Here is a 72,089-nt window from a genome sequence, read left to right on the forward strand (position 1 = left end):
ACAGCCTTCTCAGAGAGAAAGACCACATCTATGGCCTGCCATACCACACTGAGGTAAGATGGTTAAGCCGAGGTGCTGTGCTGAGGCGTTTCTTTGATTTACGAGAAGAAATTCATGGAAGAAACAGTTCATGGAAGAAAAGGGCAAACCAGTGTTAGAATTTCATTCCGCAGAATGGATGCAGGACCTTGCATTTATGGTGGATGTTACAGAGCACCTGAATAACTTGAACAAACAGCTGCAAGGGCGCAACAAAGTTGTCACGCAGTATTATGACAGCATACGTTCTTTCAAGTTGAAGCTGTCATTGTGGGAGACGCAACTTGCCGGTGGTGATGCAGCTCACTTCCCCTGTCTGAAAAATGTGTGCGCGACCCAACATGTGGCAGACATGAAGCGGTTCAAAGATAAAATAACGGGACTGTTACGGGAGTTTGAGCAACGCTTTCAGATTTATGTTTATATGTTTTTATGTTGATGTGCTATTGTTTTTAATTGATTTGATTTGATTTGTATATTTAACCTATTCTTGACTCTGTGGTTCTTGCACTTGTTTGGGGAACAGTATTTCATTATTTTTATCTACATTTCTGCCTGAGAAATGACACCCTGATATAGTTCTGTGATCTGTGATATACTTCTGTGAATCACTGAGGCATTGTGTGTTTGTGTGTTCTTTGTCCTCAGAACTTTCAAATAACTTGAGGTGTTTTATGATTAATAGTGATGTTGTGCTTTTGGACACTGTCCTCAGGCTCCAGCTTTATGTTTATACGTTTTTATGTTGATGTGCTATTGTTTTTAATTGATTTAATTTTATTTGTATATTTAACCTATTCTTGACTCTGTGGTTCTTGCACTTGTTTGGGGAACAGGATTTCATTATTTTTATCTACATTTCTGCCTGAGAAATGACACCCTGATATAGTTCTGTGATCTGTGAAACAGTTCTGTTAATCACTGAGGCATTGTGTGTTTGTGTGTTCTTTTTCTTTAGAATTTTCAAATAAACTTGACGTGTTTTATGATTAATAGTGATGTTGTGCTTGTACTATTTTGGACACACTGTCCTCAGGCTCCAGCTTTATGTTGTATGTTGATCGTATTAAAACAAAGAAAACAATCTGAAGTTGTTGTTTTTAAGTTATATATACCATGATTTTTCCGGTCCGGCCCACTTGGGAATAGATTTTCCTCCATGTGGCCCCTGAGCTAAAATGAGTTTGACACCCCTGCTCTAGGGTGTCACTCCACCAAGCCTGGTAGGTCATATCCGTCATTCCTTAGGTCGGAATCCGGGATTGGGCCGTATCTCACCATCTGTTGGGAAACCGCCTTCTCCATCTCCTTTCTCACCAACCCTCGGACACAGGGAATAAGACAACATCCACAAAGAACAAGTATACCCATAGAAGCTATAACTTCACCCAGAATAGTTACAACAATAGTTTTCCATTTACCAAATATGTTATCAAACCAACCGTTTAGGGAACTATCAATACCAGAGTTCTCAGCCAGTTCGTTCGCCAGCGTGGTGAGTCCCTGAAGCGCTTTGGTCACGGACCCGTCCGGTGCTGTATTGTTGGAGATGAAAGTACAGCACATAGATCCAAACAGAACACAAACTCCGCCCCGCTCAGCCAAAAGCATATCTAAAGCTATTCTATTCTGCCATGCCATTAAGCTAGTTGCCGCTGTCTGCTCAGCTAATCCCTTTATTGCATCACGAGTGTGGTTTATAAATCTTTGCTGGTTATAGTAAATATAATTTATCCAATCTGCGTTTTTATTAATTGTTGACCACCAGAAAAGACTTGATTCAAACCCAGCTGCGATCTGATTCCTAGCTTTGAATTCTTCTGGAACCCCTCGAGGTACTCCTATCCCATCAATTTATATCCTTTCATCAAAGGATCCCGGGAGGAGGTCCCAATTTCTACGTGACAACTCACCAGTCTCTGACACGTTTGATTGTTTGCGTATGTAGGTGAGTTCACAATCTGTTATCACCACACAACCATCAGATGTCAGCACGGGCCTGGTTTTGGTTCCTTAAATCCTCTGGCTGCAACAAAGAGGAGAGATTAGTCATGGTCTCTTTAGTTGTGACATTCTCTGTGTGGGAGCAGGAGCTAAGATGCCCTACCCTGTATCCTATCTTATTAGTCCTAGAAAAACAATAATAAGAATCCCCTGAGACTTCAAACGGAGGCAACCTAGGTCGGGGTGACTTTGTTATCGGGGGATACAGATAGTGCAAGTTTTTAATTTTTTATTAATTATTTTTAATTTTTATTAGAATTTTTTTGTTTTTTGTTTTCCGGGGGGAATGGATCAGCTTAATATTGCAGATAGATTGTATCTTCTATCAATGTAATTGTCTGCATCACTTCCAATCCCCCATGTTTTTTTTATTGTTTTTTTTTATATATATACTCCCCTTTATTACTTTTCAACCCCACCATCCTTTCCCTACTTAAATTAGTGAACAACAATGCCCAGGCCTCTACTTCCGGTCTATAATTACTATCTACACCTTATGGACAGAGTAAATTTTACAATAATTATATTATATTATATATATATATAATTTATTTTTTTTGCTCCTGAACTTCTTCTACTCTCAACCTCTCTGATCATTTTCATGATGTCCATCCGGTTTGCTTCTATATGCCATATCTTTCTAACTGTGCTCTTTCCCAAAAGCTCCCAACATACAACCTATATACTTATTATGGACACAGTATGCTTATGTTATTAGATATCTTTGTTATTATTTGTTGTTATTTGTTATTAGTCCCATCCTTCAACTCTATTCAATACCTCCCATCTATCTCTTAACACCATCCATATAGGATTTCTATTTGCCATATATATTTCAACCGTACTGTGATGTTTTACAAAAGTTCTGAACCTTTCTATTCTCATTGCTTCTACAGATTGTGAATTAAAAATAAACATTTTTGCTAAAAGTATTATTATATTATTGATTGATTGACTATGACTTTTCAGATCACCCAGTAATTGTCACGCGTGCTGTAGGTGGGTGCAGTGGTGGAATCAAACGCAGAACACCGAAGGATAGTCCAACAGACTTTAGTCAATCTCCAAACAGGAAAATATGACACGACTTGCCCGAAGGCAAAAATTACGCACGAAGGCGAATAAACAAAAAGCGCACTAACAGGTGCGTAACACTCCAACGCAGTGGAGGAAAGCTCAACCGAGCGAAATAGCGAACATAAGCCCTACACACGACAGACCAAAATCAATAACACACAACACTAGACAAACACAACGAGAAACTTATAGGACACTAATTACGCTAAACGAGAACAGGTGTCACAACAAACAGACAAAAGCAAACGAACATGAAACATACAACGGTGGCAGCTAGTATTCCGGAGACAACGAACGCCGAAGCCTGCCCGAACAAGGGAGAGAGGCAGCCTCGGCCGAAACCGTGACAGTACCCCCCCCTTGACGCGCGGCTCCAGACGTGCGCCGACTCCGGCCTCGGGGACGACCCGGAGGACGCGGAGCAGGGTGCGTCGGGTGCCCACGATGGAATTCCGTCAGGAGAGACGGGTCCAAAATGTCTCTCCTCGGCACCCAGCACCGCTCCTCCGGACCGTACCCCTCCCACTCCACTAGATATTGGAGACCCCCCATCCGACGTCTCGAATCCAAGATGGACCTCACGGAGTACGCCGGTGCCCCCTCGATGTCCAATGGGGGCGGAGGAGTCTCCCTGATCTCACTTTCTTGGAGTGGGCCAGCTACCACCGGCCTGAGAAGGGACACATGGAACGAGGGGTTAATACTTTTATATTCAACAGGTAGTTGTAATTTGTAACACACCTCGTTCAACCTTCCCAGGACTTTAAATGGCCCTACAAACCGCCGACCCAGTTTCCGACAGGGCAGGCGGAGGGGCAGGTTTCTGGTAGAGAGCCAGACTCGATCACCAGGTGCGTACACCGGTCCCTCACTGCGGTGGAGATCGGCGCTCGCCTTATGACGTCGGAGGGCCCGCTGCAGGTGGACGTGTGCAGCGTTCCATGTCTCCTCCGAGCGCCGCGCCCACTCATCCACCGCAGGAGCCTCGATCTGGCTCTGCTGCCAAGGTGCCAGAACCGGCTGGTAACCTAACACACATTGGAAAGGGGTTAGGTTAGTGGAGGAATGGCGTAGGGAATTCTGGGCCATTTCGGCCCAGGGAACGTACCTTGCCCACTCCTCCGGCCGGTCCTGGCAGTATGTTCTAAGAAACCTACCCACATCCTGGTTCACACGTTCCACCTGCCCATTACTCTCCGGGTGGTAACCCGAGGTGAGGCTCACCGAGACCCCCAACCGCTCCATAAAAGCTCTCCAGACTCTGGAGGTAAATTGGGGACCTCGATCAGACACAATATCCTCGGGTACCCCGTAGTGCCGGAACACATGGGTGAATAGGGCTTCGGCAGTTTGCAGGGCGGTAGGAAGGCCCGGCATGGGGAGCAAACGACAGGCCTTAGAAAACCGGTCCACAACGACCAGTATAGTGGTATTCCCCTGTGAAGGAGGAAGGTCAGTAAGGAAATCCACCGAGAGGTGGGACCATGGTCGTTGTGGAACGGGCAGGGGTAGTAACTTACCCCTAGGCAGATGTCTAGGCGCCTTACACTGGGCGCACACCGAGCAGGAGGAAACATAAACCCTCACATCCCTTGCCAACGTGGGCCACCAGTACTTGGCACTAAGACAGTGCACTGTCCGGCCGATACCCGGGTGTCCAGAGGAGGGTGACGTGTGAGCCCAATAGATCAATCGATCCCGAACCTCGAGCGGAACGTACTTCCGACCCTCCGGGCATTGTGGTGGACTAGGGTCGGTGCGTAACGCCCGCTCGAGCTCAGCATCGACCTCCCACACTACCGGTGCCACCAGACACGACTCCGGCAGTATGGGAGTGGGCTCCACGGACCTCTCCTCCGTGTCATACCGCCGAGACAGCGCATCTGCCTTACCGTTCTGGGACCCAGGGATGTACGTGATCTTAAATGTAAACCGGGTCAAAAACATATTCCATCTAGCCTGCCGAGGGTTCAGCCTCCTCGCTGCCCGGATGTACTCCAGGTTACGGTGGTCCGTCAAAATGAGGAAAGGGTGTTGAGCCCCCTCAAGCCAGTGCCTCCACACCTTTAGGGCCTGTACCACGGCTAACAGCTCCCTGTCCCCTACGTCATAGTTTCGCTCCGCCGGACTGAGCTTCTTGGAATAAAAAGCACAGGGGCGGAGTTTAGGTGGCGCGCCTGACCGTTGTGAAAGCACGGCTCCTATACCGGCCTCAGACGCGTCCACCTCTACCTGAAATGGTAAAGAGGGATCCGGATGCGCCAGCACTGGAGCCGAGGTAAACAGGTCCTTCAGCCTCCCAAACGCCCTGTCCGCCTCGGCAGACCACTGCAGACGCACCGGACCCCCCTTCAAGAGAGACGTGATGGGAGCTGCCACCTGTCCAAAACCCCGGATAAACCTCCGGTAGTAATTCGCAAACCCCAAAAACTGCTGCACCTCCTTCACAGTGGTTGGTGTTTGCCAATTACGCACGGCTGACACCCGGTCTACCTCCATCTTCACCCCTGACGCAGACAACTGATACCCCAAAAAGGAGACCGACTCCTGGAAAAACAGACACTTCTCTGCCTTAACATACAGGTCGTGCTCCACCAGCCTCCGCAACACTCTGCGCACCAGGGCCACATGCTCGACACGGGTAGGCGAGTACACGAGAATGTCATCTATGTACACAACGACCCCCTGCCCCTGCATGTCCCTGAAGATCTCATCCACGAATGATTGGAAAACTGACGGAGCGTTCATCAACCCGTATGGCATGACAAGATACTCGTAATGGCCCGAGGTGGTACTAAAGGCTGTCTTCCATTCATCGCCCTCCCTGATGCGCACCAAGTTGTACCCGCTCCTGAGATCTAATTTAGTGAAGAAACGCGCCCCATGCAAGGACTCAGTCATGGTCGCAATCAGCGGGAGTGGATAACTGTACTTCACCGTGATCTGATTGAGACCACGGTAATCGATGCACGGGCGTAAACCCCCATCCTTCTTCTTCACAAAAAAGAAACTCGAGGACGCAGGGGAAGTGGAAGGCCGTATGTATCCTTGTCTCAGAGATTCGTCTATGTAAGTCTCCATAGCTTTCTTCTCCTCCTGAGACAGAGGATACACATGGCTCCGTGGGAGCGCAGCTCCTGCCTGGAGGTCTATCGCACAATCTCCCTGCCTATGGGGTGGCAACCGCGTCGCCCTCGACTTACTAAACGCGATGGCCAAATCCCCATACTCAGGGGGAACGTGCAATGCGGGCACCTGGTTTGGACTCTCCACCGAGGTAGCCCCTACGGAAACGCACAAACATCGACCCACACACTGGGCAGACCACTCCATCAGAGCCCTCTCCTGCCACGAAATAAATGGGTTATGGGTACTCAACCAGGGCATGCCCAGCACCACCGGATACGCAGGCGAGTCAATCAGAAATAGCTGAATCATCTCCTGATGACCCCCCTGCGCACACATCCTAAGTGGCGCAGTGACCTCCCTGATCAAGCCCGCACCCAACGGACGGCTATCTAGGGCATGAACGGGGAAAGGGACATCAACAGGAAGAAGGGGAATCCCTAAGGCTAAACAAAACTTCTTATCAACAAAATTCCCAGCCGCGCCTGAATCTACCAGCGCCTTATGCTGGGAATGAGGTGCTACCTGTGGAAAACTCACAGGTATACAGAAATGTGCAACAGAGAGCTCTGGGTGAGTGGGGCGCCTACTCACCTGGAAGGAATCCCCAGTGCGGGACCTGTCGTCCTCTCCCCTAGGAGGCCATCCCCAGCACCTAGCCGCGGTGTGTCCTCCCCGACCACAGTTGGTGCAGGAGATGGACCCCCTAGTAAGCCGACCCCTCCTCTCTCTAGCGCCAGCGCCCCCGAGCTCCATGGGGCACGGCTCGGAGGTGCTGGAGGGTGAAATGGACGGACCCCCCTCGGGACGTCCGCGGGTAGCTAGCAGGTTATCCAGCCTGATGGACATGTCGACCAACTGGTCGAACGAGAGGCTGGTGTCCCTACAGGCCAGCTCCCGACGGACGTCCTCTCGTAGACTACATCTGTAGTGATCGACGAGAGCCCGATCATTCCACCCTGCATCTGCCGCTAGAGTACGGAATTCGAGGGTGAACTCCTGGGCACTCCTCCTCCCCTGCCGGAGGAAGACCAGACGCTCCCGCGCCGCTTTCCCCTCCGGGGGATGGTCAAACACCGCCCTGAAGCGGCGGGAGAACTCGTCGTACGTGATGGTGTCCGCGTCGATCCTCCTCCACTTCGCGTTGGCCCATTCCAATGCCTTCCCGGAAAGGCAGGAGATCAGGGCGTACACGCTCTCATGTCCCGAGGGCGCCGGGTGCACGGTGGCCAGGTACAGCTCCACCTGGAGAAGGAATCCCTGACACCCGGCCGCGGTCCCATCGTAGGCCCTCGGGAGCGAGAGTCGGACTCCTCGGGGTTCCGGTGCGGGAATGGGCGGACTGGCCGATGGTGCTGGCAGGGAGGGTGGCGGTGGAGGCGTTCCCCAGCCTCGGATGGTGGTGATCACCTCCTGCAGTGCGGTCCCCATCTGCAGGATCTGGTCCCGTTGTTCCCGGACCTGGTCCTCCAGCGTCGTCTGGGCTGCTGCGGCTCCTGCTGATTCCATTAAAGGTGTGTTATTCTGTCACGCGTGCTGTAGGTGGGTGCAGTGGTGGAATCAAACGCAGAACACCGAAGGATAGTCCAACAGACTTTAGTCAATCTCCAAACAGGAAAATATGACACGACTTGCCCGAAGGCAAAAATTACGCACGAAGGCGAATAAACAAAAAGCGCACTAACAGGTGCGTAACACTCCAACGCAGTGGAGGAAAGCTCAACCGAGCGAAATAGCGAACATAAGCCCTACACACGACAGACCAAAATCAATAACACACAACACTAGACAAACACAACGAGAAACTTATAGGACACTAATTACGCTAAACGAGAACAGGTGTCACAACAAACAGACAAAAGCAAACGAACATGAAACATACAACGGTGGCAGCTAGTATTCCGGAGACAACGAACGCCGAAGCCTGCCCGAACAAGGGAGAGAGGCAGCCTCGGCCGAAACCGTGACAGTAATGCTATCTGCAAGGTTAGTTCCAGATAGTGCAAGTTACTACAAGACTCCTTCACCACATTCCCAGGTGGCTTGAACAATTTAATCATGGAGGATAAACCTGACAGAGAGTTAAAGCCTGTCAAGGGGAACGGAGTAGTTGTTAACCTTGGTTTGGCTGTCCCACAGGCATAACAGTCCTCTTTAGACATAGTTCTTGCCGTATACTGAATCCATTTCAACCACAGGTTAAGATCTCTATACCCCGTCTCCACCTGTACTACTTCCTTCAGGTCTATAGTTTGCACTATCTTCACCACAGCCCCGGTCTCACTACCTCCCTCAGAGAGGTTTACTCTATAGGGTGCCCCAGTTGAAGAGGATATCTCACTTGTCAGGTCTGTAACCTGTTTTAGCATAATTCAGACTTTCAGACAGTACCTACCCTTATATGGGTCGCACTGCCATTTCTAGTAATTCCCTACTTTCACAATACTACACCTGTCCTTAAACTGTGTGTGGAGATTGACATATTCCCCCCCGCTCGGTATGAGCAACTACATAGTCCCAGGATGTACATGGTGACATACATATGGTGATGTCCCTCCCTACAGTCCCTAGTACTTCCCCTTTCCCTACGTCTAGCTGTCTCCTATGCCTTCGTAGACTGTGCTCAGGTATTATTTTATCAACTTGTGTTAGGTTAACTACTACTTCTGGCGGATCAGGAGGGTTTGAGTGTGTTAGGAATATGGCCCCCACAATCAGACAGCTACCTACCGTCAGGAGACCTGTGAAACCTCACCCTCGCCCTGAGAACATGTCAGACGCCGGAGGCCAACCCATTGCTTTACCTTCTATCGAACTCACACAGGGATGATCAGACAGGGTAAGGGAATCTACGTTAAGGAGCCAACCCCCGAGCCCTAGTGGTGATCGATCTTTCTCCTAACTCTGTGTTTGTTCGTCAGGTGTAGCTGGGTTTACCTTTTTGCAGTGTGTGACATGCACCCAGGTGGATCTTTCGGCTATTCTGCTGGCAAAGGCAGTGACCAATATAACCTGATAGGGCCCTTCCCAACAGGCCTGCTTCCAGTTTTTCTTCTTTAGGGACTGGATGCTCACCAGTCTCCTGGTTAGATAGAGTGGGTCACCTTCTCCTTTAGTTCACCTGTGGGGCACAAAACCTCTGACATACGGGTGTGGTTAATAAACTATCTTCACACATACATGTTCAGCTCTCAATTTCTATTCTTGTTGGGGTTTTTTTAAGTATTTTGTCCTCTCCTTCGTATATATTTATTATTTAATCCTACCATCCCCCTTTTGACACATGATTTGCCCATGTGTCAATATTACCACCTACCTAAACAATCACTTAGGTAATATTGGTAATTCATTATCCAATTGCCATCCCTCCACTCTCTCTTTTGTTATTTTATGGTTCAAATCATATATATTATTACCAAATTATAATCTTCTTCACACTTTTCACAGTATTATAAATTACCCTCAACTTAGTAAAATAAACTATCTTAAAGTCCTCCTCTCATGCCTTTAGAATGTACTAGTGTGGATGATTAATTAACACCAGAAATATAAAACAGAGTTCAGAGGCAATTGAAATTATTCAACGAACTGTTCCATCCCATAATATACCAAACATTACCATTATTCTAAATATTTCATAAATGTTACTTATCCCAAGTGTTCATTAAGTCCTCATGACATTCATTCTCATAAGAAATCATATATACCCCAAACTCAGCCAAAACCGAAAAACTCCATAAAATTCACTGTGCGTGCTCCTCTAAGACCTATCACCCTTGACCTGCTGAAAACCCCCCAAAATTGAAACAACAAGGCTTTATAAACATCATGCTAGGTGTGTTGTTCTTTGTTTGAAATACCCAATTTGAAAAACAACAACCACAAATTGCCAGGCCTCACTTGATTTGGTAGCTCACTTTAATGACCTAAATACTGCCTAACTTCACTACTGCTCCCCCTAGCCCTGGGCAACATTCCAATGAGATGAGCTAATCTCTTTCTCCTGGTAATAATCTAAAGATGGTAGTACACACAAAACATGATACAGATATCCCCAGTCTTAACCCATCAATAATTGTTTGTATCAATCTAATTCCTCATAACTAATCCATAAAACCACTCAAAATTCCCCGAGTATACAATTATTATTTAATTGATTACCCTAACTCTGCTACATGTGATCTCATCTCAAATGATCCATTATCAATTATTTGATCAACCCCCTAGGAAAATCTGTCTCCCCTTCTATTGTTCCTGTCCCCCCTGTAAATGTCATATTTCAGTTTTTAGCCAATACAATCACGGTTACATCAAAAGTAACACCACTGGCGTCAAGCAACCCATCGGATAAAGTAATAACAATTAGATTGTATCAAAGCACTGCCTTCCAGTCAAGCATTCAGACCTCTACTTGAAATCCCACAGCTCAACCCAACTCGCTTGACTGTCTGTATTATTATTTTTTTCTCCCGCTAACCAGAGCCATAAATTACTCTCCTTTGTCCTAGACTCAATTTTCACAGCTCTATTGCCATTTCAGTTCGCTATTCAATTTCTTTAACTGTTCTCTCTGATTAGGCCCTAATTAATAAAACAAATACTTGCTATAATTTACCAGCACACATTTAATTCATATCCCTATCATTTTTTAACTACGGGGAAGGTGCGGGGACCTTGTAACATATTTTCATAGACCTTTCTAGAATACTTCTACTTAAGCTATCTAATTCAACATTTCACATTTCTCAATCTGTCACGCCCTGGCTCTAGGGACTCTTTTAAGTTGAGCCAGGGTGTGTAGAGTTTATGTTTTGTGCTCGTTGTGTCTAGTCTAGTTTTGTATATCTATGTTGGCCAGAGTGGTTCTCAATCAGAGGCAACGAGTATCAGCTGTTGCTGGTTGTCTCTGATTGGGAACAATATTTAGTCAGGTGGTTTTCCCACAGTGTTTGTGGGATCTTGTTCCGTGTTGGTTTGTGTTTTGCACCTGTGGACGTCACGTATCGATTTGTTGTTTTGTTAGTGTATCATTTAATAAATAAGTATGTTCACCTTCCACGCTGCGCCTTGGTCCTCTATATCCGACGATCGTGACAGAAGATCCCACCAATACAGGACCAAGCAGCGTGCCCAGGCAGGAGAGGAGAAGCGGCGCCAACCGGGCAGTCGTCGGACAGGCGAGGGGGACCCCCAATAAATTTTTAGGGGGGGGCACATGGCAGGGACGACGGGGCCACTGGAGGCAGATAAGGGGCGAGTTGGTGGACGAGGAGAGAAGGCCACCGGGTTACGGGAGCCATTGGTGTATAGAGGGAAGGAAAATGTAGAGGCACGGCGAGAGGTACTGAAGTGTGTTGCAGTCCGTTCCGGCCCGTTCCTGTTCCCCGTGTTAGGCCAGTGGTGTGTGTTCCCAGTACGGTCCGGCCTGTTCCTGTCCATCGCGCCAAGCCTATGGTGCGCGTCGCCAGCCCGGCCCGGCCTGTTCCTGCCCCTCGCACCAAGCCTATGGTGCGCGTCGCCAGCCCGGCCCGGCCTGTTCCTGCTCCCCGCACCAAGCCAATGGTGCGCGTTGCCAGCCCGGCCCGGCCCGTTCCTGCTCCCCGCACCAAACCTGTGGTGCGCATCACCAGCCCGGCCCGGCCTGTTCCTGCTCCCCGCACCAAGCTAGTGGTGCGCGTCGCCAGCCCGGCCCGGCCTGTTCCTGCTCCCCGCACCAAGCCAATGGTGCGCGTCGCCAGCCTGATCCGGCCTGTTCCTGCTCCCCGCACCAAACCTGTGGTGCGCATCGCCAGCCTGTGCCCGTTTCACCGGTGCCTGGTCAGGTACCGGTCAGCTGCTCCACACCGGAGCCTGAGCAATCCGCTCCACCGAAGTCCAGTCCAGCTCCAGCCAGTGGGGCTAGACCAGACCAGGGGCACTACGGGGGGGTTAGTAGAGGGTGGTGGTCAAGCCCGGAGCCGGAACCGCCTCCGAGGAGGAATGCCCACCCAGCCCTCCCCTGTTCGGTGATGTTTAGGCGCGGTCACAGTCCGCGCCTTTAGGGGGGGGGGGTACTGTCACGCCCTGGCTCTAGGGACTCTTTTAAGTTGAGCCAGGGTGTGTAGAGTTTATGTTTTGTGCTCGTTGTGTCTAGTCTAGTTTTGTATATCTATGTTGGCCAGAGTGGTTCTCAATCAGAGGCAACGAGTATCAGCTGTTGCTGGTTGTCTCTGATTGGGAACAATATTTAGTCAGGTGGTTTTCCCACAGTGTTTGTGGGATCTTGTTCCGTGTTGGTTTGTGTTTTGCACCTGTGGACGTCACGTATCGATTTGTTGTTTTGTTAGTGTATCATTTAATAAATAAGTATGTTCACCTTCCACGCTGCGCCTTGGTCCTCTATATCCGACGATCGTGACAGAAGATCCCACCAATACAGGACCAAGCAGCGTGCCCAGGCAGGAGAGGAGAAGCGGCGCCAACCGGGCAGTCGTCGGACAGGCGAGGGGGACCCCCAATAAATTTTTAGGGGGGGGCACATGGCAGGGACGACGGGGCCACTGGAGGCAGATAAGGGGCGAGTTGGTGGACGAGGAGAGAAGGCCACCGGGTTACGGGAGCCATTGGTGTATAGAGGGAAGGAAAATGTAGAGGCACGGCGAGAGGTACTGAAGTGTGTTGCAGTCCGTTCCGGCCCGTTCCTGTTCCCCGTGTTAGGCCAGTGGTGTGTGTTCCCAGTACGGTCCGGCCTGTTCCTGTCCATCGCGCCAAGCCTATGGTGCGCGTCGCCAGCCCGGCCCGGCCTGTTCCTGCCCCTCGCACCAAGCCTATGGTGCGCGTCGCCAGCCCGGCCCGGCCTGTTCCTGCTCCCCGCACCAAGCCAATGGTGCGCGTTGCCAGCCCGGCCCGGCCCGTTCCTGCTCCCCGCACCAAACCTGTGGTGCGCATCACCAGCCCGGCCCGGCCTGTTCCTGCTCCCCGCACCAAGCTAGTGGTGCGCGTCGCCAGCCCGGCCCGGCCTGTTCCTGCTCCCCGCACCAAGCCAATGGTGCGCGTCGCCAGCCTGATCCGGCCTGTTCCTGCTCCCCGCACCAAACCTGTGGTGCGCATCGCCAGCCTGTGCCCGTTTCACCGGTGCCTGGTCAGGTACCGGTCAGCTGCTCCACACCGGAGCCTGAGCAATCCGCTCCACCGAAGTCCAGTCCAGCTCCAGCCAGTGGGGCTAGACCAGACCAGGGGCACTACGGGGGGGTTAGTAGAGGGTGGTGGTCAAGCCCGGAGCCGGAACCGCCTCCGAGGAGGAATGCCCACCCAGCCCTCCCCTGTTCGGTGATGTTTAGGCGCGGTCACAGTCCGCGCCTTTAGGGGGGGGGGTACTGTCACGCCCTGGCTCTAGGGACTCTTTTAAGTTGAGCCAGGGTGTGTAGAGTTTATGTTTTGTGCTCGTTGTGTCTAGTCTAGTTTTGTATATCTATGTTGGCCAGAGTGGTTCTCAATCAGAGGCAACGAGTATCAGCTGTTGCTGGTTGTCTCTGATTGGAAACCATATTTAGTCAGGTGGTTTTCCCACAGTGTTTGTGGGATCTTGTTCCGTATCGATTTGTTGTTTTGTTCGTGTATCATTTAATAAATAAGTATGTTCACCTTCCACGCTGCGCCTTGGTCCTCTATATCCGACGATCGTGACACAGTTTAAGTGTACCTATGATAAAAATGACAGACCTCTACATGCTTTGTAAGTAGGAAAACCTGCAAAATCGGCAGTGTATCAAATACTTGTTCTCCCCACTGTATATACACAATTATGTGCAAGTTTCTGCACATGTAGGTAGGGGTAAAGTGACTGTGCATAGATAATAAACAGCGAGTAGCAGCAGTGTAAAAACAAAGGGGGGGTGTCAATGTAAATAGTCAGGGTGGCCATTTGATGAATTGTTCAGCAGTCTTATGGCTTGGGGGTAGAAGCTGTTAAGGAGTCTTTTGGACCTAGACTTGGCGCTCAGGTACCGCTTGCCATGTGGTAGCAGAGAGAACAGTCCATGACTTGGGTGACTGGAGTCTTTGACAATTTTTAGGGCTTTCCTCTGACACCGCCTAGTATATAGGTCCTGGATGGCAGGAAGCTTGGCACCAGTGATGTACTGGGCCATACGCATGACCCTCTGTAGCGCCTTACGGTCGGATGCCGAGCAGTTGCCATACCAGGCGGTGATGCAACCGGTCAGGATGCTCTCGATGGTGCAGCTGTAGACATTTTTGAGGATATGGGCACCCATGCCAAATCTTTTCAGTCTCCTGAGGGGGTAAAGGTGTTGTCGTGCCCTCTTCACGACTGTCTTGGTGTGTTTGGACCATGATAGTTTGTTGGTGACGTGGACACCAATTAACTTATCCAGAGTGACTTACAGCAGCATTTAGGGTTAAGTGCCTTTCTCAAGGGCACATCGACAGATTTTTCAGTGGGCTTTGGGATTCAAACCAGTGACATTTCGGTTACTGGCCCAACGCTCTTACCCGCTAGGCTACATGCTGCCCAGCTGTCTGTAAACTCTGTCTTGTGTCAATTTAAACCTTTTTCACAAAATATGTTGTCCATCAATGTTTTAACACTAGTTAATATAAATGGTGATATCAACTTGTATCTTTTGGGGGACATATTTAATAACAGTGACTTAAATATTACAGATGGATTACAATAGGTTGAACACAGAATAGCTTTGTTGGGCTCATATCTGGGGAGTTGTATGTACCCAAACGAAAAATGTTCTTCTTGAGTGTTAAGTCATGCTTTATTTTAGCTACACATGTCAGTAGTGCATGAGATGTCTGTTCAAGTGCTTCCACAGGTCCATGCCATGCTGAGATGTGGTGAAGTCCTCTATTTGGAACATATATGGAACAGAATACATGTTTTAAAGCAGTCTTTTTAATTGTATTTTTAAATCGTGACTGTGTGTCTAATAAATCACTGTGTGTGTGTTTATTTCATGAAAATAACTCCAAATATATTTTTTTGCATTAATTTCCCTGAGCCTCCTTTTACACTAAAAGGGCTTTATCTCAATTGTCACAATTTCAGAGTGTTATTTCAACCTCATAGTGTAGAAATATCATTACAAAAAACAGGAAATTCATGTTTTTCAGTGCACTTCCCCTTTAACATTACATTCATGAGCCCAACATATCCTTCTAAACATGTCCTGAAGGATGCTTAATAATAAGCATGCTTATTGTCAAGGGATTTGCTGTAGGCTCCATTGGATGAAAGCATAGGTGAATAGAGAAATACACTGATCAATATTCAGACTAGAAAAGAGATTCATAAAGGGTCAACTTTGAGACAAGCAGCTAACCTTCCACTGACAAGGCTGTTACTGACAGTCCACAAAAATGAACCTTTAGATATTTTACTTATTCCCACTTAAAGTTCCCCCATGATTTCTCCCCATTTCATCATGGTATGAGACGTACAGTGAAGGAAAAAAGTATTTGATCCCCTGCTGATTTTGTACGTTTGCCCAATGACAAAGAAATTATCAGTCTATAATTTTAATGGTAGGTTTATTTGAACAGTGAGAGACAGAATAACAACAAAAAAATCCAGAAAAACGCATGTCAAAAATGTTATAAATTGATTTGCATTTTAATGAGGGAAATAAGTATTTGACCCCCTCTCAATCAGAAAGGTTTCTGGCTCCCAGGTGTCTTTTATAAAGGTAACGAGCTGAGATTAGGAGCACACTCTTAAAGGGTGTGCTCCTAATCTCAGCTTGTTACCTGTATAAAAGACACCTGTCCACAGAAGCAATCAATCAATCAGATTCCAAACTCTCCACCATGGCCAAGACCAAAGAGATCTCCAATGATGTCAGGGACAAGATTGTAGACCTACACAAGGCTGGAATGGGCTACAAGACCATCGCCAAGCAGCTTGGTGAGAAGGTGACAACAGTTGGTGCAATTATTCGCAAATGGAAGACACACAAAAGAACTGTCAATCTCCCTCTGCCTGGGGCTCCATGCAAGATCTCACCTCATGGAGTTGCAATGATCATGAGAACGGTGAGGAATCAGCCCAGAACTACACGGGAAGATCTTGTCAATGATCTCAAGGCAGACTGAAATCCTGCAGCGCCCGCAAGGTCCCCCTGCTCAAGAAAGCACATATACATGCCCGTCTTAAGTTTGCCAATGAACATCTGACTGATTCAGAGGAGAACTGGGTGAAAGTGTTGTGGTCAGATGAGACCAAAATGGAGCTCTTTGGCATCAACTCAACTCGTCGTGTTTGGAGGAGGAGGAATGCTGCCTATGACCCCAAGATCACCGTCAAACATGGAGGTGGAAACATTATTCTTTGGGGGTGTTTTTCTGCTAAGGGGACAGGACAACTTCACTGCATCAAAGGGACGATGAACGGGGCCATGTACCGTCAAATCTTGGGTGAGAACCTCCTTCCCTCAGCCAGGGCATTGAAAATGGGTTGTGGATGGGTATTCCAGCATGACAATGACCCAAAACACACGGCCAAGGCAACAAAGGAGTGGCTCAAGAAGAAGCACATTAAGGTCCTGGAGTGGCCTAGCCAGTCTCCAGACCTTAATCCCATAGAAAATCTGTGGAGGGAGATGAAGGTTCGAGTTGCCAAACGTCAGCCTCAAAACCTTAATGACTTGGAGAAGATCTGCAAAGAGGAGTGGGACAAAATCCCTCCTGAGATGTGTGCAAACCTGGTGGCCAACTACAAGAAACGTCTGACCTCTGTGATTGCAAACAAGGGTTTTGCCACCAAGTCATGTTTTGCAGATGGGTCAAATACTTATTTACCTCATTAAAATGCAAATCAATTTATAACATTTTTGACATGTGTTTTTCTGGATTTTTTTGTTGTTATTCTGTCTCTCACTGTTCAAATAAACCTACTATTAAAATTATAGACTGATCATGTCTTTGTCAGTGGGCAAACGTACAAAATCAGCAGGGGATCAAATACTTTTTTCCCTCACTGTATTAAGTAATGTAGTGAATAATAGCCTACATTAAATTTAGTCTGGAATCTTTCAGAGTTGTCTTCTCAATAATGTCTTGAGTAGGCCTAATTTAAAATGCCAAACCAGTGTTTCTACTAAGGGTTGTTTGATTATTTTCCACTTTGATAAGTTTCCACGGTACATCATTTTGTGGATGTGGAAGGGACAAACCTGAGAAAGAACTTGCTTGGTCAATCCATCACCAGAGCCTTGTACACACAACGTAGACAAATGCTTTAACAAAAAAGCGAAATTTATTTAGACTTCTTAAAATGTTTACAAATATATATTTTAGCTGAACAATAAGAACACGGGAAGAAGCAGAGCCATGACCAGTATGAAAACGTTCTCGAACATTACAGATAGAAATACAACAAAAAGAGCTGATGCATCTTTGTTCTACATAGCAATTGTATTTGTCACATGCGTCAATACAACTGGTGTACACTTTACAGTGAAACGCTTGCTTATGAGCCCTTCCCAACGATGCAGAGTTAAAAAATAATAATACAAATAAAAAATGTAATAGTAACACGAGGAATAAAATAAAATACACAAGAATGGAGCTACAGTGCATTCGGAGAGAATTCAGACCCCTTCCCTTTTTCCACATGTTGTTACATTACAGCCTTATTCTAAAATGGATAATAATGACAAAGCGAAAACTGATTTTTTAAAATGTGTGCAAATTAAAAATATTTATATAAAATAAATACCTTATTTACATAAGTATTCAGACCCTTTGCAATGAGACTCTAAATGGATCTCAAGTGCATCCTGTTTCCATTGATCATCCTTGAGATGTTTCTACAACTTGATTGGAGTCCATCTGTGGTAAATTAAATTGGTTGGACATGATTTGGAAAGGCACACACCAGTCTATATAAGGTCCCACAGTTGACAGTGCATGCCTGAGCAAAAACCAAGCCATAAGGTCGAAGATATTGTCCGTAGCGCTCCGAGACAGGATTGTGTCGAGGCACAGATCTGGGGTAAGGTACCAAAACATTTCTGCAGCATTTAAGGTCCCCAAGAACACAGTGCCCTCCATCATTCTTAAATGGAAGAAGTTTGGAACCACCAAGAATCTCCCTAGAGCTGGCAGCCCAGCCAAACTGAGAAATCGGGGGAGAAGGACCTTGGTCAGGGAGGTGACCCGATGGTCACTCTGACAGAGCTCTAGAGTTCCTCTGTGGCGATGGGAGAATCTTCCAGAAGGACAACCATCTCTGCAGCACTCCACCAATCAGGCCTTTATGGTAGAGTGGCCAGACGGAAGCCACTCCTCAGTAAAAGGCACATGACTGCCCGCTTGGAGTTTCCAAAAGGCACTTAAAGGACTCAGACCATGAGACACAAGATTGTCTGGTCTGATGAAACCAAGATTGGACTCTTTGGCCTGAATGCCAAGCGTCACGTCTGGAGGAAACCTGGCACCATCCCTACGGTGAAGCATGGTAGTGGCAGCATCTCGCTGTGGGGATTTTTTTCAGTGTGTAGATTGATGAGGGAAAAAAACAATTTCATCAATTTTAGGATAAGGCTGTAACGTAACAAAGTGGATAAAGTAAAGGGGTCTGAATACTTTCCGAATGCACTGTATGTACAGGGAGTAACATACAGCCTAGGCTTGATTATCCAACCATTTGGAGCAGTTATGGGTCTATTCTCTACATTTTACAAGGTCAAGAAAGGTACGTTGATCACACCATCGTGTGCTCTCTCTCTCTCTCTCTCTCTCTCTCTCTCTCTCCTTTCAAACTCCCAAACAGTGGCGTATTCATTACGGAAACCGTTCACCGTTTATTATCAAAGCAAACAGAGCAAAACTACAGTTTCTATTGGACAAATTCAGGTAGGTCCCTCCCCATTTCATCCCGTTTGCTTCCTTTTAAGAAACCGTTTGCAACAGAATCGGAGTATACCTGTCACGACTTCCTCCGAAGCTGCCTCCTCTCCTTGTTCAGGCAGGCTTTGGCATTCATCGTCACCGGCCTTCTAGCCACTGTTGCTCCTCATCTCATCATTCCATTTGTTTTGTCTTGTTTTTACACATACCTGGTTCATATCCCCTCATCAGTACCTGTATTATTCCCTCTGCCCCCCATGTCTTTGTGTGTGATTGTTTTCATGTAGAGGTGATGATAGCTCGGTGGAGCTTTATTGTATTGTATCGCCTTGATATTCACCCGTGTGCTTTGTTTTCTCCAGTGTGCCGTTATACCGCACTGTAGTGTTTTACGCATTGCTGCGTACCGCTGTATTTGCTGAATTAACCGTTTATTCTGTGATTTACCCTTCTGCGCCTGACTCTGTCCAAATCACCCGCTACAATACCCCTTACATTCAATAACTGGTTGTGCCGCCTTTAGCTGCAATGACTCCAACCAAACGCTTCTTGTAGGTGTTGATCAGTCTCTCACGTCACTGTGGAGGAATTTTGGCCCACTCTTCCATGCAGAACTACTGTAACTCAGCACCATTTGAGGGTTTTCAATTATGAACTGCTCGTTTCAAGTCCTGCCACAACATCTCAATTGGGATTACGTCTGGACTTTGACTAGGCCATTCCAAAACTTCAAATTTGTTGCTTTAAAGGCATTTTCATGTAGACTTGATTGTGTGTTTTGGATCATTGTCTTGCTGTATGACTCAGCTGCGCTTCAGCTTCAACTCACAGACGGATGGCCTGACATTCTCCTGTAGAATTCTCTGATACAGAGCAGTATTCATGGTTCCTTCTATTAAGGCAAGTTGTCCAGGTCCTGAGGCAGCAAAGCATCCCCAAACCATCACACTACCACCCCCATGCTTGACCGTTGGTATGAGGTTCTTACTGTGGAATGCAGTGTTTGGTTTTCGGCAGGCATAATGGGACCCATGTCGTCCAAAAAAGTTATACTTTTGACTCATCTGTCCATAGAACATTCTTCGAAGAGTCTTGATGATCTTCCACGTGCTTTTTGGCAATATTGAGTCAACTTTTTGGATGACATGGGTCCCACATTTACAGAGTTGAGCATATATGTCTCAGATGAGGAGGGAATGGTTGTTCCTTGTCTCTCATGACAATGTGTTTGTCAGACTCCTGAGCCAGCCTGCAGTAGGCTCTACCTGTGAGGTTATTGAGAGGCTATACGCCAGCACCAAACAGACCCAACTGCTCCTATGCTCTGTGTGTGGGGTGTATGAGATGGGAGCCAGGACAACCAGCAGCCTGGCAGTGTGAAGCATCCAGCCTGCCATTGACCAACTGGAGACTCAGCGTGAGTACATTGATCCCCTGCTTTAGTGCTAACTGTCGTCAAATACTGCACTGCAAACATTTTTTGAAAATCACCTTGCCTCAAGGCATATAGAGAGTCTGTGTAATCAGTTTGTTCTTAACCATACAATCAGCTACTACAGTACCATACAGTCTATACTGCTACACATTGCAGTAACGTTAAGTGATTATATGATGTTCATCTTACTGCATTGCAGTAACTTGAACATACTGTACCTCAAAATGAATCATTCAATACATGTTGATGCTGTGAAGTCCAATAGATGAAAAGGAGTAAATTAACTCATATTCTCACTGAGAGGGTTTGCTGTTTGTTTGATTATCTTTAGCTGTACTGTTGAGTCTGGGAATTACGCCTGGGCTAGGGCCAGCCCTTCACAAAGCCAGTTCTAGTGGGCTGAGCCAGGTCTAGCAGACTTGGACAGTTTCTATTTTCTACTCTTTTATGGGCAGAAACAACAAAAGTAAAAACTTCACAACATATGACGTTTATATCAATACATTGCAGTAAAGTGGGAAAAGAAGAGCGTCAACCAATTGACGTTTATGTCAACCATCCTTCACCCCCTCCACCCTCTCCCCCACTCATTTTCTCCCTACTCTCTCTCTCTCGCCCTTCCTCGCTCCCTCCCTCTCTTGCTCTCTTCTGGAAAGGGCTACAAGACCATCGCCAAGCAGCTTGGTGAGAAGGTGACAACAGTTGGTGCGATTATTCGCAAATAGAAGAAACACAAAATAACTGTCAATCTCCCTCGGCCTGGGGCTCCATGCAAGATCTCACCTCGTGGAGTTGCAATGATCATGAGAACGGTGAGGAATCAGCCCAGATCTACACGGGAGGATCTTGTCAATGATCTCAAGGCAGCTGGGACCATAGTCACCAAGAAAACAATTGGTAACACACTACGTCGTGAAGGACTGAAATCGCAAGGTCCCCCTGCTCAAGAAAGCACATATTCAGGCCCGTCTGAAGTTTGCCAATGAACATCTGAATGATTCAGAGGAGAACTGGGTGAAGGTGTTGTGGTTAGATGAGACCAAAATCGAGCTCTTTGGCATCAACTCAACTCGCCGTGTTTGGAGGAGGAGGAATGCTGCCTATGACCCCAAGAACACCATCCCCACCTCTCTGCCTCCTTCTTTCCACTCCTCTCCTCTTTTGACCTCACCCTCTCACCGTCCCCCCCTACTCACAAGGCAGGCAATACGCTTGACCTCATCTTTACTAGATGCTGTTCTTCTACTAATCTCACTGCAACTCCCCTCCATGTCTCCGACCACTACTTTGTATCCTTTTCTCTCTCGCTCTCCTCCAACACTACTCACTCTGCCCCTACACAGATGGTCATGCGCCGTCGCAACCTTCGCTCTCTCTCTCCCGCTACACTCTCCTCTTCCATCCTATCATCTCTTCCCTCTGCTCAATCCTTCTCCCTCCAATCTCCTGATTCTGCCTCCTCAACCCTCCTCTCCTCCCTTTCTGCATCCTTTGACTCTCTATGTCCCCTATCCTCCCGGCCGGCTCGGTCCTCCCCTCCAGCTCCGTGGCTTGATGACTCATTGCGAGCTCACAGAACAGAGCTCCGGGCAGCTGAGCGGAAATGGAAGAAAACTAGACTCCCTGCGGACCTGGCATCTTTTCACTCCCTCCTCTCTACATTTTCTTCATCTGTTTCTGCTGCTAAGGCCACTTTCTACCACTCTAAATTCCAAGCATCTGCCTCTAACCCTAGGAAGCTCTTTGCCACATTCTCCTCCCTGCTGAATCCCCCCCCCCCCCCCCCCCCCTCCTCCCTCTCTGTGGATGACTTCGTCAACCACTTTGAAAAGAAGGTTGACGACATCCGATCCTCGTTTGTTAAGTCAAATGACACTGCTGGTCCTGCTCACACTGCCCTAACCTATGCTTTGACTTCTTTCTCCCCTCTCTCTCCAGATAAAATCTTGCGACTTGTGACTGCAGGCCGCCCAACAACCTGCCCGCTTGACCCTATCCCCTCCTCTCTTCTCCAGACCATCTCCGGTGACCTTCTCCCCTACCTCACCTCGCTGATCAACTCATCCTTGACCGCTGGCTATGTCCCTTCCGTCTTCAAGAGAGCGAGAGTTGCACCCCTTCTCAAAAAACCAACACTCGATCCCTCTGATGTCAACAACTACAGACCAGTATCCCTTCTTTCTTTTCTCTCCAAAACTATTGAGCGTGCCGTCTTTAGCCAACTCTCTTGCTATCTCTCTCAGAATTACCTTCTTGATCCAAACCAGTCAGGTTTCAAGACTGGTCATTCAACTGAGACTGCTCTTCTCTGTGTCACGGAGGCTCTCCGCACTGCTAAAGCTAACTCTCTCTCCTCTGCTCTTGTCCTTCTAGACCTGTCTGCTGCCTTTGATACTGTGAACCATCAGATCCTCCTCTCCACCCTCTCCGAGCTGGGCATCTCCGGCGCGGCTCACTCTTGGATTGCGTCCTACCTGACCGGTTGCTCCTACCAAGTGACGTGGCGAGAAGCTGTCTCCGCACCACGTGCTCTCACCACTGGTGTCCCCCAGGGCTCAGTTCTAGGCCCTCTCCTATTCTCGCTATACACCAAGTCACTTGGCTCTGTCATATCCTCACATGGCCTCTCCTATCATTGCTACGCTGACGACACACAACTAATCTTCTCCTTTCCCCCTTCTGATAACCAGGTGGCGAATCGCATCTCTGCATGTCTGGCAGACATATCAGTATGGATGACGGATCACCACCTCAAGCTGAACCTTGGCAAGACGGAGCTGCTCTTCCTCCCGGGGAAGGACTGCCTGTTCCATGATCTCGCCATCACTGTTGACAACTCCGTTGTGTCCTCCTCCCAGAGTGCGAAGAGCCTTGGCGTGACCCTGGACAACACCCTGTCGTTCTCCGCTAACATCAAGGCGGTGACCCGATCCTGTAGGTTCATGCTCTACAAAATTCGGAGAGTACGACCCTGTCTTACACAGGAAGCGGCACAGGTCCTAATGCAGGCACTTGTCATCTCCCGTCTGGATTACTGCAACTCGCTGTTGGCTGGGCTCCCTGCCTGTGCCATTAAACCCCTACAACTCATCCAGAATGCCGCAGCCCGTCTGGTGTTCAACCTTCCCAAGTTCTCTCACGTCACCCCCCTCCTCCGCACACTCCACTGGCTTCCAGTTGAAGCTCGCATCTGTTACAAGACCATGGTGCTTGCCTATGGAGCTGTGAGGGGAACGGCACCTCCGTACCTTCAGGCTCTGATCAGTCCCTACACCCAAACGAGGGCATTGCGTTCATCCACCTCTGGCCTGCTGGCTCCCCTTCCTCTGCGGAAGCATAGTTCTCGCTCAGCCCAGTCAAAACTGTTCGCTGCTCTGGCACCCCAATGGTGGAACAAGCTCCCTCACGACGCCAGGACAGCGGAGTCACTCACCACGTTCCGGAGACATTTGAAACCCCACCTCTTTAAGGAATACCTGGGATAGGATAAAGTAATCCTTCTACCCCTCCCAAAATCTGTGGAGGGAGCTGAAGGTTCAAGTTGCCAAACGTCAGGCTCGAAACCTTGATGACTTGGAGAAGATCTGCAAAGAGGAGTGGGACAAACCCCTCCTGAGATGTGTGCAAACCTGGTGGCCAACTACAAGAAACGTCTGACCTCTGTGATTGCCAACAAGGGTTTTGCCACCAAGTACTAAGTCATGTTTTGCTGAGGGGTCAAATACTTATTTCCCTCATTAAAATGCAAATCAATTCATAACATTTTTGACATGCGTTTTTCTGGATTATTTTTTTGTTATTCTGTCTCTCACTGTTCAAATAAACCTACCATTAAAATTATAGACTGATCATGTCTTTGTCAGTGGGCAAACGTACAAAATCAGCAGGGGATCAAATACTTTTTTCCCTCACTGTATGTATACTGTAGCTAAGAATGTAATACTAAGTGTATGTTGTGTAGTAAGATGTTAGTAGCCCATGTGCCTCACCCTAATAATTTGGTCTGTTTACCCCTCTTAATTTCGCCTACTGTTCTGACTTGTGGTGCACATGTAGCCTATAACCTGTTTTAGAGAAATGTAATCATCAAATATTGTAAGAGCTTTCATTGTCTGCTTATATGCCCCCTTTATTTATCCTATGTTTCTGACTTGGTGTACAGGGAGAACACTGTAAGAACGGCCCTGAATTCTGTCGCTGTACATTTCAAAAGTGCCCACTTTTTTTTTTTTGCCCCACCAAGATTTACATGCTAAATTCGCCACTGCTCTCTTCTATTAATTACTTTCCTCTCTCCCCTCTCTTTCCCTATCCCTGTCTCTCTCCCACTCCTTCACTCTCCCCCTTCCCACACTCTCCCTCCTCCCCATTCCCTCCCTCCCATCGCTCTCTCTCTCTCTCTCTCTCCCCCACCTCCACCTCTCTCTCCTCTCTCCCACCTCCACAGACTGGATATTGACGCATAGAAGTCAATGCATTGCATTCATTGTAAAAATATATGCATGAAGGATATTAACGTATAGGTTTGTGTCAATAGATTTGACTAATACGTCAATACAATGCATTCACACCAAAAAAGTTGGTGATAAAGCTGCAACATGTAAATTGGTGAAAGACCGGGACGGACGGACGGACGGACAGACAGACACTGACCTCTGTGACAGTTTTCTGCCATTGTTCCTACTCCTTTGAAAACAGCAGCTATGACTCCCATACTGAAGAAACAAGGCCTGGACTCTGAGCTCCTCACCAACTACAGGCCTATCTCAAACGTCCCTTTCCTCGCCAAAGTGCTTGAGTGGGTGGTAGCATCACAAATCCCAACAACACATGGCCTCTCATTAACTTTTCAAACCTCTCCAGTCGGGCTTCTGGGCTATGCATGGCACTGAAACTGCTTTGGTAAAGGTAGTGAATGACCTCTGTGCTGCTGATGCTGGGAACATCTCCATCCTCATCCTTCTGGACATGTCTGCAGCATTTGACACTGTCTATCATCAGATTTTAACTGTGAACACAGATGTTGCACACAAACACTCACAGATGTTGCACACACACACATACGTTGCACACATACTAATGTCATACACCAAGGCCTAACACAACACGGCCACGAAGGACAGTCCTCTAAAGGCCTACCAACCAATAAAAAGTCATGTCTAACAGCATTTAGTCCATTTCCACTCAATTGACCACCAGAGCAACAACACAAGTTATATCAGGGTTGCCCAACCCTGTTCCTGGAGAGCTACCCTCCTGTAGGTTTTCGCTCCAACCCCAGGTGTTACTAACCTGATTCATCTTATCAACCTGCTAATTATTAGAATCAGGTGTGCTATATTAGGGTTGGAGCAAAAACCTACAGGATGGTAGCTCTCCAGGAACAGGGTTGGGCAGTCCTGAGTAATATAATCTGTGTACACAAAATTCACTGGCCTTTCAGCACCATGGACAGAACCATGGACAACTATAGGCATCAAACAGAGCACAAATTATGCTAATAAATAAACGTCCTTACCTTTTAGAAAGATTTTCTTCTTGTTTTCTTGCTGAGAAGTCCTTGTTTACCTTGGTAAAATCCTACCACGAAGGATGTCGCTTTCAAGGGACATCAGGGTTAAGTGATTATCTTTCCTGATGCATTGTTGATCTCAGTTTATTTTTCACCAAATAAGCTTTGAAAAGCTTTGCGTTGGTCACATATCAACATTAGGAAATATTGACTATAATTTCCTTCGCCTTAAAAGTTGTAGTACTGCCTTAGCAGACGTGTTACCTTCCTCGTTACAGATACATTTTTGTTTTTTACAATGGCGTGGCTATAGCCCAGGTTAGCCCATGCATCAAAACGCCCCTGCTTCTTGGAGTCTCCGGAAACACCCCTTGCCTGGTTCCACTCATATCTATCTGATAGACAGCAGTTTGTCTCCCTTGGCAACTACAGGTCTGCCCCAGCCCCTGTATCACAAGGTGTATTTAGATGCTACCTCTTGGTCAGATCCTCCGTCACTTTGGACTCAGATTTCACTGTTACGCAGATCACACACAAATCTACATCCACACAAACCCTACTCCACCTTGCCACCCTCCTATTTTGTTGTTGACTGTCTCCGTGAAGTTAACTTTGATGAGCAATAACTTTTTTAAACTAAACAACGACAAAACAGAGATCATGCTCATGGGCCCCAACTCCCTCAGCTAGAAACTGGGTCAACATTCGACCCCACTCTGTCATTTGAACCCCATATCCGAAACATCACCAAGTCAGCCTTCTTCCACCTCAAAACATCTCACGATTCAGACCCTCTCTCACTGACCCCACTGCTGAGACTACAACTACAACATATTCAAAATTCAGCTGCACGAGTCCTCACACACACCAGACCTGGGGACCACATAACCCCACCCTCATCAATCTCCACTGGCTCCCAGTTCAATACAGGTTCATCTTCAAATTGCTCATGCTCACCAACAAAGCACTTAATGGACTGGTGCCCACATACCTTACTGACCTCCTGCATCCCTACACTATCACCTGTTCACTACGTTCATTTGACATTGGACTTCTCATCATCCCTCGCACCAGGCTGCGCTCCATGGGAGACCATGCTTTTATCAGTGCCAGCCCCCCAACTTTGGAACTCCCTCCCTCTCCATGTCAGAACCTCACAATCCATACAGATATTCAAGTCCAAACTAAAGACACACCTCTTCACAAAGGCTTACCCGGATTCTCTGTTGTCTTAGCTTTTATCCTGTCCTTATGTTTAGTGTACTTACTTAGTTTAATGTGTGATTTTATAGTTTTTTATCCTGCTGATTATCTTCGCTCTGGATAAGAGCGTCTGCTAAATGACTAAAATGTAAATGTGATGTTACTCTTGGTCCTCTGACCTGTTCTGAGGCTGTGTTTACACAGGCAGCCCAATTCTGATATTTTGTTCATAAATGCATAGTTTGACCAATCAGATCAGCTCTATTATAGTTTTTTATCCTGCTGATTATCTTGTGTATTTAAAGTTACTTTGGGTGTCTTTAAAAGGGCTTAAAATGAAATGTAGTAGTAGTAGTAGTAGTAGTGCAAGACCATTGTGTCCAATGGATGTCAAATTTTTAGGGGAGGCCAATTTACTTCAAATTTCATATGCTGGGTCATGACGGTCCCCCGGTCACAAAATAAGGTCTGTAGGTAATGGTTTTCTATGGAAGAAAAGGCTGTGTTCTCTTTGGAACCACGTTTCCACTGTGAATAGTTAATTTCACATGGTTAGGTGTAGGCTTGCGTTCATTGGGAGTGTCTGCTGAACGATCACATATGTGAATTGTGTTTCTAACCTCAACCGTTCTACCGATGTCACTCAAAAGCACCTTAACTCTAAGTCAGGCTTCAAGTGAGGCGCACCTTTCTGCCATGTAGTGGGGGAGGGTAAAATTAATTTATTGTAAATTGGGTTAGGTTTATGTCTAGGGTTGAGACCCTAACCCTAACCGATCTTATCTAAGCTCTCTCCAAACCCTGACCCTAACCTTCTTGACTAAACCCCAGTGGGGTTGCTGGATAGCCCGAGCTTGTCATGCTAAGGGTTTATAAGTGTGGGCCTGTCTCCTTGGCTCGCCAGTCGTGTAGTGGTGTGCATCCTCCTAGGGGTTTATGACTTGCCTCTTGCACTTCATCTACCACTTGGAGCTCTGTCCCTCATACCTAACCTTAACCTAACAGGCAAGTACGTAGGCAGGCAGACAGGCACAGACAGATTATAACCTCAACCTTAAACCCCCTAACCCTAACCCTAGCTTCGTCTCTACATCTTGGCTCAACCCTAAATATAGCCATAGGGTTAGGGTTAGGGTTAGGGTTGAGGTTTTAGTTAGAGTTGAGCCGGGATGTGGACAAGAAGTTAGGGTTAGTGTAATGGTTAGGGTTGAGCCAAAATGTGTAGATGAAGCAAGAGTTAGGGTTAGAGTTGAGGCTAGGGTTGACCCTATTGACATAAGCACTCATCTGTGACACTCATCTTTTACCATTAACTGCAATGTATTGGCATGAACATCAATTGGTTGACACTCTTCTTTGCCCATTTACTGCAATGTATTGACATACACTGAGTGTACAAAACATTAGGAACACCATCGTAATATTGAGTTGCACCTACTTTTGCCCTCAGATCAGCTTCAATTCGTTGGGGCATGGACTCTACACGGCCTCAAAAGCCTTCCCCAGGGATGCTGGCCCATGTTGACTCCAATGTTTCCCACAGTTGTGTCAAGTTGGCTGGATGTGCTTTGGGTGGTGGACCATTCTTGATACACACGGGAAACGGTTGAGCATGAAAAAACAGCAGCGTTGCAGTTCTTGACACACTCAAATCGGTGCACCTGGCACCTACTACCATATCCTGTTCAAAGGCACTTAAATATTTTGTCTTGCCCATTCTCCCACTGAATGGCACACATACACAATCCATGTCTGAAGGTTTAAAAATCATTCTTCAACATGTCTCCTCCCTTCATCTACACTGATTTGAAGTGGATTTAACAAGTAACATCAATAAAGGATCATAGCTTTCACCTGGTCAGTCTATGTCATTGAAAGAGCAGGTGTTCCTAATGTTTTGTACAACCAGTGTATGTTATTGTGTGCTGTTTATTTTGTGTAGTCTGAGGTTATTGGCAGTGTAAAACATAATGACCTTCTCTAAACTCATTGTATTCTCTAGTTGTTGCTGCCAACAGTCTGGCCTGTAAAGGGCTGGATCATCTTGAGGAGAAGATCCCAGCTCTGCAGTATCCCCCTGAGAAGGCAAGGACGCTCTTCTCTGAGTTAATTTAAAATGCTTGTTATACAACATGACTTCTGCCCCCAATACCTGCCTTTTTTCCATATGTTTCACACAGCTGGCATCTGGCATTGTGGAGGCAGTTACCTCTACAGTGCAGATGGCTAAGGAGGGCATTTCCAGCCCCATCGCTGGCACCTCAGACGGTGCTAAGCATGGCATTCAATGGGCTCCAGCTGACGGCTTTGGTGATGTCCTGAACAGCAAGCCTGTCTGCCTGGCAGGCAGGGGAGGGAGCAGACACTACACTGAACTTGGCTGAGAGTCTGGTCAACTATGTTCTGCCTGAATCCTCTGATGAGAACGGTATACTTTACATTTTTGAGTCATTTAGATCATCTGGTGGCTGGTATAGAGATGGCTATACCATAACAAATGTAATGTTTTTTTCTTACTGTGTTGAGATAAACACAGAATGGGAATATGACAGCTGAACATTTACAGTACAAGGCGATAGTATACTGAAGCTATTTCAACTTTCACCACAAGGTCGCATCCTACAATTGAGAAATAGAACAGTTGGGGCTTACAGCGGGCAAGCTGTAGATCAGTGTTTCCAAACTCACCTCGAGTTCCCCCAATAGCACACATTTTTGTAGTAGCCATGGACAAGCACATCTGATTCAACTTGTCAACTAATCATCATGCCCTCAATGAGCTGAATCAGGTGAGTTTGGATCCTAATGGATCCTATATGGGCTCCCGAGTGGCGCAGCGGTCTAAGGCACTGCATCTCAGTGCTTGAGGCGTCACTACAGACCCCCGGGTTTCGCCGGTGTAGGCCGTCATTGTAAATAAGAATTTGTTCTTAACTGACTTGCCTAGTTAAATAAATAAAAAATAGGATTCTCGCAATCCTATAAGATTTTGTGTCACTTCTATCAGAATCCTATAGGAATCCTATTGGACAAATATTTTCCTATTGGAAATAAAAAGTAATCCTATTGGATCCTATAGGTTTTTGATTGATGAATTAAGGTTACTAATTAGTAAGGAACTCCCCTCACCTGGTTGTCTAGGTCTTAATTGAAAGAAGAAGAAAAAAACTGCAGATACTCGGCCCTCTAAGGAATGAGTTTGACACCCCTGCTCTACGGACTCCCCACCAAAACACTGGACAGACTACAAAATATTAAAAATTCAGCTGCACGAGTCCTCACACACACCAGACCTGGGGACCACATCACCCCACCCTCATCAAACTCCACTGGCTCCCAGTTCAATACAGGTTCATTTTCAAATTGCTCATGCTCACCAACAAAGCACTTAATGGACTGGTGCCCACATACCTTACTGACCTCCTGCATCCCTACACTACCACCTGTTCATTACGTTCATTTGACATTGGACTTCTCATCATCCCTCGCACCAGGCTGCGCTCCATGGGAGACCATGCTTTTATCAGTGCCAGCCCCCCAACTTTGGAACTCCCTCCCCTCCCTCTCCATGTCAGAACCTCACAATCCATACAGATATTCAAGTCCAAACTAAAGACACACCTCTTCACAAAGGCTTACCCGAATTCTCTGTTGTCTTAGCTTTTATCCTGTCCTTATGTTTAGTGTACTTACTTAGTTTAATGTGTGATTTTATAGTTTTTTATCCTGCTGATTATCTTGTGTATTTAAAGTTACTTTGGGTGTCTTTAAAAGGGCTTAAAATGAAATGTAGTAGTAGTAGTAGTAGTAGTAGTAGTGCAAGACCATTGTGTCCAATGGATGTCAAATTTTGGGGGGGGGGGCAATTTACTTCAAATTTCATATGCTAGGTCATGACGGTCCCCCGGTCACAAAATAAGGTCTGTAGGTAATGGTTTTCTATGGAAGAAAAGGCCTTGTTCTCTGTGGAACCACGTTTCCACTGTGAATAGTTAATTTCACATGGTTGGGAGTGTCTGCTGAACGATCCCATACGTGAATTGTGTTTCTAGCCTCAACCGTTCTACCGATGTCACTTTTTCTTGTTTTTTCACATGACCTGTCATTAACAAAACAGGTAGTCTAGTGGTTAAGAGGGTTGGGCTGAATCCCCAAGCCGACTAGGTGAAAAATCTGTCTGTGCCCTTGAGCAAGGCACTTAACCCTAATTTCTACTGTAAGTTGCTCTTATTAAATGGCTAAAATGTAAATGTAACAACAACCACCCCAAAATTAAAAGGAACAGTGACAGAAAATGAGTATTGCATTTGTGTGCTACTTCAGAGGCTTCATCAGTGTAAATGTGCAAATCTGATATGGGTCACATGTAAAACTGAGTGTGGACAGTCAGAAAAAATGATTGGATATAGAAAGAAAATCAGATTTTGGTTTTTAGGGTGGCTGTATAAACACAACCTAAGTGTCTTGACCAGGGAAAACTCCAGGCCCTAGTTATAGGTAGTTTTTCCTGGTGTCACGGTTTCGGCCGAGGCTGCTCCTCTTCCTTGTTCGGGCGGACTTCGGCGGTCGTCGTCTCCGGAGTACTAGCTGCCACCGTTCGATGTTTCTTGTTCTTTTGGTTTTGTCTGTTCATAACACCTGTCCCTTATTTGTGTCTTGATTGTTCCCCTTATTTAGTTTGTGTGTTTGGGTCAGGTGTTATGCGTTATTGTTTTATGTCAGCCTGTGTCAGCTGTATCAGTCTCTCGTGGTTTTTCGAGAGTTTGCACTGCGTGCGCTTCTTTCTTGTTTTCCGCACAGTGTTTCAGTGCGTATTGGTGCGCCACCCGGTTGGGGAGGCTATTTTGTCCATTTTTGGATTTACTAAAGTGTTTAACGTCATCCTGGTTCCTGCGTTTGATTCCACACACTCACACCACTCTGACAGAATAACGCATCGAAATGGAATCAGCAGGAGCGACCGCGCCGACCGCCGATATGGACGAACGTCTTCGTGGTCAGGAGGACCGAATGAACCAGGTCTGTCACGCCCTGGAGAGGGTGATGACCACTCTACACCGATGGGAGACCAGCGGGGTGCCCACACCTCCAACCACCGACCCAGCTCCTGCGGTCAGCCCTCCGGTGTCATCTCCGGAACCCAGTGGGATTCGGCTCTCGCTCCCGAGGGCGTACGACGGCTCCACCGCCGGGTGTCAAGGGTTCCTGCTGCAGGTGGAGCTCTACCTCGCCACCGTACACCCGGCGCCCTCGGGACACGAGAGCGTCTCAGCCCTCATCTCCTGTCTCACCGGCAAGGCGTTGGAGTGGGCCAACGCCGAGTGGAGGAGAATGGACGCCGCAACCACGAACTATGCGGAGTTCTCCCGCCGCTTCCGTGCTGTATTCGACCATCCACCAGAAGGGAAGGCGGCGGGGGAACGTCTGTTCTACCTCCGACAGGGGATGAGGAGCGCACAGGACTTTGCCTTAGAGTTCCGGACCCTAGCGGCTGATGCAGGGTGGAATGAGCGGGCCCATATTGACCATTTCCGCTGCAGCCTCCGAGAGGACGTCCAGCGAGAGTTGGCGTGCAGGGACACGTCGTTAACTTTCGACCAACTGGTCGACATGGCCATCCGGCTGGATACCCTGCTCGCCACCCGTGGGCGTCCCGGAGGGGGGGGTTCGCCCATTCCACTTTCCAGCGCCTCCGAGCCGAGTCCTATGGAGCTCGGGGGTGCTGGCGCTAGGGAAAGGAGGTGGAGGAGCCCACGGGGACCCGGCCCGTGCACCAACTGTGGTCGTGGAGGGCACACTGCGGCTAGGTGCTGGGGCGGGTCCTCCAGGGGAGGAGATGGCAGGTCTAGCATTGGGGGGTCCCCCCAGGTGAGTAGGCGCCCTGCTTACCCAGAGCTTTCTGTCGTGCACCTAACCTTGCCTGTTTGTTTCCCACAGGTTGCACCTCGTTCCCAGCATAAGGCGCTGGTAGATTCAGGCGCAGCTGGGAATTTTATAGATCGCCAGTTCTGTTTAGAGTTAGGGATTCCCCTTCTTCCAGTGGATAAGCCTTTCCCCGTCCATGCCCTAGATAGCCGTCCGTTAGGGTCTGGGTTGATTAGGGAGGTCACAGCGCCACTTCAGATGATGGCGCAGGAGGGTCATGAGGAGAGAATTCAGCTTTATCTGATTGACTCTCCTGCGTATCCGGTGGTGCTGGGTCTTCCCTGGTTGATGACTCATGACCCTATTATTGGGTGGCGAGAGAAAGCTCTTAAAGGGTGGTCTGCTCAATGTGAGGGGCGGTGTCTGGGTGTTTCCATAGGGGCGACCTCGGTGGAGAGTCCGAATCTAATGCCAGCACTGCAGATTCCCCCCGAGTATGAGGATTTGGCATTGGCGTTCAGTAAGACTAGGGCTGCGCAGCTGCCGCCTCATAGACGGGGGGATTGTGCGATAGATCTCCAGTCAGGCGCAGCTCTCCCGCGGAGCCATGTGTATCCCTTGTCTCAGGAGGAGAAGAAATCTATGGAGACATACATCTCTGAGTCTCTTGGACAGGGATACATACGGCCCTCCGTTTCACCCGTTTCCTCAAGTTTCTTTTTTGTGAAGAAGAAGGATGGAGGTCTGCGGCCGTGTATTGATTACCGCGGTCTCAATCAGATCACAGTGAAGTACAGCTATCCACTTCCTCTGATTGCGACTATGACGGAGTCACTGCACGGTGCGCAGTTCTTTACAAAATTGGATCTTAGGAGCGCATATAACTTGGTGCGCATCCGAAAGGGCGATGAATGGAAGACAGCGTTTAGCACGACTTCCGGGCACTACGAGTATCTAGTCATGCCATATGGGTTGATGAATGCTCCCTCAGTCTTCCAATCCTTCGTTGATGAGATTTTCCGGGACATGCAGGGACAGGGAGTGGTTGTGTACATCGACGACATTCTGGTGTATAGTCCTACCCGTGCTGAGCATGTAGCCCTGGTGCGCCGAGTATTGCGGAGGCTGTTGGAGCATGACCTATATGTCAAGGCAGAGAAATGTCTGTTTTTTCAGAAGTCGGTCTCCTTTCTGGGTTACCAGTTATCTGCGTCAGGGGTGAAGATGGAGGTAGACCGGGTGTCAGCTGTGCGTAATTGGCAGACCCCAACCACTGTGAAGGAGGTGCAACGGTTCTTGGGTTTTGCGAATTACTACCGGAGGTTTATCCGGGGTTTTGGACAGGTGGCAGCTCCCATAACGTCTCTGTTAAAGGGGGGTCCGGTGCGCTTGCGGTGGTCAGCTGAGGCGGACAGGGCATTTGGGAGACTGAAGGACCTGTTTACCTCGGCGCCGGTGTTGGCGCATCCGGATCCCTCTTTACCGTTCCAAGTAGAGGTGGACGCGTCAGAGGCCGGGATAGGGGCCGTTCTTTCCCAGCGTTCTGGTACTCCACCTAAACTCCGTCCCTGTGCGTTCTACTCTAAGAAGCTCAGTCCGGCGGAGCGGAATTATGACGTAGGAGACAGGGAGCTGTTAGCCGTGGTACAGGCCCTAAAGGTGTGGCGGCATTGGCTCGAGGGGGCTCAACACCCTTTCCTCATTCAAACTGACCATCGTAACCTGGAGTACATCCGGGCAGCTAGGAGACTGAATCCTCGCCAGGCTCGTTGGACTATGTTCCTGGCCCGGTTTGTGTTTAAGATCACATACATCCCGGGGTCCCAGAACGGGAGGGCAGATGCTCTGTCCCGGCGGTATGACGCAGAGGAGAGGTCAGTTGAGTCCACGCCCATACTACCGGAGTCTTGTCTGGTTGCTCCGGTGGTGTGGGAGGTTGATGGTGAGATCGAGCGGGCGTTACGCACCGACCCGAGTCCTCCTCAGTGTCCTGTGGGTCGGACGTACGTTCCGCTCGAGATACGCGATCGCCTCATTTGTTGGGCTCATACGTCCCCCTCCTCTGGCCATCCGGGTATCGGCCGGACAGTGCACTGCCTTAGCACGAAGTACTGGTGGCCAACGTTAGCTAGGGATGTGAGGATTTATGTCTCCTCCTGTTCGGTGTGTGCCCAGTGTAAGGCGCCCAGACATTTGCCCAGGGGTAAGTTACAACCCCTGCCTATTCCACAACGACCCTGGTCCCACCTCTCGGTGGATTTTGTTACCGACCTTCCCCCCTCACAGGGGAATACTACCATCCTGGTCGTTGTGGATAGGTTCTCGAAGGCCTGTCGTCTCCTTCCCATGCCGGGTCTACCCACTGCCCTACAGACCGCTGAGGCTCTGTTCACCCATGTCTTCCGGCATTACGGGGTACCCGAGGATATAGTGTCTGACCGAGGCCCCCAGTTCACCTCTAGAGTGTGGAGGGCATTTATGGAACGGTTGGGGGTGTCGGTAAGCCTTACCTCGGGTTACCACCCGGAGAGTAATGGGCAGGTTGAACGTGTCAACCAGGATGTGGGTAGGTTTCTGAGGTCATACTGTCAGGGCCGGCCGGAGGAGTGGGCGAGATATGTGCCCTGGGCCGAGATGGCACAGAACTCTCTTCGCCACTCCTCCACCCAACTAACCCCGTTTCAGTGCGTGTTGGGGTACCAGCCGGTGCTGGCACCATGGCATGAGAGCCAGATCGAGGCCCCCGCTGTGGATGAGTGGGTAAGGCGCTCGGAGGAGACGTGGGACGCTGCACACGTCCATCTGCAGCGTGCCATACGTCGACAGAAGACGAGCGCCGACCTACACCGCAGTGAGGGGCCAGTGTACGCACCTGGAGATCGAGTCTGGCTCTCAACCAGAAACCTGCCCCTCCGCCTGCCCTGCCGGAAGCTGGGTCGGCGGTTTGTGGGGCCGTTTAAAGTCCTGAGGAGATTGAACGAGGTGAGTTATAGGTTAGAACTACCTGTTGACTACAAAAATATTAACCCCTCGTTCCATGTGTCTCTCCTCAGGCCGGTGGTAGCTGGTCCACTCCAGGACTTTGAGATTGAGGAGACTCCTCCGCCCCCGTTGGACATCGAGGGGGCTCCGGCGTACACCGTGAGGTCCATACTGGATTCTAGACGCCGGATGGGGGGTCTTCAATATCTCGTGGAGTGGGAGGGGTACGGTCCGGAGGAGCGGTGCTGGGTGCCAAGGAGGGACGTGTTAGACCAGTCCCTACTGACCGATTTCCATCGGGGTCATCCTGCGCGCCCTGCTCCGCGTCGTCCGGGTCGTCCTCGAGCTCCGGGTCGGCGCACGGCTGGAGCCGCGCGTCAAGGGGGGGGTACTGTCACGGTTTCGGCCGAGGCTGCTCCTCTTCCTTGTTCGGGCGGACTTCGGCGGTCGTCGTCTCCGGAGTACTAGCTGCCACCGTTCGATGTTTCTTGTTCTTTTGGTTTTGTCTGTTCATAACACCTGTCCCTTATTTGTGTCTTGATTGTTCCCCTTATTTAGTTTGTGTGTTTGGGTCAGGTGTTATGCGTTATTGTTTTATGTCAGCCTGTGTCAGCTGTATCAGTCTCTCGTGGTTTTTCGAGAGTTTGCACTGCGTGCGCTTCTTTCTTGTTTTCCGCACAGTGTTTCAGTGCGTATTGGTGCGCCACCCGGTTGGGGAGGCTATTTTGTCCATTTTTGGATTTACTAAAGTGTTTAACGTCATCCTGGTTCCTGCGTTTGATTCCACACACTCACACCACTCTGACACCTGGTCAGGGATGTAGCTCAGTTGGTAGAGCGTGCCGTTTGCAACGCCAGGATTGTGGGTTCGATTCCCACGGGGAGCCAGTATGAAAAATAAAAAACGATGTATGCACTCACTAACTGTAAGTCGCTCTGTATAAGAGCGTCTGCTAAAATGTAAATGTGATGTTACTCTTGGTCCTCTGACCTGTTCTGAGGCTGTGTTTACACAGGCAGCCCAATTCTGATATTTTGTTCATAAATGCATCTTCTGACCAATCAGATCAGCTCTTTTGCCAATCATTTGGCAAAATTGACCAGAATTGGGCTGCCCGTGTAAATGCAGCCTAAGATGTGTTGTTTCTGATGTGTGGTGTAATGTTGGCTGGGTTGATGATGTACCAAAGACTGCGTTTACACAGGCTGCCAAATGCTGATCTTTTTTCCAATTATTTGCAAAATATCTGATCTAATTGGTCAAAAGATCAGAATTGGTCTGGTTGTGTAAACGCAGACATTGAGTTGAGACGCGGCAGTAGATCAGGTGCAAAAATAGGTGGTATTTATTTTGCAGTGCAGTTGATGAAGAAGACTGGACTCATAGTTGTATTTACAAAAATGTACAGGTGGCAAAAATGACTTGATAACAATGGCAAAAGGCCTATAAATACAACTATTCACTGAGTGTACAAAACATTAAGGACACCAACCTCTTTCCATGACATAGACTGACCAGCTGAATCCAGGTGAAAAGTATGATCCCTTATTGATGTCACTTGTTAAATCCACTTCAATCAGTGTAGATGAAGGGGAGAAGAAAGGTTAAATAATGATTTTTAAGCCTTGAGACAGTTGAGACATGGATTGTGTATGTGTGCCATTCAGAGGGTGAATGGGCAAGACAAAAGATTTAAGTGCCTTTGAACAGCATATGGTAGTAGGTGCCAGGCGCACCGGTTTGTGTCAAGAACTGCAACTCTGCTTGGTTTTTAAATGCTAAACAGTTTCCCTTGTGTATCAAGAATGGTCCACCACCCAAAGGACATCCAGCCAACTTGACACAACTGTGGGAAGCATTGGAGTCAACATGGGCCAGCACCCTGTGGAACGCTTGACACCTTGTAGAGTCCATGCCCCGATGAATTGAGGCTGTTCTGGGGGCAAAAGTGGGGGGTGCAACTCAATATTAAGTAGGTGTTCTTAATGTTTTGTACACAGTGTATGTTACGTCACCAACAGCTCGCTGTAAATGAGCCGAAGACTCTTCTTCTTCAAATTTGTATTGGCGAATCGCAACCTACTGTCCCGGAGTGTGACGCCGGTCACGGCCTCCCTATTCATCTATTCATTACACTTTGTGACACAAAAAGGGAAGGTAAAAAGGATGGGGAAAAGGGAAGAAAATTGCCCTACCAACAAACCCTACTTCCCTACCAACTAATCCTACACGCATTAAAATCTCACCACTATTCCGCTACTTGGCCCCATCTGATCTTACACCAGGCCTGCAACCTGGGAGGAAGGGACAATATTGTTCAAAACACCTTGTAACTCTTCTGCAGTAAAATCTCGTACCTCCAAGTACTTCTCTGCAGCTGCCACCACAACATCTATTTTCTGTGATTTACGTTCCATTTCTGCTGTACAGTTGAAAACCATGGCTATGAACGCTAAGAAACCTACCTTACTGAAGCACATGCTATTCTTATCACTCTCTATTGGCCTCGGCCTACTCACAGGGAACCTTTTAGCATCCCTCGTCCTGGACCCATCTTCCTCTACTACTCTCTTCACTCCCTCAGCATACAACACCTTCTGTACTACTCTGATCCTTTTAACCTCAACCTGCCTTTCTCTCACCGGACACCTCTGAACTCCAGTACCATGAGTAGCCCTACAGTTAACACACACAACTTTTCCCACCAATACTACACATTATTTTGTCTCATGCCCTCCTGCACACTTCTCACATCTAGGTATCTCCCTCCTACACACTGCTGCAACATGACCATAAGCTTGGCACCTAAAGCACAGTATTGTGTTAGGGACAAAAGGGTAAAGAATCTGCATCAAAACTCATCAGGACAGACAGTGTCTTCTCTGTTTCATCACGCTCTCTCCACCAGATCTGCGTCGCACCAAATGGCGGGCGTCACAGACACCAGGATTGTTCAATTTCAGTTGATCCTCCTCAACACTTAACACCACCCCAGTTATCTTTCTTTTCAACTGCGCCCTGCTCCGGAGAGCAAAGCAATTCACAGTTCTTGTCTATAGATGCGTAGTGCAGAGCACCTGCTCCACCTGGATAGAAAAACAGAATAAATCATAGAGTCCACTTCGAGTTACTTTCACCGACTCAACAGTCCCCAACCTCTTCTCCACCCAGCCTGACACCACATATGGATCAGCCGTAAGGCAAAGATCCATTCTCTCCAAAAATCTCACTCCCACTGGGCCAGAATCATTTTTGTCATCATCGGGACGAGGCTCGAACTCTGTGATCTTCACCACATCGCAGGTAATTCATCCTCACTCTCATTCATTCATCCTCACTAAATTTCTGAACTATTGAAGTACTTCATTTTTTTTCTCACCACACTGCTTCCCTCTACACTCAGCTCCTTTCCTTCTTCCTGGCTTTCCAAAAATGTCCACATCTCCAAGTTCTTTCCGCTCCTTCATCCATTTATAGAAAACTATTCAAATGGTTCTTGTATCTTGAATTTGCCGCTATGTTGCGTTGACTGAAAAAGCCTCATGGAGCACTCTCCACACTTGCCCTCGAGACGAGGACTTGAGGAGCACAGGCATCCTAAGGACCTACCCTCACCTGGCATAAACCATTCACACCTTTTAAGTGAATTCTCAAATAACTGATATCACGCTTCGCATCGCCAATACTCTACACATTACTGAAAACAAAGACATAATATGCATAAACATTTGCATTTACAATAAACATTTCAAACAACCTTACCTGGGACGTATACATTACGGCACCATTTACCGTTTAAGAACCAAACGGAAGCAAACAGAGCAATTTTTATGTAGTCAGCTGGGTGGGACTTCCAACTTCATTGGCTGATCCCTCCTGGTGACCGTTGCAGTCATGTCCAACAGGGTCATCAGGAGGGATCAGCCAATCGTGAAAAATAAAATGGACTACTTCAAAATGGAAATAGCCTCAATGGCGCTGCCCTTTCTGTCACAGACGCTATGACACAGATACAAAGATGAGTCCTCTATCTATCTCTATGTTCCCATCCTGTTTCTTCTCCTTATCCCCACCCTCATGTGTTTATTAGCAGAAGTGTCACTAGGAATAATTCCCCTCTCATGTGTACCTCCAGACATAACATGCTAGCTGGGGCTAACATGGGATAAATGTTTTATCTTTTTTCCCTTCACCGACATCTATAATGGTGCATTACCTTTAGATAATCTCTTTACTGTTTATCTTGTCAAAAACGATTTCAATTTGAGGCCCTTCAATGGCATCATGCAGCATGAACTGCCTTGAGCCTGGCCAGGTAGGTAATGATTCCCCTAGTATCCAAGTATAGTTAGCATGTAATTATTAGTTTGGCCTGATTTCAGATTTCTCAGTCATTGTTCATTATCTTTATGTCTGGCTAGTGATTGATCTACATATTGTAGTGAGAAGAACAGAAAGTTATGTTACTGGACCATAAACATATATGGCTCATTACACTTTACGGACCAAATAATGATGATCCACACTTCTTTGACAATATATATAATAAATGATCCACCCTGCAAGCAATACAAGACTCTATTATTATGGTGGGAGATTATAATACTGTTTTAAATAGCTCAATGGACCGTAAAGGAAATCACACTGCAAACTATCACCCTCATGCTCTTAAGGAACTCATGAATGTCATGGATACATTAGAACTAGTAGATATATGGAGGCTTAAATATCCTAACCTTGTGAGATATACATGGCGGAGACTCAATCAAGCTAGTCGTCTTGACTTCTTTCTTATGTCATTCTCGTTGGCACCAAAAGTTTAAGAAGTGTTGATAGGGGACAGAATGCGGTCGGACCATCATATAATTGGCATATACATTACTCTTACTGAATTTCCACGTGGGCGAGGATATTGGAAATGTAATCAAAGCCTATTGGATGATAACTTGTTTTTAACTAGGACAGAGGAATTTATAACCGATTTTTTTCCGACACAACATAGGTACAGCAAATCTCCTTATTGTATGGGACACTTTTAAATGTGCCTTTAGAGGCCATGCAATTCAGTACTCATCTCGAAAACAAAAGCAATTTAGGTCAAAAGAGTCCATACTAACAAAGGAAATAGGTCTAACAGAACAGATAGATAGCAATAAAAACTGTAACATAGAGGCTCAGAATAAATTAGAGGAAAAACAAAAAGAAATTGAGAAACTTATGCAAGAAAGATCAATTGTAGTATATTATAAAAAATAAAGCAAACTGGATTGAAAATGGGGGAAAATGCACCAAATTATTTTTAAATCTTCAACATAGAAATGCTACCAAAAAGAAATTACTGAAACTGGTTACAAATGATGGAGTCACCCATGATTCACCAAATGATATTTTGAAGGAGGAAGCAAAGTACTTTAAGCATATGTTTTCGTTTCAGTCGCCTCCATCTCCTCTAACTGAATTGTAGGGATTTTTTTTCTATTGATAATGTAAAATGAACAGCCATACAGAAAGACTAATGTGAAGGTGAAATTACAGAGGAGGAACTTCTGGATGCAATTAAAGACTTTAAGTCCGGGAAAACTGGGTTGGATGGCATACCAGTCGAGGTATACCAAAAATGTTTTGATATACTCAGAGGATGTTATTAGCATGTTTTAACCACTCCTATGTAAATGTTAGATTAGAAGACACTCCAGAAGAATGTCTGATTTCATTATTAATGAAACAGGATACAAGTGGGAAATAGCCATTTCTCAGACTGCCCATCTTAATCTTTTCTTTTTATTAGCCAGTCTGAGATATGGCTTTTTCTTTGCAACTCTGCCTAGAAGGTTAGCATCCTGGAGTCGCCTCTTCACTGTTGACGTTGAGACTGGTGTTTTGCGGGTACTATTTAATGAAGCTGCCAGTTGAGGACCTGTGAGGCGTCTGTTTCTCAAACTAGACACTCTAATGTATTTGTCCTCTTGCTCAGTTGTGCACCGGGGCCTCCCACTCCTCTTTCTATTCTGGTTAGAGCCAGTTTGCGCTGTTCTGTGAAGGGAGTAGTACACAGCATTGTTCTTGGCAATTTATCCTATGAAATAGCCTTCATTTCTCAGAACAAGAATAGACTGACGAGTTTCTGAAGAAAGTTCTTTGTTTCTGGCCATTTTGAGCCTGTAATCGAACCCACAATCGCTGATGCTCCAGATACTCAACTGGTCTCAAGAAGGCCAGTTTTATTGCTTCTTTAATCAGCACAACAGTTTTCAGCTGTGCTAACATAATTGCAAAAGGGTTTTCTAATGATCAATTAGACTTTTAAAATGATAAACTTGGATTAGCAAACACAACGTGCCATTGGAACACAGGACTGATGGTTGCTGATAATGGGCCTCTGTACGCCTATGTAGATATTCCATAAAAAATCAGCCGTTTCCAGCTACAATAGCCATTTACAACATTAACAATGTCTACACTGTATTTCTGACCAATTTGCTACACTGTATTTCTGACCAAAAAAGTTGCTTTTCTTTCGAAAACAAGGTCAGTTCTAAGTGACCCCAAACTTTTGAACGGTAATGTATATATATTAGCGAGAAAAAACAAACATATGGGGGATTGGAAGTGATGCAGACAATTACATTGATGGAAGTTACAATCTATCTGCAATATTAAAGTTGAGTGAGAATCTGAGACAGACAGACTTTATCTGTCCTCCAGAGTCGGATGCTTCGCGGGAACAGGAGTCTGATGTCAGTGCTCCTGGCCCTCAGCCGAGCTACAGATGGCTTCGGGCCATGGCCAGCGCAGTGTGTCGACGTGCCTACGATCAGACAGCAGCAACGCACCTAGAGTCAAGGTCAGGACCTGGTCACATGCATCCCCGGTGTGTCTCCACTAGTAAGAGCCAGCTGGCGGTTTAGTCTCAGCCCCAGACACTGTAAATAATTGTGGAGGAATTCAATTAAGCATTTCATATTTTCACTGATTGGATCTAGATACAGTAGAATTGGTCAACCAAAATAACATCTTGTCAGCCCAATTAGGTACTACACAGTCAGTCTAAATGAGGTAAAATTAGTGAATTTTGACCTCTGTTAGCCCATAGTAGTTGTTGCAGGAATCCTGGAGGGAAGGGCATGCCTGTGGAAAGACTCATATGAAATGTATCCCTATTAGTTACAGCCAGCATATCATTTCTGTATTTATGGAAATACTGACACAATTCTCTCCATAATTTTCATATGTGAATGACTTGATGTGTGGTCATTTATGAAATTAGATATAATTATTCAGGTTATTAATAGAGTAATTGCATACTCTTTAGAGGGGGTAATTCAACACACATTCTAAAGCCTTAAATCATTCCACATCCCTCTCTGGGAATCACATCAATTAGTTCTCAATAACAGCAGGGGTTACTGGAGAATGGCAGTTGATATCCCAGTGGAAATGAGCGTTGAAGAGAGACAAGGAGAGACAGACAACGAGAGCTATGTGCACAGCTTTAGCAATTAGGCCTACAGGGACTGATCTTTTTCAATTTTTGTAGCCTTATGCTTTTAAAAGAGTCCAATTCAAAATGCCTGATATGTATAGTACCAGTGAAAAGTTTGGACACACCTACTCATTCTAGGGTTTTTCTTTATTTTTACTATTTTCTACATTGTAGAATAATAGTGAAGACATCAAAACTATGAAATCAAAAATATTTTAGATTTTAGATTCTTCAAAGTAGCCACCCTTTGTCTTGATGACAGCTTTGCACACTCTTGGCATTCTCTCAACCAGCTTCATGAGGAATGCTTTTCCAACTGTCTTAAAGGAGTTCCCACAAACAGTTGAAGTCGGACGTTTACATACACTTAGGTTGGAGTCATTAAACCTTGTTTTTCAACCACTCCACAGATTTCTTGGTAACAAACTATAGTTTTGGCATGACACAAGTAATTTTTCCAACAATTGTTTACAGACAGATTATTTCACTTATAATTCACTGTATCACAATTCCAGTGGGTCAGAAGTTTACATTCACTAAGTTGACTGTGCCTTTAACCAGCTTGGAAAATTCCAGGAAATGATGTCATGGCTTTAGAAGCTTCTGATAGGCTAATTGACATAATTTGAGTCAATTGGAGGTGTACCTGTGGATGTATTTCAAGGCCTACCTTCAAACGCAGTGCCTCTTTGCTTGACATCATGGGAAAATCAAAAGAAATCAGCCAAGACCTCAGAAAAAAAAACTGTAGACCTCCACAAGTCTGGTTCATCCTTGGGAGCAATTTCCAAACGCCTGAAGGTACCACATTCATCTGTACAAACAATAGTACACAAGTATAAACACCATGGGACCACGCAGCCGTCATACCGCTCAGGAAGGAGACACGTTCTGTCTCCTAGAGATGAACGTACTTTGGTGCGAAAAGTGCAAATCAATCCCAGAACAACAGGACCTTGTGAATATGCTGGAAGAAACAGGTACAAAATAATCTATATCCACAGTAAAACATTTACATTTACATTTACGTCATTTAGCAGACGCTCTTATCCAGAGCGACTTACAAATTGGTGCATTCACCTTATAGCCATTGGGATAACCACTTTACAATATTTTTATTTTTATTTTTATTTATTTATTTATTTTATTTGACTGGGCTGAGCGGGAACTATGCTTCCGCAGAGGAAGGGGAGCCAGCAGGCCAGAGGTGGATGAACGCAATGCCCTCGTTTGGGTGTAGGGACTGATCAGAGCCTGAAGGTACGGAGGTGCCGTTCCCCTCACAGCTCCATAGGCAAGCACCATGGTCTTGTAACAGATGCGAGCTTCAACTGGAAGCCAGTGGAGTGTGCGGAGGAGCGGGGTGACGTGAGAGAACTTGGGAAGGTTGAACACCAGACGGGCTGCGGCATTCTGGATGAGTTGTAGGGGTTTAATGGCACAGGCAGGGAGCCCAGCCAACAGCGAGTTGCAGTAATCCAGACGGGAGATGACAAGTGCCTGGATCAGGACCTGTGCCGCTTCCTGTGTAAGGCAGGGTCGTACTCTCCGAATGTTGTAGAGCATGAACCTACAGGATCGGGTCACCGCCTTGATGTTAGCGGAGAACGACAGGGTGTTGTCCAGGGTCACGCCAAGGCTCTTCGCACTCTGGGAGGAAGACACAACAGAGTTGTCAACCGTGATGGCGAGATCATGGAACGGGCAGTCCTTCCCCGGGAGGAAGAGCAGCTCCGTCTTGCCAAGGTTCAGCTTAAGGTGGTGATCCGTCATCCATACTGATATGTCTGCCAGACATGCAGAGATGCGATTCGCCACCTGGTTATCAGAAGGGGGAAAGGAGAAGATTAGTTGTGTATCATCAGCGTAGCAATGATAGGAGAGGCCATGTGAGGATATGACAGAGCCAAGTGACTTGGTGTATAGCGAGAATAGGAGAGGGCCTAGAACTGAGCCCTGGGGGACACCAGTGGTGAGAGCACGTGGTGCGGAGACAGCTTCTCGCCACGCCACTTGGTGGGAGTGACCGGTCAGGTAGGACGCAATCCAAGAGTGAGCCGCGCCGGAGATGCCCAGCTCGGAGAGGGTGGAGAGGAGGATCTGATGGTTCACAGTATCAAAGGCAGCAGACAGGTCTAGAAGGACAAGAGCAGAGGAGAGAGAGTTAGCTTTAGCAGTGCGGAGAGCCTCCGTGACACAGAGAAGAGCAGTCTCAGTTGAATGACCAGTCTTGAAACCTGACTGGTTTGGATCAAGAAGGTAATTCTGAGAGAGATAGCAAGAGAGTTGGCTAAAGACGGCACGCTCAATAGTTTTGGAAAGAAAAGAAAGAAGGGATACTGGTCTGTAGTTGTTGACATCAGAGGGATCGAGTATTGGTTTTTTGAGAAGGGGTGCAACTCTCGCTCTCTTGAAGACGGAAGGGACATAGCCAGCGGTCAAGGATGAGTTGATCAGCGAGGTGAGGTAGGGGAGAAGGTCACCGGAGATGGTCTGGAGAAGAGAGGAGGGGATAGGGTCAAGCGGGCAGGTTGTTGGGCGGCCTGCAGTCACAAGTCGCAAGATTTTATCTGGAGAGAGAGGGGAGAAAGAAGTCAAAGCAAAGTCATCCACAGAGAGGGAGGAGGGGGGGGGGGATTCAGCAGGGAGGAGAATGTGGCAAAGAGCTTCCTAGGGTTAGAGGCAGATGCTTGGAATTTAGAGTGGTAGAAAGTGGCCTTAGCAGCAGAAACAGATGAAGAAAATGTAGAGAGGAGGGAGTGAAAAGATGCAAGGTCCGCAGGGAGTCTAGTTTTCTTCCATTTCCGCTCAGCTGCCCGGAGCTCTGTTCTGTGAGCTCGCAATGAGTCATCAAGCCACGGAGCTGGAGGGGAGGACCGAGCCGGCCGGGAGGATAGGGGACATAGAGAGTCAAAGGATGCAGAAAGGGAGGAGAGGAGGGTTGAGGAGGCAGAATCAGGAGATTGGAGGGAGAAGGATTGAGCAAAGGGAAGAGATGATAGGATGGAAGAGGAGAGAGTAGCGGGAGAGAGAGAGCGAAGGTTGCGGCGGCGCATTACCATCTGTGTAGGGGCAGAGTGAGTAGTGTTGGAGGAGAGCGAGAGAGAAAAGGATACAAAGTAGTGGTCGGAGACATGGAGGGGAGTTGCAGTGAGATTAAAACGAATCCTATGTCGACATAACCTGAAAGGCCGCTCAGCAAGGAAGAAGCCACTGCTCCAAACCAGCATAAAAAAGCCAGCTTACTGTTTGCAACTGCACATGGGCACAAAGATCATACTTTCTGGAGAAATGTCCTCTGGTCTGATGAAACAAAAATAGAACTGTTTGGCCATAATGACCATCGTTATGTTTGGAGGAAAATAGGGAATGCTTGCAAGCCGAAGAACACCATCCCAACCGTGAAGCATGGGGGTGGCAGCATCATGCTGTGGGGGTTCTTTGCTGCAGGAGGGACTGGTGCACTTCACAAAATAGATAGCATCATGAGGAAGGAAAATTATGTGGATATATTGAAGCAACATCTCAAGACATCAGTCAGGAAGTTAAAACTTGGTCTCAAATGGGTCTTCCAAATGGACAATGACCCCAAGCATACTTCCAAAGTTGTGGCAAAATGGCTTAAGGACAACAAAGTCAAGGTAATGGAGTGGCCAGCACAAAGCCCTGACCTCAATCCTTTAGAAAATTGGTGGGTGTGGCACTCTGGCTCCACGGACCTTGATATTCGAGCCAGGGTTGTGTATTTCATTGTTCGGGTGTATTTCTATGTTGGGGATTTCTGGTTGTGCATTTCTATGTTTGGGTTAATTGTTCTTTATTAGTCATATGACTCCCAATCGGAGGTAACGAGTGACAGCTGTCGGCTCGTTATCTCTGATTGGGAGCCATATTTATACTGTGTGTGTTCACCTTGGTTTTGTGGGTTTTTGTTTCCTCGTTGCTGTTAGTCTATATCAGTATTGGACTTCACTTTCGTCCTATTTGGTTTGTTGTTTTTGATCGTGGTTTCTTATTAATAAAGTCTACGATGTTCGCTCAACACGCTGCGCTTTGGTCTCCTGCTTCAGACGATCGTGACAGAAAAACCCACCAAAGAAAGACCAAGCAGCGTGTCCAGGAGCAAGGAGACTGGACATGGGAGGAGGCGCCGGGCAAGGAGATGGAGAGGCTGGCGATGGCCCAGGTGGGCACATCGTGGTCATGGGAGGACATGCTCGGAGGCAAGGGACCTTGGGGAAGGATCAAGGCCCTGGCGAGAGAGGAGCAACGGCGGCAGCAGGGCCATCGTCGGAGGGTCGTGAGTCAACCCCAGAAATTTTTTAGGGGGGGGCACACGGCATGGACGACGGGGCTGACGGAGGAGAAAAGGGGGAGTATCCAGGAGGCCACCAGGCCAGGGGTACACCGCCCTGTACGTCCTGTGCTGATGCCTCACACAGAGTGTGTGAGGGTAGGCATTCAGCCAGGACGGGTGGTGGCCGCTGTGCACTCCAGGCCTCCTGTCCGTCTCCACAGCCCGGTCCGGCCTGTTCCTGCCACCCGCACCAGGACTACGGTGCGCGTCGCCAGCCCGACCCGGCCTGTTCCTGCCACCCGCACCAAGTCTACGGTGCGCGTCGCCAGCCCGGTCCGGCCTGTTCCTGCCACCCGCACCAAGACTACGGTGCGCGTCGCCAGCCCGACCCGGCCTGTTCCTGCCACCCGCACCAAGACTACGGTGCGCGTCGCCAGCCCGACCCGGCCTGTTCCGGCCACCCGCACCAAGTCTACGGTGCGCGTCGCCAGCCCGGTCCGGCCTGTTCCTGCCACCCGCACCAAGACTACGGTGCGCGTCGCCAGCCCGACCCGGCCTGTTCCTGCCACCCGCACCAAGACTACGGTGCGCGTCGCCAGCCCGGTCCGGCCTGTTCCGGCCACCCGCACCAAGTCTACGGTGCGCCTCAGACGGCCAGAGTCTGCCGTCTGCCCAACGGGGCCTGAACTGTCCGTCTGCCCAACGCCGTCTGAACTGCCCGTCTGCCCAACGGCGCCTGAACTGCCCGTCTGCCCAACGCCGTCTGAACTGTCCGTCTGCCAAGCGCCGCAGGAGCTGCCCGTCGGTACTGAGCCTGCAAAGCCGCCCGTCTGCCATGAGCCTTCAGAGCCGTCCGCCAGACCGGAGCCGCTAGAGCTCTCCGCCAGACAGGAGCAGCCAGAGCCTTCCGCCAGACAGGATCAGCCAGAGCCTTCCGCCAGACAGGATCAGCCAGAGCCTTCCGCCAGACAGGATCAGCCAGAGCCTTCCGCCAGACAGGATCAGCCAGAGCCTTCCGCCAGACAGGATCAGCCAGAGCCTTCTGCCAGACAGGATCAGCCAGAGCCTTCTGCCAGACAGGATCAGCCAGAGCCTTCTGCCAGACAGGATCAGCCAGAACCTTCCGCCAGCCAGGATCCGCCAGAGCCGTCCAGCCAGGATCCGCCAGAGCCGTCCAGCCAGGATCCGCCAGAGCCGTCCAGCCAGGATCCGCCAGAGCCAGCTAGTCAGGTACTGTCCCTTAGCCCGGTGCGGCCCATTAGTCCAGGGCTGCCCCTTAGTCCGGTGCTGCCCCTTAGTCCGGTGCCGCCCCTTAATCCAGTGGGGTTTAGTTGGGGGGTGGTCATGTGGAGGGGGATACAGAAGCGGATAGTGACTAAGGTGGGGTGGGGACCACGACCTGGGCCAGAGCCGCCACCAGGGACAGACACCCACCCAGACCCTCCCCTAGACTGTATGCTGGTGCGCCCGGAGGTCGCACCTTTAGGGGGGGGTACTGTGGCACTCTGGCTCCACGGACCTTGATATTCGAGCCAGGGTTGTGTATTTCATTGTTCGGGTGTATTTCTATGTTGGGGATTTCTGGTTGTGCATTTCTATGTTTGGGTTAATTGTTCTTTATTAGTCATATGACTCCCAATCGGAGGTAACGAGTGACAGCTGTCGGCTCGTTATCTCTGATTGGGAGCCATATTTATACTGTGTGTGTTCACCTTGGTTTTGTGGGTTTTTGTTTCCTCGTTGCTGTTAGTCTATATCAGTATTGGACTTCACTTTCGTCCTATTTGGTTTGTTGTTTTTGATCGTGGTTTCTTATTAATAAAGTCTACGATGTTCGCTCAACACGCTGCGCTTTGGTCTCCTGCTTCAGACGATCGTGACAGTGGGCACAACTTTAAAAGCGTGTGCGAGCAAGGAGGCCTACAAACCTGCCCCTGTTACACCAGCTCTGTCAGGAGGAATGGGCCAAAATTCACCCAAGTCATTGTGGGAAGCTTGTGGAAGGCTACCCGAAACGTTTGACCCAAGTTAAACAATTTAAAGGCAATGCTACCAAATACTAATTGAGTGTATCTAAACTTCTGACCCACTGGGATTTTGATGAAAGAAATAAAAGCTGAAATAAATCATTCTCTCTACTATTATTCTAACATTTCACATTCTTAAAATAAAGTGTTGATCCTAACTGACCTACGACAGGGAATTTCTACTAGGATTAAATGTCAGGAATTGTGAAAAACTGAGTTTAAATGTATTTGGCTAAGGTGTACGTAAACTTCTGACTTCAATTGTATGCTGAGCACTTGTTGGCTGCTTTTTCTTCACTCTGCGGTCCAACTCATCCCAAACCATCTCTATTGGGTTGAGGTCGGGTGGTTGTGGAGGCCAGGTCATCTGATGCAGCACTCCATCACTCTCCTTGGTCAAATAGCCCTCACACAGCCTGGAGTTGTGTTTTGGGTCATTGTCCTGTTGAAAAACAAATTATAGTGCCACTAAGCGCAAACCAGATGGGATGGCGTATCGCTGCAGAATGCTATGGTAGCCATGCTGGTTAAGTGTGCCTTGAATTCTAAATAAATCTCTGATTTGATTTCTTTAACAGTTTTTGGGTTACTACATGATTCCATATGTGTTATTTAATAGTTTTGATGTCTTCACTATTATTCTACAATGTAGAAAATAGTCAAAATAAAGACAAACCCTGGAATGAGTAGGCGTGTCCAAACTTTTGACTGGTACTGTACATGACACAATAGCTCAATATACAGCACTTGTGTGTAGCTGCTTATTTATTTATTATGGCAATCCTCGCTCCCTATAATTTGACGTTTGTGCTCTACGCGATCCTATGGCTTTACAGCAAATCATCAATTTGTTCGCTAGCTCACCTGTGTTGATTGACAGTTTGCTGGTCCAATCACTGTGCCGAGTGTGCGTTTCACTAGCCAATCTGTTGCAGGCTTTTTTTGCAATGCAATGCTGCGGCTACTGTCTCTGGCTGCGTGTATAGTAATCCACGTAGACTCTGTGCCACAAAATGAGCGACAAAACATTACAAAACCTGGCCAGATAAATTCAAGTCAGCAGTCTCAAGTCAAAGTTGAGTCCAAGTCTTGAGGCTCCAAGACCAAGTCAAGTTGAGTCTCAAGTCATCAAATTTGTGACTCGAGTCAGACTCGAGTCCAAGTCATGTGACTTGAGTCCACAACTCTGGTTTCAGCGGATGGAGGGAGCTGATGGTCCCTTAGTTCTTCCTCCATCCGCTGACTGACCAAAAAGGAGACACACGTCCTTATTTCTGACTCCAATTCATGTTGTTACTCATATGACCAGAGAACGTGAAATACTCCTCGATATTAGAAAGACAAGCCGCTAATAACAAAGCAAGTCTATCAATACTAATAACAACGCAAGTCTATCGATACACTCCGTAGCGCAAGTGGCTAGGGAGAAGTCTTATAAAAGTGCTGAATCAAGTTTTGACATTGCTGAGTAAAATCTTAAACTTGAACTCGCTCATAAAAACAGCAGCTGTATTCGATGACAGTCTCTAGTCATGGCATTTTTAATTTTTATTTTATATATATATATACAGTATATATATTTTTTGGGGGGTAGATCAGCTTTAGTATTGCAGATAGATTGTAACTTCCATCAATGTAATTGTCTGCATCACTTCCAACCCCCCATATGTGTTTTTCACGCAAATATACACTGCTCAAAAAAATTAAGGGAACACTTAAACAACACAATGTAACTCTAAGTCAATCACACTTCTGTGAAATCAAACTGTCCACTTAGGAAGCAACACTGATTGACAATAAATTTCACATGCTGTTGTGCAAATGGAATAGACAACAGGTGGAAATTATAGGCAATTAGCAAGACACCCCCAATAAAGGACTGGTTTTGCAGGTGGTGACCACAGACCACTTCTCAGTTCCTATTCTTCCTGGCTGATGTTTTGGTCACTTTTGAATGCTGGCGATGCTTTCACTCTAGTGGTAGCATGAGACGGAGTCTACAACCCACACAAGGGGCTCAGGTAGTGCAGCTCATCCAGGATGGCACATCAATGCGAGCTGTGGTAAGAAGGTTTGCTGTGTCTGTCAGCGTAGTGTCCAGAGCATTGAGGCGCTACCAGGAGACAGGCCAGTACATCAGGAGACGTGGAGGAGGCCGTAGGAGGGCAACAACCCAGCAGCAGGACTGCTACCTCCGCCTTTGTGCAAGGAGGAGCAGGAGGAGCACTGCCAGACCCCTGCAAAATGACCTCCAGCAGGCCACAAATGTGCATGTGTCTGCTCAAACGGTCAGAAACAGACTCCATGAGGGTGGTATGAGGCCCCGACGTCCACAGGTGGGGGTTGTGCTTACAGCCCAACACCGTGCAGGATGTTTGGCATTTGCCAGAGAACACCAAGATTGGCAAATTCGCCACTGGCGCCCTGTGCTCTTCACAGATGAAAGCAGGTTCACACTGAGCACATGTGACAGACGTGACAGAGTCTGGAGACGCCGTGGAGAACGTTCTGCTGCCTGCAACATCCTCCAGCATGACCGGTTTGGCGGTGGGTCAGTCATGGTGTGGGGTGGCATTTCTTTGGGGGGCCGCACAGCCCTTCATGTGCTCGCCAGAGGTAGCCTGACTACCATTAGGTACCGAGATGAGATCCTCAGACCCCTTGTGAGACCATATGCTGGTGCGGTTGGCCCTGGGTTCCTCCTAATGCAAGACAATGCTAGACCTCATGTGGCTGGAGTGTGTCAGCAGTTCCTGCAAGAGGAAGGCATTGATGCTATGGACCGCCCGTTCCCCAGACCTGAATCCAATTGAGCACATCTGGGACATCATGTCTCGCTCCATCCACCAACGCCACGTTGCACCACAGACTGTCCAGGAGTTGGCGGATGCTTTAGTCCAGGTCTGGGAGGAGATCCCTTAGGAGACAATCCGCCACCTCATCAGGAGCATGCCCAGGCATTGTAGGGAGGTCATACAGGCACGTGGAGGCCACACACACTACTGAGCCTCATTTTGACTTGTTTTAAGGACATTACATCAAAGTTGGATCAGCCTGTAGTGTGGTTTTCCACTTTAATTTTGAGGGTGACTCCAAATCCAGACCTCCATGGGTTGATACATTTGATTTCCATTGATAAGTTTTGTGTGATTTTGTTGTCAGCACATTCAACTATGTAAAGAAAAAAGTATTTAATAAGATTATTTCATTCATTCAGATCTAGGATGTGTTATTTTAGTGTTCCCTTTATTTTTTTGAGCAGTGTATATATGTCTCTAGTCATGGTTTTTAACGTTTTGAAATCTCACACAGTCGGTCTATCAACTTCGCTGTGAGCTCATGGAAGCTGCAGACACAGTGATCTGAGCTATAGCTGCACTTGATTTGCACCGGGCCTGCTGGGTAGGTGGAGTATGTACCGTCAGACACATTAAATGGTTAAAAATTTGAACACTTCGACGATCACCGGCGTGCAGAGTAGCTGAATCCAGTTCACCTACGTAAGACAGCACAAAACCAATAAAACAATAGGAACGCAAGGCTTTATTGTTGGGCTTTTTACAGAAATGTTTGGCGATCGACTAGGAAGTCCTTGGAGATCGACCAGTCGATTGCGATCGACCGGTTGGTGACCACTGCCCTATTGCATATTCTGTACCTGAAAAAAAGTCACCAATTTATGGGTACAGTACAGTCGACCACTGGCACAAGTGGTTGATGTTTTTGTTGAATTCATCATTTTTGTATGTAAACTAAAGGCACATTTTGTTCAGAGGGGCCCCCTGCTATAAGTACTATTAACATTCTCCAATGTCTTTATAGGCATTTAGTGTATATTCTCTCCCTGGAAAAGCCTTAATGGGGCTTGATTTTAGACACTGCTTATTTAGTGATTGTTTCTAGTAATAACTTGGTTATATGGCCATGACATAATTACATGTTGTTGCTTTGGTAGGTAATGTGTTCACAGGGAAAGGATTTCATGATCAAAGCGAGGTCTCTCGTCATGTACTCAAGTGTGTGTGTGCGCGCGTGCATGTGCGTGCGTGTGTGTAATCTCCTCAAATCTCTCTGCAGTAGAGCCAGGCAGACCCCTGACCATGTCTGTGTCTGCTGTCTGTGAAATAGCCCTCATTATCACCCTGTGCAGAGAGAGATGGCTTACAGAGCTGTCACAATACAGCAGTGTAGCGCTCACTGACAGACAGCTCCAGACCAGAGGCATCCGTCTCCTATCACCTGACTAACAGACTTCAGATTATTTCACAAGCAAATGAAGGAATATGCACAGAACACCTGAAACCCAAAGGCTAACGAGTGGAATCCATCCTGTTTACCTTGATTGACGCTAGCCAAAAATGACTTGCCAGTATAGTGGTAGCCCACTATTGACTTAAGTTTATCATCATGTTTTGAGTTTGACTTGCAGAAGAAAAATCATGGGAGTAGTGCTGAAGTTAAGTGACCAGCAGTGAGAGTGCTCTACAAAGTGAATTTCCACTCCTTAGAGACAAAAGAGGACTTTAGGAGAGCAACTCTGCAGGGGGCCTTAATACTCTGCTGGGGAGTTCAGGAATGGCAAAGGGATATTGGATAGCTGATTTTTTAACAGTTAACGTTTTTCTTCAGGTTTTTTCTTTGGCAAAAATGTCCACTTAGCCTCAACAGTTTTACAGTTCAAAAATTCCAGACCCCCACTGACCATGGTAACTCCTTTATTGGGAGGTTGAAATGTCAGGACAGGTTGGCATACAGTGCCTTAATGTTGGACTCAGCAGGAGGGTTTGATTGCACTTCATGAGATGTGGCCAAAATAACCTGTGGATAGTTTGTTATGTAATGTTATACATAATGTTATACATATAAAAGTCAAATTTTTTTACCCCTTGCATTTTGAAAATGCACTCTCTTAGTTGTGTTCATCTAGTGGTTAGACGGTAGTTGTTTCATACACGGTGTGGCTCCTGTATTGACTCACCTTGTGAAAGGTGAGTAAATTCAATGTTGGCTCAATGGCACACTTATACACTTTAATTGATAGTGCCCTTACTCATAAATTCCACCCTCTCAATTTTTGTAGTCAAAATTAATTATGCACTGGAAATGTCTGTAAAGCACCTACATCATGGGTCTTTAAAAGTTAATGCCTTAGGGTTCCCTTGGTAACTTGTCAAGCAGGACATGGGGTGATGTTTATTTGGAGCACCATGATCCAAGAACTATGTTTTATTACTGTTGTGTAACTGTCTGCAGTAGGCAGTGGACATTATTAATTATGAGGCCTAAACAGAACAATATGTACTGTACACTGGATTCAGTCAAACTACCAACATTATTTATTTAATTCAGTTACTTTTTCTGCGACCAAAATTGATTAGTTATTCCAAACTTTCCACACTTGTTTTATTACACTCACTAACTGTAAAGTCGCTCTGGATAAGATCGTCTGCTAAATGACTAAAATGTAAATGTAAATGTAAATGTATTAATCTTTAGTTATGTCTTGTCATCTTGTTTTTTTGTGTTGCCCAGGTTTACTGCACGTTGAGTGAACCTGTAATCCAACCTGATTCAGTTGCTTCCTCAGTAATGAGATAAAGGCAGGTTGTATTCAATAAGGAACAGGAAAATTACATTGTCTGTGGGAATTGATCAGCTGTGGCTTAGGAAAACTTGCCATGATGACAAGCAGGGAGAAAATACAAATTTTACTCCTTTGGCATTGCCATTGACCCTCTAAACCTGAGGGGCAAAAAGGTGACCAAAAACTCAACATGAACTCCACATGGACACAGCGACAACATGGTTAGAACTAGATGCTTTGTGTCAGCTGTGGAACAAAAAACGTACAATCAAAGTTAATTTATCTTATCAATCACATTACAAAAGACCGCATTAATCTAAACCAAATAGGTATCGTGCCAGGCCAGCATGACAGTGATATGCCTAATATTTTCTTATCACCTTTACTGGGTTTGTACATAGGGTATATTCTTAACAAAATTACAGATGAGGGCAAGACTATACCTTGATTTTCGTTCAAATTCAGATTTGCCTGAAGGTGATCCAATGCATTCTGGTTAATGTCAGCAGATGAAAAGGCCTGCATGGATTCTGCCCTTTATAGATCATACCAGAGTCTGTTTGGCCTCAATTGCCTGTCTGTTCAAATAGCTTCCTAATGAAATATTGTTGCCGTGTCCGAGTTCCCTGTACTTGCATTCTAAATAATAGGCATTTTGGGTATGCGAAAAAAATAATGTTTTACAGTATGTGACATTTTGAGAATGTAGTGCTTTAAGTCAGAGGTGTCATGCCCATAGGGGTCACAGGGGCACGTGCCCCCTCAGACACATGCCCCCTCAGATTTGTCCTGTTTAAAAATACAAAATAATTATTTTTATTTTTTGGTTACATTTTTTGGTTTTGTTTCTCAGTAATACTACTAGCCACCTAGCAATTTTATGAAGTTGGCTTTAGCTAGCCCATACAGGTTCCCAATCTCCCAACCTCATAACTAGCTACCAAGAAGCCATTTCAGGCTATCAATGGTTAAAGTAGCTAGCTTGCCTGCTGGCAAGGCTGGTAGACTTTAGAAAAGCAAGCAATTGTTAAATGTATGAATAAGACTTCGATTCCTTTCAATCTTTTACTTCCGGACCCCAACCTATCCTCACGTACTTTGTGCCCCCTCAGATTGTTGGGGTGCATGACCCCCCTGCTTTAAATGCCAGGATGTGATACTCATTTCGGCTTTTTATCTAGTAGAATTCTCTGCACACTATTGGCGAAGACGATCATCTTTCGAGACCCACGTGTATCAGACAACAGCTGATAATCAGCTGAGGGGACACACTGTTCCAAAACGAACTAATGGCGGAAATCACCACAATTGCGCATTAGATAACACATTCTCAGTAAGATGAGCCTAGTATGCTGATATTTGTTGCTTACGATTAGTACACAGTACGCAGTTCAAGTAAGTACTAGGCAAGCCAGATTTCGGACACTGCCAATGAATCAATCAGAATGTCATTCCATATCTCCCTGCCATCATACAGCTCCTGATTCCCTGAACAAACAGCAGGCAGGTCTAGTTGGCTTTTCTGGGAAAAACACCATCTGAAGTTCTAATTTTCTGCATCCTCAGATGACACGTGTCTCAAATATGCAAGGGCAGGTTATTTTGAAGATTACCTCAGACATTGATTTGAACTCTTTACTTGCTTTGACCATGTCTGGTGGTTTAAAACAAAGCATTTTGGCTTCTGCTGGTTAAGTCTGTGGTGTGTGACAGACAAATTCAAGCACGTTTTGGAACTGAACTTAATATAGTCTCGTGAGTCCTGCTCGTTCCTGCTCGTGTTGTTTAGAATTCCAGTGTCTTTGTCTCCAGGAATGAAAGTGTATCTGTAAAGTGAGGAGAGATTAGGGTGTGCAGAGGCTTAGAAAAGCCTGCATGTGCACATCCTTACTAAGAACAGGGAGCTAGCCATGTGGAACCAGGACATCACTGACATCTACAGTGTGTGGTTCTATCTGTCGGTATTAAACAGAATGAAAGCCAACTGCTCATCCCATGCACACCATAACTTGTTTTTGGGATTGATGTTCATAGGCACATACTCACATATCTCTCTCAAATGTAGTAGTTTAATTTGTTATTCAAAAATGTCCTCTTACAAAAATACATATTCCCTGTTTATATTTCTGAATGCAATTCCGTTGTTACAGTATAATATTATCCTCTGTTGCATAAATTCAGTGAAGGGTCTGACAGGTGAGATGTCTCCATCGGGCTGTTTTATAACATCATAGTCCTGCTGAGGCATGGCCTTCAGGGGGTCAGAGAATGTGACGGTGAGCTGTTTGGGCCACAGACAGACCCAGGTCTGCTTCATTAACCCCTGGCATGTTCCTGTTGGGGATCCCCACACACACCCAGACAGATGGGGGACTCCAATGGGTCTGGCACCAGCATACCTGCCATGCAGCCTCCCAGGCTAGTGTCTCTGTCTGTCTGCTACACTAGGCAGTCCCCTGGGAGTCCTTTGTGCTGAGGAGGTGTGAGGGAATCTTGCTGATCTGGAGGGTCAGACCAAGTTCACAAGAACACTCCACACACCAGTAGTGAACTGGAGGAATTCAACAGGAGAAAGGTCTCCTGGTAGCAGAATGGAATCCATCGTCTGCCTAGGACGACGGAAATGTAACAACCCTCCCCCATGAGAAAGAGTCCTGTGCAATGAGCAGGCCCTAAAAACGTTCAGGAAATAATAGGTATGCAATGTCTGAGTCAGGAGCCGTGTTGGAATAGGACTGTTAGTATAAGGCCAACCATATCTGTGGGAATGACAATGTTTAGCATATTCCATGAACTCTTCATTTGTAAGGATGGTATCCTTGTAGTTGCAATGGTTAATATGTGATTTTGAATGCTAGTAACTAACATCTACCAGATGTATAGCTTGCCATGTGTACAGAACAATCATCAATACAACCAAGCAATCTCTAATGGTGCATCATGGTATTGTTTTCTTTGGACACAGATACCAGGGTTATCATTCAACTGAGACTGCTCTTCTCTGTGTCACGGAGGCTCTCCGCACTGCTAAAGCTAACTCTCTCTCCTCTGCTCTTGTCCTTCTAGACCTGTCTGCTGCCTTTGATACTGTGAACCATCAGATCCTCCTCTCCACCCTCTCCGAGTTGGGCATCTCCGGCGCGGCTCACTCTTGGATTGCATCCTACCTGACCGGTCGCTCCTACCAAGTGGCGTGGCGAGAATCTGTCTCCGCACCACGTGCTCTCACCACTGGTGTCCCCCAGGGCTCAGTTCTAGGCCCTCTCCTATTCTTCTGTCATATCCTCACATGGCCTCTCCTATCATTGCTACGCAGACGACACACAACTAATCTTCTCCTTTCCCCCTTCTGATAACCAGGTGGCGAATCGCATCTCTGCATGTCTAGCAGACATATCAGGGTGGATGACGGATTATCGCCTCAAGCTGAACCTCGGCAAGACGGAGCTGCTCTTCCTCCCGGGGAAGGACTGCCCGTTCCATGATCTCGCCATCACGGTTGACAACTCCGTTGTGTCCTCCTCCCAGAGTGCGAAGAGCCTTGGCTTGACCCTGGACAACACCCTGTCGTTCTCCGCTAACATCAAGGTGGTGACCCGATCCTGTAGGTTCATGCTCTACAACATTCGGAGAGTACGACCCTGCCTTACACAGGAAGCGGCACAGGTCCTAATCCAGGCACTTGTCATCTCCCGTCTGGATTACTGCAACTCGCTGTTGGCTGGGCTCCCTGCCTGTGCCATTAAACCCCTACAACTCATCCAGAATGCCGCAGCCCGTCTGGTGTTCAACCTTCCCAAGTTCTCTCACTTCACCCCGCTCCTCCGCACACTCCACTGGCTTCCAGTTGAAGCTCGCATCTGCTACAAGACCATGGTGCTTGCCTACGGAGCTGTGAGGGGAATGGCACCTCCGTACCTTCAGGCTCTGATTAGTCCCTACACCCAAACGAGGGCATTGCGTTCATCCACCTCTGGCCTGCTGGCCCCCCTACCTCTGCGGAAGCACAGTTCCCGCTCAGCCCAGTCAAAACTGTTCGCTGCTCTGGCACCCCAATGGTGGAACAAGCTCCCTCACGACGCCAGGACAGCGGAGTCACTCACCACCTTCCGGAGACACTTGAAACCCCACCTCTTTAAGGAATACCTGGGATAGGATAAAGTAATCCTTTTACCCCACCTTACCCCACCCCAAAGAAAAAAAGAAAAACATATTGTAAAGTGGTTATCCCACTGGCTATAAGGTGAATGCACCAATTTGTAAGTCGCTCTGGATAAGAGCGTCTGCTAAATGACGTAAATGTAAAATGTAAATGTTATCCTCCTACAAGGGGTCTGAGCCTGGCTGCAGTGCTGGGGATCAGGACAAGGAGCTGACCAGGCCCAACTCCTCAAGCAGAGGGTCCTGAGGAAGATCCCCCCAACAACAGCAGAGGATGATACTGGGCCAGTCCTACACCTCTGTCTCCAGCCAGCGCTTCAAACAGAGAGGAGAGATCACTATGAGGTTCCACAACTCCTCACACTCTGTACCAACCGCTAAAGCCCCATCGCTAAATACATTCTCACTGTGGAGACATTTTACATTTTAGTCATTTAGCAGACACTCTTATCCAGAGCGACTTACAGTTAGTGAGTGCATACATTCTTTTGGATTTGTTTTTTTCATACTGGCCCCCAGTGGGAATCGAACCTACAACCCTGGCGTTGCAAACACCATGCTCTACATCCCTGCCAGCCATTCCCTCCCCTACCCTGGGCCAATTGTGCGCCGCCCCATGGGTCTCCCGGTCGCGGCCGGCTACAACAGAGCCTGGATTCAAACCAGGATCTCTAGTGGCTTAGCTAGCACTACGATGCAGTGCCTTAGACCACTGCGCCACTCGGGAGGCTCGGGAGACCATGCAGAAGGATACAACTCTAATGCACGGGTAACAGTGTCAACTAGCAGCAATTTAATATTAGCTTACAACAAGGCTGTGATTCAAGCATTGCAACAACATTTGTTGAGCTTTATGCAGTAAAAGCAAGTGCATTTAGGTGTGTCGAGGTTCCAGTGTACTTATGTGATGTGTGTTTAGTACTTATATGATGTATGTTTCTTTTTTCTTTTGTTTTGTCTTTTTTTTGGGTCCCATTATGCCTGGTGAAAACCAAACACTGCATTCCACAGTAAGAACATTATACCAAAGGTCAAGCATGGTGGTGGTGGTGTGATGGTTTGGGGATGCTTTGCTGCCTCAGGACCTGGACGACTTGCCTTAATAGAAGGAACCATTAATTCTGCTCTGTATCAGAGAATTCTACAGGAGAATGTCAGACCATCCGTCTGTGAGCTGAAGCTGAAGCGCAGCTGGGTCATGCAGCAAGACAATGATCCAAAACACACAATCAAGTATACATGAAAATTGCTAAAAAGCAACAAATTGGAAGTTTTGGAATGGCCTAGTCAAAGTCCAGACCTAATCCCAATTGAGATGTTGTGGCAGGACTTGAAACGAGCAGTTCATGCTTGAAACCCACACGTCACTGAGTTAAAGCAGTTCTGCATGGAAGAGTGGGCCAAAATTCCTCCACAGCGACGTGAGAGACTGATCAACAACTACAGGAAGCATTTGATTGGAGTCATTGCAGCTAAAGGTGGCACAACCAGTTATTGAGTGTAAGGGGGGAATTACTTTTTCACACAGGGGAATTGGGTGTTGCATAACTTTGTTTATTAAATAAATTAAATAAATATGTAATTGTTGTGTTATTTGTTCACTTATGTTCCCTTTATCTAATATTAGGTTTTGGTTGAAGATCTGATAACAATCAGCATCACCAATATGCAAAAGTAGAGACAATTAGAAAGGGGGCAAATACTTTTTCATAGCACTGCATATACAGTGAAGGAAAAAAGTATTTGATCCCCTGCTGATTTTGTAAGTTTGCCCACTGACAAAGAAATTATCAGTCTATAATTTTAATGGGAGGTTTATTTGAACAGTGAGAGACAGAATAACAACAAAAAAATCCAGAAAAACGCATGTCAAAAATGTTATAAATTGATTTGCATTTTATTGAGGGAAATAAGTATTTGACCCCTCTGCAAAACATGACTTAGTACTTGGTGGCAAAACCCTTGTTGGCAATCACAGAGGTCAGACGTTTCTTGTAGTTGGCCCCCAGGTTTGCACATCTCAGGAGGGATTTTGTCCCACTCCTCTTTGCAGATCTTCTCCAAGTCATTAAGGTTTCGAGGCTGACTTTTGGCAACTTGGACCTTCAGCTCCCTCCACAGATTTTCTATGGGATTAAGGTCTGGAGACTGGCTAGGCCACACCAAGACCTTAATGTGCATCTTCTTGAGCCACTCCTTTGTTGCCTTGGCCGTGTGTTTTGGGTCATTGTCATGCTGGAATACCCATCCATGACCCATTTTCAATGCCCTGGCTGAGGGAAGGAGGTTCTCACCCAAGATTTGACTGTACATGGCCCCGTCCATCGTCCCTTTGATGCGGTGAAGTTGTCCTGTCCCCTTAGCAGAAAAACACCCCCAAAGCATAATGTTTCCACCTCCATGTTTGACGGTGGGGATGGTGTTCTTGGGGTCATAGGCAGCATTCCTCCTCCTCCAAAAACGGCGAGTTGAGTTGATGCCAAAGAGCTCGATTTTGGTCTCATCTGACCACAATACTTTCACCCAGTTCTCCTCTGAATCATTCAGATGTTCATTGGCAAACTTACGACAGGCATGTATATGTGCTTTCTTGAGCAGGGGGACCTTGTTGGCGCTGCAGGATTTCAGTCCTTCACAGCGTAGTGTGTTACCAATTGTTCTTGGTGACTATGGTCCCAGCTGCCTTGAGATCATTGACAAGATCCTCCCGTGTAGATCTGGGCTGATTCCTCACCGTTCTCATGATCATTGCAACTCCACGAGGTGAGATCTTGCATGGAGCCCCAGGCCGAGGGATATTGACAGTTCTTTTGTGTTTCTTCCATTTGCGAATAATCACACCAACTGTTGTCACCTTATCACCAAGCTGCTTGGCGATGGTCTTGTAGCCCATTCCAGCCTTGTGTAGGTTTACAATCTTGTCCCTGACATCCTTGGAGAGCTCTTTGGTCTTGGCCATGGTGGAGAGTTTGGAATCTGATTGATTGATTGCTTCTGTGGACAGGTGTCTTTTATACATGTAACAAGCTGAGATTAGGAGTACTCCCTTTATACTCCTGTATAATAGACACCTGGGAGCCAGAAATCTTTCTGATTGAGAGGGGGTCAAATACTTATTTCCCTCATTAAAATGCAAATCTATTTATAATATTTTTGACATGCGTTTTTCTGGATTTTTTTGTTGTTATTCTGTCTCTCACTGTTCAAATAAACCTACCATTAAAATTATAGACTGATCATGTCTTTGTCAGTGGGCAAACGTACAAAATCAGCAGGGGATCAAATACTTTTTTCCCTCACTGTATATACACATACATACACATACATAATATACACATATACATACATATATATATACATACATATCCTTTAAAAATATATATATTTCCCTTTTATTACTTTCCAACCCCACCATCCCTGCCCTAATTGGAGTAAACTAGTGAACAACAATGCTTAGGCCTCTACTTCATGCTTATACATGCTATATACATTTTATGGACACAGTCAATAATTATATTTTGTTTGTTTTTACATTTTCATATGCCATATCTTTCTAACTGTGCTCTTTCACAAAAGCTCACAATATATAACCTATATACTTATTATGGACACAGCATGTCTTACACTAGTTATCTTGTTGTTATTAGTTGTTGTTATTAGTCCCATCCTTCAGCTCCATTCAACACCTCCCATCTATCTCTTAACACCATCCATATTGGATTTCTATTTGCCATATATTTTTCAACTGTACTGTGATGTTTTACAAAAGTTCTGAACCTTTCTATTCTCATTGTTTCTACAGTTTGTGAATTGAAAATAAACATTTTTGCTAAAAGTATTATTATATTATTGATCGATTGACTATGACTTTTCAGATCACCCAGTATGATGTACAGTGGGGACAAAAAGTATTTAGTCAGCCACCAATTGTGCATGTTCTCCCACTTAAAAAGATGAGAGAGGCCTGTAATTTTCATCATAGGTACACGTCAACTATGACAGACAAATTGAGAATTTTTTTTCCAGAAAATCACATTGTAGGATTTTTCATGAATTTATTTGCAAATTATGGTGGAAAATAAGTATTTGGTCACCTACAAACAAGCAAGATTTCTGGCTCTCACAGACCTGTAACTTCTTCTTTAAGAGGCTCCTCTGTCCTCCACTCGTTACCTGTATTAATGGCACCTGTTTGAACTTGTTATCAGTATAAAAGACACCTGTCCACAACCTCAAACAGTCACACTCCAAACTCCACCATGGCCAAGACCAAAGAGCTGTCAAAGGACACCAGAAACAAAATTGTAGACCTGCACCAGGCTGGGAAGACTGAATCTGCAACAGGTAAGCAGCTTGGTTTGAAGAAATCAACTGTGGGAGCAATTATTAGGAAATGGAAGACATACAAGACCACTGATAATCTCCCTCGATCTGGGGCTCCACGCAAGATCTCACCCCGTGGGGTCATAATGATCACAAGAACGGTGAGCAAAAATCCCAGAACCACACGGGGGGACCTAGTGAATGACCTGCAGAGAGCTGGGACCAAAGTAACAAAGCCTACCATCAGTAACACACTACGCCGCCAGGGACTCAAATCCTGCAGTGCCAGACGTGTCCCCCTGCTTAAGCTAGTACATGTCCAGGCCCGTCTGAAGTTTGCTAGAGTGCATTTGGATGATCCAGAAGAGGATTGGGAGAATGTCATATGGTCAGATGAAACCAAAATAGAACTTTTTGGTAAAAACTCAACTCGTCGTGTTTGGAGGACAAAGAATGCTGAGTTGCATCCAAAGAACACCATACCTACTGTGAAGCATGGGGGTGGAAACATCATGCTTTGGGGCTGTTTTTCTGCAAAGAGACCAGGACGACTGATCCGTGTACAGGAAAGAATGAATGGGGCCATGTATCATGAGATTTTGAGTGAAAACCTCCTTCCATCAGCAAGGGCATTGAAGATGAAACGTGGCTGGGTCTTTCAGCATGACAATGATCCCAAACACACCGCCCGGGCAACGAAGGAGTGGCTTCGTAAGAAGCATTTCAAGGTCCTGGAGTGGCCTAGCCAGTCTCCAGATCTCAACCCCATAGAAAATCTTTGGAGGGAGTTGAAAGTCTGTGTTGCCCAGCGACAGTCCCAAAACATCACTGCTCTAGAGGAGATCTGCATGGAGGAATGGGCCAAAATACCAGCAACAGTGTGTGAAAACCTTGTGAAGACTTACAGAAAACGTTTGACCTGTGTCATTGACAACAAAGGGTATATAACAAAGTATTGAGAAACTTTTGTTATTGACCAAATACTTATTTTCCACCATAATTTGCAAATAAATTCATTAAAAATCCTACAATGTGATTTTCTGGAAAAAAAAATCTAATTTTGTCTGTCATAGTTGACGTGTACCTATGATGAAAATTACAGGCCTCTTGTCACGGATTCAGCCGAGGCTGCTCCTCCTCCTTGCACGGGCAGGCTTCGGCGTTCGTCGTCCCCGGAGTACTAGCTGCTGCCGATCGATGTTTCGGTGTTTGTCTTGTTTGGTCTTTATTGTTTACACCTGTTTCCCATTATGTTGGATTGTATTCCCTATATTAACCCCTGTCTCTCATTGGTACTTTGTGTGTTATTGTTTGTTGGATTGTATTCCCTATATTAACCCCTGTCTCTCATTGGTACTTTGTGTGTCATTGTTTGTTGTCATTCCGGCAGTTCTGTATGTACGGGTCTTTGTGCTTTCCTCTCTGTTTGGAGGTTTGTTGTTTGTACGTTGATTTTACTGTGTTCAGTAAAAAACGTTGCCAGCCGCTCTGTGTCCTGCTTTTGACTTCGCTACAGCATACACGTCGCGTCACAGAATAACACACCACCATGGAGTCAGCAGGAGCGGCGGTGCCAGCTGGATCACTGGAGGAGCGCGTTATGCAACAAGCGGCCATGATCCAGGATCTCGGTACCGCCATGGAAGGGGTGATGAACACCTTGAGGCGATGGGAAAGAGGAGGTTTGCCCACACCTCCTCCAACGATACCAACACCATCAGCTATACTCATCGCTTCACCTCCGGAGTCCAGTGGGATTCGGCTCTCGCTCCCGAGGGCTTATGATGGCACCGCGGCCGGGTGTTAGGGTTTCCTGCTCCAAGTGGAACTCTACCTGGCAACCATCCACCCGGTGCCCTCGGGATACGAGAGCGTGTCCGCCCTCATCTCCTGTCTGTCCGGCAAGGCACTGGAGTGGGCCAACACCGAGTGGGGGGGAATAGATCCCGCTACAGTCAACTATGCAGAGTTCACCCGCCGCTTCAGGGCGGTGTTCGATCATCCCCCAGAGGGGAAGGCGGCGGGTGAGCGTCTGTTCCACCTCAGACAGGGGAAGAGGAGAGTGCAGGAGTTCGCAATGGACTTCCGGACTCTGGCTGCCAACGCGGGATGGAATGAGAGGGCCCTCATCGACCACTACAGGTGCAGCCTAAGGGAGGACGTTCGTCGGGAGTTGGCCTGCAGGGACACCAACCTAAGCTTCGATCAGCTGGTGGACATGTCGATTCGCCTAGATACCCTGTTGGCTACCCGCGGACGTCCGGAGTTGGGGTCGTCCATTCCATCCCCCAGCACTTCCGAGCCGAGCCCTATGGAGCTCGGGGGTGCTGGTGCTAGGGAGACGAGGAGAGAGGCCGTCCCCTGCACCAACTGTGTCCGCAGAGGACACACTGCGGTTCGGTGCTGGGGAGGGTCTCCTAGGAATCGAAGCAGTAGGCAACGCACTGATGAATCATTCCAGGTGAGTAAGCACCCAACTCACCCAGAGCTCTCTGTTGTACATATGTGTATTAAAGTTGTGTTTCCCGAGGTTTCTTCTCACTCCCAGCATAAGGCGCTAGTAGATTCAGGCGCAGCTGGGGATTTTATCGATCGCCGGTTCACGTATAAGTTAGGGATTCCTATTGTACCAGTTGATGTGCCCTTCCCCATCCATGCCCTAGATAGCCACCCTTTGGGGTCGGGATTGATTAGGGAGGTCACAGCGCCACTTAAGATGAAGACGCAGGAGGGCCATGAGGAGATTATACAGTCGTATTTGATTGACTCTCCTGCGTTTCCCGTGGTGTTGGGGCTTCCCTGGTTAACATCTCATGACCCCAACATTTCATGGCAACAGAGGGCTCTCAAGGGATGGTCTGATCAGTGTGTCGGGCGGTGTGTAGGTGTTTCCGTAGGGGCAACGACGGTGGAAAGTCCGAACCAAATTCCCACCATGCACATTCCTCCTGAGTATGCCGATTTGGCACTCGCCTTCTGTAAAAAGAAGGCGACTCAATTACCACCTCATCGACAGGGGGATTGTGCGATAGACCTCCAGGTAGGCGCTGCGCTTCCTCGTAGTCATGTGTATCCTCTGTCTCAGGAGGAGACGGCAGCTATGGAGACATACGTCACCGAATCTCTGAGACAGGGATACATACGGCCGTCCACTTCCCCTGCGTCCTCAAGTTTCTTTTTTGTGAAGAAGAAGGATGGGGGTTTACGCCCGTGTATTGATTACCGTGGTCTCAATCAGATTACAATCAAATACAGCTATCCTCTCCCTCTGATTGCTAGTATGACGGAGTCATTACACGGGCGCGATTCTTCACAAAATTGGATCTCAGGAGTGTCACGCCCTGGCTCTGGGGACTCTTATATGTTGAGCCAGGGTGTGGAGTTTCTATGTGTTATTTTCTATGTTGTGTTCTAGTTCGTGTCTTCTATGTTGGCCAGGGTGGTTCCCAATCAGAGGCAGCTGATTCTCGTTGTCTCTGATTGGGAACCATACTTAGGCAGCCTGTTGGCACTTTTGTTTTGTGGGATCTTGTTCCGGAAGGTTTGTGTTGGGGTTATTTAACCTAGGACTTCACGTATCGTTTGTTGTTTTTGTTCGTGAGTGTACTAATAAAGTATGTACGCCTATCACGCTGCGCCTTGGTCTGCCTCTTATGACGATCGTGACAGAAGATCCCACCTCGACTGGATCAAGCAGCGTGACGAGGAGAGAGGATGGACGTGGGAGGAGAAGAGTGAGAGTCTGGCGAGAGCCATGGAGGCCATGTTCACGGGGGAGAGACAAGCCCAACATTTTTTTAGGGGGGGCTCACACCGTGGATGGCGAGGCAGCGGGAGGCCGCGATAGAGCGGTTCGGCAGGTTTGCAGAGGAGGCCGCCAGGTTACGGGGGCCACTGGTCACGAGGGAGAAGGAGAGTGTAGAGGCACGGCGAGAGGTACTGGGGTGTGTTACCAGTCCGGTCCGGCCCGTTCCTGATCCCCGCACAAGGCCAGTGGTGTGTGTTCCCAGTACGGTCCGGCCTGTTCCTGTCCCTCGCACCAAGCCTGTGGTGCGCATCGCCAGCCCAGTCCGGCCTGTTCCTGCTCCCCGCACCAAGCCTGTGGTGCGCGTCGCCAGCCCGGTCCGGCCTGTTCCTGCTCCCCGCACCAAGCCAGTGGTGCGCGTCGCCAGCCCGGTCCGGCCTGTTCCTGCTAACGGACCTTCCCCCCTCCCAGGGGAATACCACGATCTTGGTCGTTGTGGATCGGTTTTCTAAGGCCTGCCGTATCATTCCTATGCCAGGTCTTCCTACAGCCCTACAAACGGCCGACGCCCTGTTTACTCACGTCTTCCGGCACTACGGGGTGCCTGAGGATATAGTGTCTGCTCGGGGTCCCCAGTTCACCTCTAGAGTCTGGAGGGCGTTTATGGAATGTTTGGGGGTCTCGATTAGCCTTACCTCGGATTTTCACCCTGAGAGTAATGGGCAGGTGGAGAGAGTAAACCAGGATGTGGGTAGGTTTCTGTGGTCCTATTGCCAGGACCGGCAGGAGGAGTGGTCGGGGTATATCCCCTGGGCAGAGATAGCCCAAAACTCACTCCGCCACTCCTCCACTAATCTTACGCCTTTTCAGTGTGTGCTGGGTTATCAGCCGGTCCTGGCACCCTGGCATCAGAGCCAGATCGAAGCCCCTGCGGTGGATGAGTGGTTTCGGCGCTCGGAGGAAACATGGAACGCTGCGCATGTCCATCTGCAGCGGGCTATCAGACGGCAAAAGGCGAGCGCCGATCGCCACCGCAGTGAGGGTCCGGTTTATGCACCGGGAGATCGGGTCTGGCTCTCGACCCGAAACCTGCCCCTTCGCCTGCCCTGCCGGAAGCTGGGTCGGCGGTTTGTGGGGCCATTTAAAGTCCTGAGGAGATTGAACGAGGTATGTTATAGGTTACAACTGCCCATTAATTACCGCATTAACCCCTCGTTCCATGTGTCTCTCCTCAGGCCGGTGGTAGCTGGTCCACTCCAGGAGAATGAGATACGAGAGGCTCCTCCGCCCCCACTAGACATCGAGGGGGCTCCGGCGTACTCAGTCCGTTCCATCGTGAATTCGAGGCGTCGGATGGGGGGTCTGCAGTATCTCATGGAGTGGGAGGGGTACGGTCAGGAGGAACGGTGCTGGGTCCATAGGAGGGACATCCTAGATCCCTCCCTGTTGAGGGATTTCCACCGGAGTCATCCGACTCGCCCTGCTCCGCGTCCTCCTGGCTGTCCCAGAGACCGGGGTCGGCGCACGGCTGGAGCCGCGCGTCAAGGGGGGGGTACTGTCACGGATTCAGCCGAGGCTGCTCCTCCTCCTTGCTCGGGCAGGCTTCGGCGTTCGTCGTCCCCGGAGTACTAGCTGCTGCCGATCGATGTTTCGGTGTTTGTCTTGTTTGGTCTTTATTGTTTACACCTGTTTCCCATTATGTTGGATTGTATTCCCTATATTAACCCCTGTCTCTCATTGGTACTTTGTGTGTTATTGTTTGTTGTCATTCCGGCAGTTCTGTATGTACGGGTCTTTGTGCTTTCCTCCCTGTTTGGAGGTTTGTTGTTTGTACGTTGATTTTACTGTGTTCAGTAAAAAACGTTGCCAGCCGCTCTGTGTCCTGCTTTTGACTTCGCTACCGCATACACATCGCGTGACACCTCTCTCATCTTTTTAAGTGGGAGAACTTGCACAATTGGTGGCTGACTAAATACTTTTTTTACCCACTGTATGTTTCTTTGTGATATTGCAAAAAGAAGAAAAGGGCCAAAGCTTTGCTTGAAAGCATGCCTCCTATTCTGTTGACAAGTACCCAATAGAAGACCTAAAAGCATGTCTGAAACATTAGCTTTGCCTATAACGTAGCTGAATCATTAAGAACAGACATATCAATGAAGCGAAGTGCCTTGATCCTGTTCACATTGAGCTCTCTTTCTGTCATTAGTGGGATTAATAAATTGGATTTGAGGAGAAATCCGACTCTGTGAATAATTTTTCCCTTCGTAACTACCTACCATGGGAAAATGTTGAACAAAAGACTGTCTTGAAGAAATAACCCACATTTTATCACGATGAGGGACATGCATGAATTTAAACCATTAAAAATATTCTTAAATATGACACTTTCATTAGTGTTTCTTAATAGCACGTGTATCTGTTTACACCCTCACTTTGCGTTAAATCCTTACCTGCCTTGTACTGGTAGGAGGATTCATTTTGTAGGTATTTAATCTGAACGGAACAGTTTTATTTGTTCCATCTGTCATGTTCTGCTCATTCTGTCTGGGGGAGGCTGCTATTTTCTAATCAACATGGTCAAATATTCCTACATGTCTTTGTATTCAGAGGCTTTTGTTTCTTTACTGACTGGTGATTTAGATTGTGGCTAAACTTGCTACTGTACTAGTTGCTGTCGTTACAAGAAAAGTAATTTACATACTATATGGCACAATATTGATTCCAGTATTCCATTATTTTTTTAGAATGAGTATTTAATTGCAGTAAAGGAAAATATACATACATGTATACTTATCCCAAGTGTTTTCTACAGTACAATGATTGAGCTACATTACATTAAAAAATGTTTTTTTTAAATAAATACAAACAAAAACAATTACAATTGTATTAATTCCTGGATCCCTCCCATCTTGGTGACAAACCATATGGACATGTAAAGTACTCACGTAAAAAATAAAAAAGTGATGTTTGTGTATGAAAGTAATTATTAAGTGCTTGCCCTATACAAGTTGATTGAGGGTTGAGGATAATAGTAATTTAATAAAAATAATATTGCTCTTTGTGAGCCAACTTTTGCACCTTTTACCAGACAGCCACAGAATCTCATTGTACTCTGGCCATCATATTCACATGCATTTCTTTGAAAAAGTATTCAGTGTATGGAGCAGCTTTAGGACAGTTACAGTAATTAATTGTTTCCTTGTAAGTAATATACAATATACAATCCCTGTGGACAGTGTGCTCCATCCAAGTCAGTCCTGTCCTGCAGCAGCCAGCCACAACTACAGCAATAACTTTGGGTACTAGTCTCCATTTCCACACCTGTATTGTTTCTGCCCTTCATTGCCCTGTCTGAACCATAAGGCAGTCTCTGGAGATCTTTGGCACACACAAGTCATGTCAGACCCATACATTGATTACAATATATAATGTCTTCCTCTCTGTGCCCTAGTATCACAGCGTATCTGTCCATCTCCTGGCAAAAACTGCAGACATGCTTTTCACTATACCCTTGATTCCAGCTGGCTTCTTAATGGATGACTTGGACTCCCGTATCCTGTCTATTAGTCCATGAAACACCATGAGGACACTGTGGTAGTTCTCAGCAGCTGTAACCTCATAGAACTGGCAGGCTGTGGTGAGGGCGAGCAGTCTGCCCTCCTCACTGAGGACTGTCCGTCTGTGATTCAGGTCCCTCTTGTTGCCCACGATCACTATGGGCACCTTGTCCATGCCCAGGTAGTCCTTGGTGGCCTTGATGGACTGGATCAGCTTGGTGACAGCGTTGAAGCTGGCCCTGTCACAGATGCTGTAGACCAGGACAAAACCATCTGCCCACTGGACTCTCTTCTTATATAGGGAGGTCTCCATGGACAGGTCCTGGAAAAGGGGAAAATAATATATACAATTGATAAAGGCTTGCTTGGATCAAAGAGTGATAGATTTTGTATTGGGAAAGGACCAATCGTGGGATAAGTTAGTCCATGTAAGCCCTATTTCTCTGGGCTGATAGACATGATGTCCAGTCACTGTGGCCCTGCAGGGTGCTAGTAGAATGCAGTGGTGTAAAGTACTTATGTAAAAATACTTTAAAGTACTACTTAAGTAGTTTTTTTGGGTATCTGTACTTTACTATTTATATTTTTTACAACTTTTACTTCACTACATTCCTAAAGAAAATAATGTATTTTTTACTCCATACATTTTCCCTGACACCCAAAAGTATTTTGAATGCTTAGCAGGATAGGAAAATGGTCCAATTCATGCACTTATCAAGAGAACATCCTTGGTCATCTCTACTGCCTCTGATCTGGCAGACTCACTAAACACACATGCTTCGTTTGTAAATGATGTCTAAGTGTTGGAGC

At 47.1% G+C, this 72,089-nt stretch overlaps 1 protein-coding gene and 1 pseudogene across 2 annotated transcripts in view; one reads left to right on the plus strand and one right to left on the minus strand.

Annotated features, from left to right (window-relative positions):
* Nucleotides 1-20,280: 20,280 nt before the first annotated feature.
* LOC311135326 (perilipin-1-like) lies at nucleotides 20,281-59,901 on the plus strand (annotated as a pseudogene). Its single transcript has 5 exons — nucleotides 20,281-20,521; nucleotides 29,257-29,339; nucleotides 29,435-29,682; nucleotides 42,808-42,987; nucleotides 59,824-59,901. The product of its transcript is annotated as a perilipin-1-like (transcript).
* Nucleotides 59,902-71,175: 11,274 nt separating this feature from the next.
* The window catches only part of LOC311134541 (ras-related and estrogen-regulated growth inhibitor-like protein), a gene marked incomplete at both ends in the record, with an annotated part of 1,960 nt that continues 1,046 nt past the window's right edge, over nucleotides 71,176-72,089 (minus strand). The window contains one exon of the mRNA XM_084168241.1: nucleotides 71,176-71,601. Within this exon, the coding sequence (XP_084024367.1) occupies nucleotides 71,176-71,601 (426 nt within the window). The remainder of the gene's footprint in view (nucleotides 71,602-72,089) is intronic.

The sequence above is a fragment of the Coregonus lavaretus genome (assembly GCF_964263955.1).
Source record: "Coregonus lavaretus genome assembly, chromosome: 9".
NCBI classification, from domain to species: domain Eukaryota; kingdom Metazoa; phylum Chordata; class Actinopteri; order Salmoniformes; family Salmonidae; genus Coregonus; species Coregonus lavaretus.